The sequence below is a fragment of the Neolamprologus multifasciatus genome, chromosome 7 (genome assembly GCF_963576455.1).
Source record: "Neolamprologus multifasciatus chromosome 7, fNeoMul1.2, whole genome shotgun sequence".
Classification (NCBI taxonomy): Eukaryota; Metazoa; Chordata; class Actinopteri; order Cichliformes; family Cichlidae; genus Neolamprologus; species Neolamprologus multifasciatus.
In genome coordinates, this window is record NC_140445.1 from 48,177,132 (window position 1) to 48,249,220 (window position 72,089).

At 40.3% G+C, this 72,089-nt stretch overlaps 1 protein-coding gene across 1 annotated transcript; it reads left to right on the forward strand.

Annotated features, from left to right (window-relative positions):
- The first annotated feature begins 15,719 nt into the window (after nt 1-15,719).
- Nucleotides 15,720-27,881, forward strand: LOC146515179 (uncharacterized). The gene is made up of 2 exons (XM_085167347.1): nt 15,720-26,540; nt 26,677-27,881. Exons 1-2 carry the CDS (start codon nt 26,268-26,270, stop codon nt 27,085-27,087), a joined length of 684 nt encoding a protein of 227 aa, XP_085023473.1. The 5' UTR covers nt 15,720-26,267; the 3' UTR covers nt 27,088-27,881.
- Nucleotides 27,882-72,089: the final 44,208 nt, after the last annotated feature.

The window sequence follows — 72,089 nt, forward strand, 5'->3', positions numbered from 1 at the left end:
ACAAACCAACAAACACGAAAACACCAGACATTATAATACAGACTTATAATTTGCACCGATGTTTTTTCGAAATTCTATACGCGAAAAGTGAGCGCGAGAGCCCTCGGTGCGCCTGCTTGTTGCTGAAGTCAAAGTAAACTTTATTGTCATCTCCGCTACATACAGTCCAGTATATAGCGAGACGAGATGACGAGGCTCCAGTTACAGCAGTACAAGTAAACAAACAATAAATATAAGAAGAGTAAGAAAATAAATATACACTTTAGGACTAGGGGTAAAGGGATCAATAACAATTGAAAATTTATATTTTATAGTTTGATGATTTAAAGTCTCACACACAACCCATTGAAAGGGGAGGTGGACCGGCTGCTTCCAAATAGAGCACATTTCATTCATAATGTTGTAAATCCAAGCCCATTATGTATTCATGATTTGAATCCTGGGTTGTGCGAAATCCCAGAAATACACCTTAGACAAAGTGAGTCTGTGAACTAAGGTGTAGGTCTATTAGGTTATGTTTGTATTAGGTTATGTTGTGGTGAACCTCGGGGTGCCAGAGGGAGTGTTTGACCAGGGCGCCAAACAGGCTAGGACCGCCACTGCCCATGTGGCACAGCAGAGAAGTGTGAGGTGGAAAGTTTCCTGTAATAGAACGTGAAAGATTGTGACCCACAATGTGCCAGAACCTCGTCGATCCATCGAAGGTGATTTGAGATGTCCGTATAGACGTTGGGTTTATCGGGGTATCTACAGTTATCCCTGTGGTTGAAAGAAACAACCAGAATCACCCTATGAGTCAGATTATATATACACATATCCATCCATCCATCCATTTTCTTCTGCTTATACGGGGCCGGGTCGCGGGGCCAGCAGCCCAAGCAGAGAAGCCCAGACCTCCCTCTCTGGGTCTCGTCCCTGACCAGGAGTGCGCACTCCACCCTTTTCCGGCTGAGGACCATGGCCTCAGATTATTGTGGTGGAGGGGTTTGTGTGTCCCAGGGATCCTAGGGGCTATGTTGTTTGGGGGCTTTGGCCCCCGGTTAGGGTCTCCCATGGGAAATTGGTCCTGGGTGAGGGACCAGACAAAGAGTGATTCAGAAGACCCCTATGAAAAGACCATCAAGGGAACAGTTCACCCTGCCCGGGATAGGGTTACTGGGGCCGCGCCCTGGATCCAGGCCTGGGGACGGTGCCCGAGGGCGAGCCTATTACCCCAGCAGGGTACCTGATCATGGGCAGGGCGTAGGTGTTGATGACCCGGATCTTGTTCTTACTGTTCAGCTGACTCCTCAGGACTTGCCTGACCCACCGCAGGTACTTGGTGGTTGCAGCTTTCCTAGCGGCCTCTTCATGGTTCCCATTCACCTGTGGGATGCCCAGGTACTTGTAACTGTCCTCTATGTCTGCAATGTTGCCTTCTGGTAGTTTGATCCCCTCAGTTCTGACTACCTTCCCTCTCTTTGTTACCATTCGACTACACTTCTCCAGTCCGAACGACATTCCGATGTCATTGCTGTATATCCTGGTGGTGTGGATCAGTGAATCGATGTTTCGTTCACTCTTGGCATACAGCTTGATGTCATCCATGTACAGGAGGAGGCTGACAACTGCTCCATTCCATAGTCGGTATCCGTAGCCAGTCTTGTCAATGATCTCACTGAGGGGGTTCAGGCCTATGCAGAACAGCAGTGGGGACAAAGCATCTCCTTGGTAGATCCCGCACTTGATGGTGACTTGTGCTATGGGCTTGGAGTTGGCCTCTAGTGTTGTACACTACATACCCATTGAGTTCCCGATGAAGGCTCTCAGGGTCCTGTTGATCTTGTACAATTCTAGGCATTCTAGGATCCAGGTGTGGGGCATTGAGTCATAGGCCTTCTTGAAATCAATCCAGGCAGTGCACAGGTTGGTCAGTCTGGTCTTGCAGTCTCGGCCTCTGGTATTCTTGCCCATACCTTTCTGTGCCCCGCTCATGTATTGACCCACGTGCCTGTACATCTTAGCCGCTATGATGCCTGACAGGAGCTTCCGCGTGGTGCTGAGGCAGGTTATTGGTTGGTAGTTAGAGGGGACCAGTCCCTTCTGGGGGTCCTTGAGGATCAGGACTGTCCGGCCTTCGATTAGCCATTCTGGGTGTCTCTCGTCAACTAGCAGCTGGTTCATTTGTGCTGCCAGGCGCTCGTGTGTATATATATATATATATATATATATTAGGGGTGCAACGATACTCGTATCGATATCGAACCGTTCGATACAGTGCTTTCGGTTCGGTACGCATATGTATCGAACAATACAACATTTTTAATTTATTTTATCAACTTTCCTTCTGACGATGCTGTCTGTGTTGAGCGCTCAGTGGATCTGCGCTCGACAGTGCAGCCTAGGCGGAGTAGTCGAACACAGATTCACTGAGCACAGGGCAAGCTAGCGAGACAGAAGCTAGGCTAGTTGCAACATGGCAAATTGAACCTCCCCCGCCCTCATTCAGATCTGGCGTTTGGAACTATTTTGGTTTTCATGTGACGTATGACCCTGAAGGTAAGCATGTCATGGACAAAAGTAAAACAGTATGTTGGATGTGCCAGCAATGCTCAATTGGTGGGAACTAGTGTGTTAGCGCAGTTAGCTCGTTAATGTGTTGACGTCTTCCAGCCCCACTCATGAGGCGATCCGCGGTAGCTCGTTAACGGAGATTTGCCGTGTTGTGACGTTAACGTCATTTCAGATTAACGCTGACAGCACTAGTGGGAACACAACCAATATGACTGCACATTTACTCCGACATCATCCTAGTGCAAAGACAAGTGGAAGCAGACAAAAACAAGCGCGCATGCTACAAGCTTTACCCGAGTCATTTAGACAGCCGTTAGCACATGATTCTCCTTATGGGGACCTGATATGTTTAATATGCTGCTGAGAATATAGCCCAGAAGAAGCGTATAGTATAGCTTTTATTTTGGAAAGAGACATTTCTCCATAAAAAACTCTCTTTTCCAAAGATGAGTGATTCCTCAATCAGATACAGGGCTCGCAAAATCGCTAGCCTGACGTCCTGGGGCTTTTTTCCAGTCGGGCTACCAAAATCTATCTCTGCCCTGCCCGTCGGCCTATCGTAGGAAGGAAAAATATATGTCAATGCTTTTGCATTCTTTCGGAAATGTAGCTGGGTAATTATGTCATTGGCATCGGCCACTGTCAATATGTGACATACTGAAATCGCGTTTGAATTTGCGCTTGTTTTTTGCTTTCACTTTGCAATCGCGTGAACTGTGAGTGATGATAATTTGCGCACCAATTCCTCTGACATCGTCTTATCAATCGTTAGCTTACTATGCAAACATGACAAGTGAAATCTCCCGCAGCTTAAACATGTGAGAGGTTGATCGCGCAGAGAATCGCTGAGCGTTATGTTAGTGCGTGTGTAAAAGCAGCAGGATATATATTTTAGTTCTGCTGAGCCAAATAAGACAGGTCAGGGTGAAGAAGTGACAAAACGGAAAAGTTATGACAAATCAGACTATAAGGCAAAAAGAAAGTGCAGCTTTATGGTTTCATGGACAAAAGAATTTCTGTGGCTGCAATATGACGAGCTAAATAACCAGGGCTGCACATAAGTGGTCCGCAGGTGCGCATTCGCTGTCAAAATAAAAACCCGCACAAGATAAGAAGTTGCAACGCGTGTTTGCGTACATAAGATTTTCAGGAGGAGGACAGACATTTGTTTAGAACTCTTAAAGATGTCGAAGAAGCTCCTTTAAGCAATTACTGTGATGTTCCTCCACTTCCAAAGAAATGTCAGAAGGAGTCCGAACCACAAAAGAAGCACGTATTCTCGGAAAAGTGGTTGCAGGAGGTGAGCTGGCTTCAAACAAATGATGAACGTGCAGAATGTGCCGTGAAAATTTAATAAATGACAAATTAATAAAAAGGCATGAACATTTTTTTTGTATCGAAAAAATATCGAACCGTGACACCAAAGTATCGAACCGAACCGAACCGTGAATTTTGTGTATCGTTGCACCCCTAATATATATATATATATATATTTTTTTTTCTTTTAGGTTTATTTCAGCAAGTGGAAGCTGAATTTTTATACTCATATTTTATGCTGCTATAAATATGGACTTACTTAAAGTAGCAGGATATCATTACCACATTCAGTGTTTTTGTAACTTTCAGGGATTTCATTTTCTTTCAATCCTTACTTTCTGATGATCAGCCTTCTTCAGATTGTGGTTGCCGACAGAAGCGGTTTTTGATATGGGTGACATCGGCGGTTGCCCAGGGCGTCATCGTGGTGGCATTGGCAAAAAAAAAGTTGCTCGTACCAATGCTACCCTGACATCATGCCAGTGCATTTTGGGGATTGCAGGGGCACCGATTGGCCTTCTATTGCCCATTTGGTGGTGCATAGTTTGAGAATCTGGCACGCCGTCATCCTGTCCAAATCATACTGACTGTTAACCGTTCGGTGCAGGAAGCTGTTTTAGCTATAGGAGAGGTGGTGGGTTATGACAGCGTGAAATCTGCCTCTCGTATGAATGGTGTGATTGTTATCTTTCTTGATAAGGTATCTAAAGTTAATGATTTGGTGGAAAGAGGTGCCATTATTCATGACACTTTGACACCCGTTCTCCCGTTGGTTAGCCCTGCTAAAAAGGTTACCATCTCAAATGCACCTCCTTTATGAAACTCTAGCCAAGGAGCTGTCAGGGTATAGCCAACTAGTCTTGCCCATAAAGATGGTCTCTTTGGGGTGAAAATTTGTGCTACTTAAACATGTTGTGCGTCACAGAAGGCAGGTTTTTATGATCCTCAGGGACACCACTAGTGAGCTAAATCAGTCTTTCAGTTTCAAAATAGAGGGTTTCAATTACATGGTGTTTGCTCCATCTGAGAGCATGAAATGTATTGGTTGTGCTGGAGAAGGGCATTTAATTGCCCATGCGAAGCCTGCTGAGGCCATGGGTAGCCCCGCTGAGGCAGCAGGCAGCAGGCAGCATATTTTTTAGTTATAAGTCCAGCTGTACTGGAGGAGTGGGGATTGTGTTCTCTAAGATTTTTTTGCCTGTTTCTTGCAAAGCAGAGGAAATAATCAAGGGGTGTTTACTGAAAATTAAAGTCAAATATGAAAATGGGAATTTTGTTTTTATCAATGTATATGGTCCAACTAAAGGAGTGGACAGAATGGGTTTTTTAAATGTCCTATGTCATACTGTTAAGGATTCTTGTGATGATGAGTATTTGTTTTTATGCGGGGATTTCAATTGTACTGAAAACCCACTATTGGATAGGAACCACACAGAACCTCATCCTGCATTCTCTCACAGGCTCAGGCATCTGACTGCAGCTGTGGACCTGTCAGATGTGTGGAGGGCTTTCAATGGATGTCAGAGACAGTACACGTGGAGCCATTCTAAGGACAATTGTTTATCTTTGGAGCGAGTGGATCGTATATACTCATTTAAGTACCATTTGAGTATTTTTAAAGACTGTCAGAGAACCCCTGTTGGTTTCTCTGATCATTGTCTGGTTTATTGTTTCGGTTTTCATTTAAATTGTTTGTGTACGGAGTGCCTACTGGCATTTCAATACAGCCCTGTTACATGACATAGCTTTTAGTACAGCCTTTGAGTATTTTTGGCTCAGTCACAAAAAATCTATCAGATTAATCAGATTTTGTTTGTATTCAACAGTGGTGGGATTTTGGCAAGTGTCAGGTCAAACAATTGTGTCTCGTTGCTCTGTACAGACTATAAGATTTTTTCCAAAGTGATAGCTTCTGTCATTCATGGAGACCTAACATATTGTGTGCCCGGCAGGCTGATAAGTGACAATATCACTTTAATTAGAGTTGTTTTGGACCTCTCTAGCTGTTTGGGCATAGATATCGGTCTCATTTCTATAGACCCAGAAAAAGCTTTTGACCGGGTTGAAAACCAATATTTGTGGCAAACTTTAACTGCTTTTGGCTTTAGCCCAGGTTTTGTAGCAGTGATTCAGGTTATGTACTGTGACATTACAAGTGTAATGAAAGTAAACGGAGTCTTAAGTGGTCCATTCAATGTTCTAAGGGGGGTGACGCAGGGCTGTTCTTTGTCAGGGATGCTGTATTCCCTGGCAATTGAACCTTGGCTTCACTAATTAAGACAGAGTACGAGTGTGACCAAAGGTGTTAAAACAGCTGTGTATTGCCCTTTGTTTAGTAGAAGGTATTTAAACCCAGGGCTGTTCTGGGTTCAGGGGAGACTTTGCCGGACGTTTGCCCCGCGAAGGCTGCTCTCACCAAACTTGGTTTTGCTGTTTTTAATTAAAGGATGTTAGCTATGCTCACTGTTTGTCTGCAGGCTTTATTAAATGAAAACTTGCACAACAGTCTCCAAATACTGGGAGTGACGGCAAGGCTGCAGAAGCACGGCCGGTGATTTAGAGACTGATCTGGGACCAGTGATCTCTGTCGTTTCTACCCTGTGTGAGGCGTTTATTGGAAGCTGGACTCCGTCTACGTCTGCTGCTGGGATTTTTTTTAAAATTACAAGTATGCATTGTGTTAAATTCGTAATTTGTGGTAAATAATTTGCAAAGCATCCAATCTTAGCTGCCCTGAATCAAAATGCAGAACATACCTAACTCTTTCCCAGTGGGCACGGGATTGGTTATTATCACAAATGTGTTGATAAGTTTTATGGACTATTTCTGGGTGCAGCCAACCAGGGAAGAGTGTCAAAATTGGTTACTTCCAGCGCCACACTTGAAGGATTTCAGCCAATTGCAAAAAAGCTCAAATAAGAATTAACATCTTGAACTCTGGTTCTAGGATGAAAAAGTGTGAAGTGCTTACTCTGGGTTGATGATGGGTTGTACCTCTGGGTCTGATTTAGGGATGGGAGAAGAATAGTTCTGGGAGACTGACAAATGTATTGGTTTCATGTCTGTGCATGCTGTAATATGCAGTTGACATGAAAAGAGAGCCAGTGGCTTCACCACAAGTTGCGGGTAGTGAATGACAGCATAAGGTCCCAGTTTTAGAGGGGTGCAGACCAACGTTCCCTCTAAGCTGCGCGCATGCGCAATTGCGCACTGCTGGCACGGTCTCTGCACACAGAAAATCTGTGTTGCGCACAAAAAAAAAAATCTAACCTGAATTGAAATTAAAATAAATACGTTAACAATTCTGTCTTGCAGTGTTAGTCAGTAAGTGACTGGCTGCTCCAGTATGGGATTAGAACGATGCCACCTTATCCCATAGTCCAGCCAATGATGCGATTCACATTTGTATATACACAGCTAATCAACGTCGACAGGCTATGACAGCGTCCTTATGTGCCGACACCGGTGTTTTAGCTAGGAAAGCAGTGTGGCTGATGTGGAGTGAAGCCACGTCAATGACAACGTGTACAACCATTGGAGATGTGAGCAGGACAGACGGAACAATTGACGGAAAAAATGTGGACTATACCACAATTTAAAAACTATAACAGTTTTTAAATTGTGTTGATTGTGTTTACTGCGGGAAGAAACTGTAAAAACTGCGTTTTATAAGGAAAGCACTCTCCGCCTGTGAGCAACCCCCCCACACCCCCACCCCCACCGCACACCCCCAGCCTTTCCTACTGGTGGAAACATGTACTATGTGGACCAATCAAAAAATGATATGGCAACATGGCATTTAGTTGTTTAGGAAGAGGGACGTTTTAGGAGTTGCGGAAGTGTTTTGAGATGTGAGAGATTTAGCGCAAATCTTGTGTCGTAAGTGTGTAGTGTAGTCAATAGTTTTGTTGTGTGTGTGAGAACAATGAGGCGACTGCTGAATGTTACAGGAGTGATACATCTCCTGTTGTCAGGCCTGCAGGTATCAGGCTGTTGTTCTCTTTTATCTCATAGTGGACAGAAATTATTTATTGGAGTGGCACAAATAATTTGGGTGGCATCAGATTTGATGCAGAACAGCTCATTGTTCTGTAAATATTTTGAAATGTTTATTTAAAAAAACGCCTTGGCTGTTAAGGAAGCTCAGTGTGAACCTGTGCTCCACTTTTCTTTTATCTTCCAGGACAGGAAAAAAAGGTATATGTTTACATGTACATGTCATTGGGCAGCTCAGTAAATCAGGTTAATAAATCGACAACTCATTAATTTATTTTGTACATAGAAACCATTTTAAGGTTTGGATTTATAGATGATGGGCCTTTCTCAATATGCGTACTTGTGCGTACTTGCGTTCTCGTGTACTTGTGATACGTCATCAGTCGGAGACCAAGTACTGCAATAGGCTGCTTAACCTAATGCAAAAGGTTGGTTTACAAGGCAAAGAGAGTCATTACAGTCCATAGTGTAATAGCAGAGTTTTACCACTTGCTGGAGACATTCGTCTGTAATCCTGAAGTTACATAGTTAAACCAAAAACCCTCAGCTGCACACAGTTTAATCTCAACAAAACGATTTACATTACAAATAAAAACAAACAAACATGTCAAATAAACATATATATTACCAATCCCAAATAATCTGATTTCTGAAATGCAGACACAATTTTAAAATGAATCAATTTTCCCCCGTTATGTATTTTATGGGGGTTTTGCCATGGAAGTCAGGAAACAAATAAGTATGAGTTGTAAGGAAGGATAGAAGATTAAGAACTAAAAAAAACTTTTTAGAGGTAGTAGACAGTAGCTAATGTAATCTCCTCTGTGGAAGTAAAAGAGATGGCTCACGGAGTACATATAGAGCACAACATAGAAGCACCATACCGAAAGAGATGATGGAAGCAATTTTAAAAGCAGAGGGAAGAAAAACGTACCCCTAAACAGGTAGAGGATGCCCTTCACTGTGAGATGTAAGAGGATCTTATTGTGTGAATGGGTGGATGACTGAATGTAGTGTAAAGCGCTTTGGGGTCCTTAGGCACTAAGTAAGGCGCTACACAAATACAGGCCATTTACCATTTTTACCATATCCCAAGTCACTACTGCCTCTGCATTTACAGTTAGGATTTAGGATACAATAACATGCTTAGATCCTGTAGTGAGTAAGTGCTATATCAAGAACACCTGTATAAAGTTATGAAATACCAGTGTATGTGTTTATTGGAGTGAGTGGTGTATTTTACATGGCTCTCATGTGCTGAATGTCTGCTTCTCATTAGTCGGAACAGGAAAAAGGATGGCTATGATCTTAATTTCTGGCATTATTAACACATTTTTTTCCTGTAGGCATTACTGGCTAGTTTCTGCTTTCTGAAACCCAAAACTTACAAAATGTTTTTTTAGAACAATTGCAAGGACACACTAATTTTAATTAAATTCAAATCACTAATGCAGGCATTTCTCTACTCAACTTTATAAGACAGAGACTTGTAGTTGCATTATTTGTTTGCTTAATCAAAAAAAAACCAACAAAAAAAACAGTGTAAAGTATTGTGCAGCAAATCATGTCATGTGTGATCCAAGTAAACTCCATTAGCAAATTTCAAATAATCAAAAAAAAATTTAATTTCTGAATAAAAAAATAATAACCACAAACTTGTTTTTCATCAAAAGAATTTACACCTAGTAAGTAAGTAAAAAATTAAGTACACACACATTTGAATTCTATGGCACATTTAAAGCCAAAGTGTTTAACACTAAAACAAAATAGTGAAAATATACATTTTATACATTTTTTTTACATTTTGTATAGTCCAAAAATGAACAGAATGATAGCCTTGGCAGAATAAATACACAAGGAAATAGTCATATGACCGGCAATTACTGCAGTTAAGCAGACTGTCTAGAAAAAACTAAAGATAACTGGCTTTTTCTTTCAGGCATTGGATAATATCACAGTTGGATAACAATTATGATACAAAAAAAGATACAGGCCAATTATATATAAATCATTACATTAGTTCTTTCACCTCCACTGAAGCACAGCTTCTCAAAATTATTACATCCTGTAGAAGATGCCGTGACACCACTGCTTGAAATGTATTTGGAAACCATTATGCCTCAGTGATGTAAGGCAATGGTTTATTTTGTCAAGGCAGCAAAGCAATGCTATAGGTTACACTTCAGATAAAATATGACTATTCAAATCAGAAAAAGTTCCACTCACATCACGTTATAGTGCAAGGCAGTCATTTATCATTTTCAGAGAAAAATAAATGGATACTGTCGTTTGACATAATATTCTTGCTTTAGTCTTCCTTTTTAAAGACAACACAATTTCTTTGCAAACTGTAGGAAAATCTATAACTGAACCTTATTTTAAGTTTTTTTTCCATTTAAGAGTGAACCTTTCATGATCATATGGTATCGGAAATTTATTGTGATAAAAAAGTAAAAACATTTAATATATTTATTTATATATTAATTTCTGAAGAAAACATTTTGTATCATATCAGGACTTTGAATCATATGGTTGCACTGGTGCGCCTAACTTTTTTTTCTTAGGTGCAGCCGCACAAAAGTTGGGTGCACCCCAATTTTTCAACCGCATCGCTGAACCCTACAGTTTTACATGCCCATACATACAATATTGATTTGTAAATGATTAACTAACAATCTTGTCAACTCAAACTTCTTTATTTGGAGCACAGTTCTACAAGAAAGATAAGTTACTGAAAAAGTGCTGTGCTTAAAGTGCTTTGGCACTTTAGCACTCTTTGGGAATTTCGTATAGCAATGTTAAACTTAATCATCATCTTGGCCTCCTCTGATGACCTGTTTGCTGCTGTCTGCCGCTGAATGGCAGTGGGGAGAGGGGACACTTGGGCAGTGCATTTATCGCAGCGTATAATGTGTTTTCTGGATACACTGTGCTTTTTCAGCGTTTCAATTCGAACCATATTAGCACCAGTCACAAATGCAGAATTATCGGCCATGGTCTTTCCACACTCACGACAGTAAATGCAGTGCATCATGTTGTCAGCTTTACTGTATCTTAGCCAGGGAAACTGGCTACTTTCTTCGAAATGTATACACTTTCCCCCTTTACTTTCAGTGGGCTCTGGCTCAGAGTCTGGCTGGGAGTCGATCATTAGAGATTAGATCATGAGACAGTTCATTATCTGATGCCGTCTCCGGACCAGTATTAGACATAACCTGAGAGGTTGATGGCTCCGTGTCAGAGCACTGGCTATGCATTTCAAATGGATCAGGCCTTAATTTAATGAAAAAGTTATCAATTGTTCTTTTCATCTTTTCATTGCCCACAGCTACATCCATGCTCTCTCAGGCCTAGGCTACTCACTAGGCTCGGGTATTGTCACTGATTTCTATAATCGATTCAATTCTGATTCACAAGGTTTCGATTCGACTACTTCATCAGAGGTGTAAGCATCACAGCAGATGTCTTTGTGTCAAAGTAACTGAGTATAAAATACAGAAAAACATGAAGGAGATTTTCCTTTTTATAGCAGATAACCGCCTTAAAAATATTCTGCAGTAGATCAAAAACTAAAGAAAACCATGACTCAACTGCAGAATCTGTTTACCTGCTCTCATTTGCTGATTAGCTGTTTGGTGGTTGTTGAAATAGTTTTGTGAGCTTTAACCTGAGATTCTGGCATTTCTGGCAAAATACATTTATATTGAAAAGTCGATTCAGAATTTAATTAATCGATAACGCTTTATTCAAGCTACTCAACTCCCTTTATCTGCCTGCACTTTCAAACATACACACAAGTAGGACATGAATATCTGTCAGAGAGTTCCCGCCACCTAATCTCTGATTGGTTTAGACCATGATATGGGTGTGTATTTGTTGCTGACCCCACAGTAGCTCAGAAAATTCAAACAAAAACTAGAAGTTGCTGAGTTATTTTTTTTATAGTATTAGCTTTTAGTAAATGTCATAACAAGTTGTTTTTGACGTCACAGACATGGGTTCTCCATTACAGTAAATCCCGCCAAAATCCGTCTGTAAATCATATTGCTTTTCTGCGAGAGCAACATCAAATGTTTGCCCATTAGCTATGACTAAGAAAACAACCTCACATTCTTAGATATACTCTACTAAAACCCAGGTCCATAAGTCATCCTGCTATTTCAGATTTATGGAGATTTAAGTCCCTTCCCTACTGATAGCATTTAGGCTTAAATAGTTATCTTAGAGGAGTAAATTTAAAGCAACAGAATACAATTCACTTATCTTTACTGTCACTGTTTGAAAAAAAAAAGACTGATAAACACAATAATTTTTCACGTGTGGATAAAAGACGACAAGCTTTATTGTGCTCTGACATCTTCACGTCACTTCAAATTATATGTTTTGATTTAATTGTGAGCTGGAGTCTCCAAATCCTTGTGCTACACTTCCACACCTACCTTCTCATCTTTAATCACTGCCTATTTCTCTCAAACAGAAAGGTGCTCATTTCAAAGCTATTTAACCAGTCCCACTGATGTCGTTTTGCTTCTTGTCTATCTTCATTAAAGGTGCCTGTGAGATACACTCTGTCTTGAGCTTTTTGTCTACTGGCCTTTGGATTTAATAGCTGGTCATACCTGCAGTGGCAGCAAAAACTACAACCACAACATTCTGATTGTGAATGACAATTTAAAATGAATGGAGTTGTTAATATAAACAAGTTTTAGTTTGGTGCTGGAGGGGTTTGTGTGTCCCAGGGATCCCAGGGGCTATGTTGTCTGGGAGCTCTTGCCCCCTGGTAGGGTCTCCCATGGCAAATTGGTCCTGGGTGGGGGACCAGACAAAGAGTGATTCAGAAGACCCTTATGAGAAAAACATTGAGGGAACAGTTTACCCTGCCCGGGATAGGGTTACTGGGGTCCCGCCTTGGAGCCAGGCCTGGGGAGGGTGCCCGAGGGCGAGTGTCTGGTGGCCGGGCCTTAGTCCATGGGGCCCGGCCGGGCAAGACCGAAAGGGGACATGGGCCCATCCTTCCACAGACCCACCACCCGCAGGAGGCGCCGTAGGGGTCAGGTGCATTGTGTGCGGCCAGGAGCGGAGGCCCTGGCAGACTGATCCCCAGCTACCAAGACTGGCAATTGGGACATGGAATGTCACCTGTCTGGTGGGGAAGGAGCCTGAGTTAGTGTGTGAGGTTGAGAGGTACCGGCTAGATAAAGTCGGGCACACCTCTACGCATGGCTTGGGCTCTGGAACCAGTCTCCTGGAGAGAGGCTGGACTCTGTCTCAGTCTGGAGTTGCCCCTGGTGAGAGGCGGCGGGCTGGGGTGGGTATTCTAATATCCCCTCGGCTTGCTGCCGGTACGTTGGGGTTCTTCCCGGTGGATAAGAGGGTTTGTTCCCTGCGCCTTAGGGTCGGGGAACGGGTCCTGACTGTCATCTGCGCTTATGCGCCGAGTGGCAGTTCAGAGTACCCAGCCTTCTTAGAGTCCCTGGGTGGGGTGCTGGAAAGTGCTCCACCTGGAGACTCTGTTGTCCTACTGGGAGACTTCAATGCTCACGTGGGTAACGACAGCGAGACCTGGAGGGGCGTGATTGGGAGGAACGGCCTCCCTGATCTGAACCCGAGCAGTGTTTTGTTATTGGACTTCTGTGCGAATCACAGTTTGGCCATAACGAACACCTTGTTCGAACATAAGAGTGTCCATAAGTGCACGTGGCACCAGGACGCTCTAGGCCGCAGGTCGATTATCGATTTTGTAATCGTATCACCAGACCTGTGACCATATGTTCTGGACACTCGGGTAAAGAGAAGGGCTGAGCTGTCAACTGATCACCACCTGGTGATGAGTTGGATCAGGTGGCGGGGGGGGGGGATGCTGGACAGACCAGCGTCCTCCCCTGCCACGTCCTCACTACGCGTTTAGACCTGCACTGTGAGGGTGTGCTGGGAACGCCTAGCAGAGGCCCCAGTCCGTAAGATCTTCAACACACACCTCCGACAGAGCTTCAACAGCATTCTGAGGGAGACTGGGGACATTGAGTCTGAATGGACCATGTTCAGCATCTCCATTGCCGAAGCTGCTGCATTGAGCTGTGGCCACAAGGTAGTTGGTGCCTGTCGTGGTGGTAATCCCCGAACCAAATGGTGGACACCAGAGGTGAAGGGAGCCACCAGGCTGAAGAAGAAGTCCTATCGGGCTTGGTTAGCCTGTGGGACTTCGGAGGAAGCTGACAGGTACCGACAAGCCAAGTGGAATGCGGCTCGGGCAGTGGCTGAAGCAAAAACTCGGGTGTGGGAGGAGTTCGGAGAGGCCATGGAAAAAGACTTTCGGACTGCCTCGAAGAGATTCTGGCAAATCATCAGGCGTCTCAGGAGGGGAAAGCGGTGCTCTACCTGCACTGTGTATAGTGCTGGCGGAGCGCTGGTGACTTCGACTGTCGGGCGGTGGAAGGAATACTTCGAGGACCTCCTTAATCCCACTGACATGTCTTCCGAGGAGGAAGCAGAGTCTGGGGATGATGGGGATGACCCGCCAATTTCCGGAGGCAAGGTCACTGAGGCAGTTAAACAACTCCTTGGTGGCAGAGCCCCTGGTGTGGATGAGGTCCGCCCCGAGTTCCTGAAGGCTCTGGATGTTGTAGGGCTGTCCTGGTTGACACGCCTCTACAATGTTGCATGGAGATCAGGGGCAGTACCCCTGGACTGGCAGACCGGGGTCGTGGTCCCCATCTTTAAGAAGGGGGACCGGAGGGTGTGTTCCAACTACAGGGGGATCACACTCCTCAGCCTCCCTGGGAAAATCTATGAAGGGGGCTAGAAAGGAGAGTTCATCCGCTAGTCGAACCACAGATACAGGAGGAACAATGTGGTTTTCGTCCTGGTCGCGTAAGACTGGACCAGCTCTTTATCCTCTCAAGGATACTTGAGGTTGCATGGGAGTTTGCCCAACCAGTCTACATGTGTTTTGTGGACTTGGAGAAGGCATTCGACCGTGTCCCTCGGGGTGTCCCGTGGGAGGTGCTGCGTGAGTATGGGGTGTCTGGCCCATTGCTACGGGCCATTCGATCTCTGTACAACCGTTGCAAGAGCTTGGTTCGCATTGCTGGCAATAAGTCAGACTCGTTCCCGGTGGGTGATGGACTCCACCAGGGCTGCCCTTTGTCACCGATTCTGTTCATAATTTTTATGGACAGGATTTCTAGGTGCAGCCAAGTGGCGGAGGGCTTTCACTTTCAGAATCTCATCTCTGCTTTTTGCAGATGATGTGGTTCTGTTGGCTTCATTGAGTGATGGCCTCCAGCTCACACTGGAACGGTTCGCAGCCGAATGTGAAGCAGCGGGAATGAGGATCAGCACCTCCAAATCTGAGGCCATGGTTCATGGTTCCTGCCCCAAGTGGAAGAGTTCAAGAATCTCGGGGTCTGCAGTGATGCGGACGCTGCACTGGTCCGTCGTGGTGAAGAGGGAGCTGAGTGTAAAAGCAAAGCTCTCAATTTACCGGTCGATCTACGTCCCTACCCTCACCTATGGCCACGAGCTGTGGGTAGTGACCAAAAGAACGAGATCGCGGATACAAGCAGCGGAAATGAGCTTCCTCCAAAGGGTGGCTGGCCTCTCCCTTAGAGATAGGGTGAGAAGTTCAGCCATCCGGAAGGGGCTCAGAGTAGAGGTGCTGCTCCTCCACATTGAAAGGAGCCAGCTGAGGTGGTTCGGGCATCTGAAAGGGATGCCTCCTGGGCGCCTCCTAGGTGAGGTGTTCCGGGCCTGTCCCAACGGGAGGAGGCCCCGGGGCAGACCCAGGACACGCTGAAGAGATTATATCTCTCGGCTGGCCTGGGAACGCCTTGGTGTTCTCCCGGATAAGCTGGAGGAGGGGGCTGGGGAGAGGGGAGGTCTGGTGCTTTAAAAAATATATATATCGATATTTTTAAATAACTCGATATATCGCCCAGTCCTTCTGTCAGCTAATAACAGGAAACTGGAGCTACAATTTAGACAGGCTCACCAGAATTGGACAACTGAAGAATGTAAAAATACTGCCTGTTCTCGTGAATCTTGATTTCTGCTGCAACATTCATATGACAGGGTCAGAATTTGAATCCATCCTGCCTTTTAACAATGCTTTGGGCTGTTGTTGGTGGTGTAATTGTATATTTTCTCATCACACTTTGGGCTACTTAGTACCAACCAAGCATCATTAAAACACCACAGCATACCTGACAGCATCCCTACAGCTTCCAGTAGGGAGAATCACCATGCCAGAAATCTCAGATCATCCCAAATTGTATTCTTGAACATAACAGTGAGTTTGTGCTTAAAGTGCTTAAAGACCCTCCACAGTCACTGATAGAGAACCTCCGGAATGTGGTGGAACAGGATATTCAAATCAAGGATGTGCAGCTAGCAAATCTGCAGCAACTGTGTGATGATGTCATACCAATATGAACCAAAATCTCAGAGAAATTTTTCCAAAAAACTTGTTGAGTCTATGCTACAAATAATTAAGGCAGTTCTGAAGGCAAAAAGGGGTCCAACCCAAAACTAGGAAGGTGTACCTAATGAAGTATCTGTCCTCATTTAAATTCGTAATTTAAGTCTTAATTTAAACAGCAGCCACGAAAAAGCCAAAAACAACTTTTGCACTTATTTGTCAGTGTTTACACAGAAACAGCACACAAACTTAACATTTGCATCCTGTTCACATCATGCGAACAAGCACGTGTTTTCCAGTCAAAACAGAACCCTACTCAATCCAATCCCTGCTTTTTACTTTTTTTCCCTCACCAGGAGCTGATCAACACCTCATCGAAGTGACAGTTTACCAATGGTCCTTTTACAAGAGCAGAGAAAGGTGTCAGTGTTAATGCTGGATGTACAGCTTGCAGGAGGTTCGCTGGAACAGCATACGAATTTAGAATAAATAAACCTTTCAGAGTGAGCGGTGAGGCAATGCAGGAAATAGAGGTTTGGAAGTTGTTGTTGCCCCTCCCCCCCTCCCTCCACACACACACACACACACACACACACACACACACACACACACACACACACACACACACACACACACACACTGACTTTACTTGTGGCATCTTTCGTGGCATGCATATTAACTTTTCTCTTTTGTGTGACACTAATTCTCACATCAGATAATCATTATTTTTACGGCAATTTTACACGCAGCAGTATAGGCGGCAAGCCTGGCATTTCCTTGGTGGCACAAAATTGAAAGCAAATCACAATAAACTAAAAGCTGAGAATCGAAGAAAAAGATTTTAAGTTATGCAGCAAGTGTGTTTAAAGCAGGGACATTCCTTTTCTTCTATTTTTCATTTAAGAGGCGGCAGGCCTTACTAAAAACTTTTTCCTTTGTAGGCAGTTTTTAGTAAGGCTAATTAAAACAACTCAGCATAAGGTCAGTTCATTTTTAAACCAGGATGAGGCAAGCTTTAAGGAAATGGATGTAAAAATATCCCCTTCCACAAATTGTCTCTCATTACTCTGCCTCTGAACCCAAGAATGCATGGAAGGATATACCCTGGACACTTATAGAAATGATATGTGGGGACATTTAGGACAAAGATTCATGCAGGGCACAGCACAGTTATGAAAGAGCACAGTTAGAAAGGGGAAGGGCATCACCGCTGTGCCAGAGTACTACTTAAATGCTCCATGAGCTAATTTTGTGTTTCGCCCCAAAAGGCTGTGTAGTCCTTGGCAGGTGTTTTGTTAATAGCAAAAAAACACTCTGGTTGTGTGGCTACTGTAAATGTTTTGAGTTTATTGAAAATATTTGTCAAAATTTGATCATCTCTAGTATATTTGTTTACTAATTCTTTTGTTCACTTTCTGCCCACTCACCACATGGTCTGTCCTATGTTGGGCCCCACCTGCACATATATACATGAGTCATGAATGTCCTCTACTACTGGTTAGTTCTTTACTCAGTGGGCTACAGTCTGCCTCTGCACTGCTGTTTCAGCTGGTGAGTGTCTGCTTTTTGTTCTTTTCGCACACTTTGTGCGTTTGGTTTCAGCACAGACCCTAAGCCGTTAAAGAAGGTGAAGTATGATGAGAATGATGTGTTGCTGTCTGTTTTTGAAATAGTCTAATCACCCCAAGTCATTGCCAGCAGTTACTAATATGCACAAGCTGATTGTGCAAGATTATCTGATTTGATGTATTATTTTTTAAGCTCTCCCACTGGGCCCAGCTTCAGGCCAAAGTTTTGGTCAGACTTAGGAGATGATTTTTTTTTCTCCAGTATGTTGTTTGTGAAAGAAGAGTGCAGAGATTATAGACGCCAAAGCAATTTTTCTCAATGTGTCTGTGTTGATCCATTTAAAAAGCAGGTAAAATGAGAAATTACACTGTGTGTTATATCTTGGAAAAGACTTTTAAAGGGGATACTTGTGAGTGAGTGTAATTATATTTTTTTTTCAGGTTTGTCAGCATTAAAATACCAAACTGCATAATAGAAGTAGGATATAAAAGAAGGATATAAAAGATGTGGTGCCTATTGTGAAAAATATTTTTTATTATGAAATTACTAAAGCCAAAGACACTGCATTTAAAAGATCAGTCAAAACACTGCATGGTGTATTCTCTGCATTTTTGAGTCATCAATGCAAACACAAAAAACTAGAGGACAATGAACTTGGAGGAGATGAGTTTAATAATGAATACGTAACACATCTTGCTTGATATCTTTTGGTCAAAAGAGACAGATTTCTTCCAAAGCAAGCAAGAAGAAGCAGCAAGCAAAACAGAACTTAGAGCTGGATGTGTGTTTAAATCCTGCAGAGGTGATGAGACTATGGGACTGCTGTTTGAGGATTAAACCCCGTGAAGGTGTTTCATTTTAAAACAGCAATAAATTGTAAAAAGTAGAAAAAAAGTATTTGAATCCCTGGAAAAATGTTGCCTTACTTATGCATCCACAAAACGATCTGGAAAGTCAGCTGGTGTAAATGTTATTGTTCTTATTATAGCTGAAACCCAAAAGTCCTTCCTTTTTTTAATGTTGAGAAGCGCCATGCTTTATAAATTCTGTATTCAGACACTAAGAAGTTCTTTGCTATATGTTGTGATTGCTATGTTAAAGGAAATCTGTACATATTGACTTATACAGCAACAAGCACCAGTGGTGTCAAATTCTGACACAAACATTATCTTTTACATGTTGATATTTGCATTAATCAGTGATTTTCTTAGGTCCTGTTTCTCGCCCAACAAAAACCATATTGAAAAGTCTGCGGTCAAAGAGCCTAATCTTTTATTCTTAATGAAAACATTTGAGGAAACCCAGTGACATACAATCTGCAAACACAAACTGAACAGATGATAAAAACATCAGCACTTATGCAATGTAGGTTCGAGGAATGAATAAAGTTTGTGCTGGGTAAGCTTAAACAGTGTCATGTAGAAATAACTGATGGTGTTTATGTGAATTAAACAAGTGTTGCTGAGTTATCTCACTGGGCTTCAGGAAGCTGTCCAAAGAGTGATGATGGGAACCAGAAGTGGCTACGCTGAGTGGTAGGAGGTAGAGCCTGCAGAATTAGGAGATGCACGACTTTGAACCTCTTCCAGAAAAATCCCATCTGAAACATCCTGTTCTGTAGTCCTTCTTTATAGACCAGTTTTGTTTTCTTGTAAATATAAGGGTAATTGGCTTAAATCTGTAACATTTGTGCAATCTTGCTTTTCAGTAAGAAAATCTGTCATTTTGTTTGTGCAATCCTGGAGAAACAGCATGGTCACTTAGCTGGAGGGCTTCCTCAGTGATTTGTGTATGTGTGCTGCTGCCTCCAGAGGAGTGTATTACGAAGGAGGATTTAGGCTTATCCGGTTAACATCAGGATTAACCCTGGGTTTTCTGTACAACAAAGGAGTTTCACTTCTCACTGGGGTATGTCACCATGGTAACTGCTACAAACATAACCTGCTCTGGAGCAGATTAGATTCCAGATTAGAGATCAATAAATCACGTGCTGCTGATCAGTCAGTAGTCTGGAAAGCAGTGTCACCACTGAAGATCGCTCAGGCCTCCGCATGGAGAGTAAGAGGGTCTAAAATGTTTTAATAGTATCTAAGGGTCTTTGTTTTTCCCCACTGAGCAAAGAATAAACATAAATCCTTATGTGCAACTTTCCCTCCCACCCTCAGCCTCAAACACCACCAAGACTGCAGCTAAAAGAAAAGAAAAACTACTTCTCTTACAACCACATGAGCAATAATGTAAAGGAATCCTTGGTTATAATCCATAAGGTTCCAGAGCTTTGATATAGATATTTATGTTCTATTTTTATTTTATTACAATGACTTATAAACCAAATAATAAATGTGCAGATGTGAAAACATTTCTCTTTGCTCAAATCTCCAATGTTTGTTTCATATCTCAGCATTGGCTATCACTCAGGTTCAAATTGTATAGCCCAAATAGGCACTTATAGTTGTGCAGCATTATCAGACCCCTGTGTTCTATATGGTCTCAGAGTCAATCCATCAGAAATCCCAGTCAGCTCCCTTGGCAGCGTAAATCTGTCACAGAGTGTTATTTTCGGTTTACTACGACTGTTCTTACCTGTGAATATTCAATATATCATTAAGAGAAAGTTTAGAAGCTTAGAATATCAAGCAAGAATTGTGAAATTGAAAAAAACTGTCACATTTCTAAATCTTAAGCCAGTTATTACTAGCATTTAGTATTTAAGCACAAGATCAACAAAATTAGCTCCTTACAACACATATGTCAAGTATTCAGGGCCCCAGTATTAATAATAGATATACACAATCACAAAACTGGTACATTGTAAAACTGGAAGAAAGGAAAAAACAGTCCCTGCGGTTTACTCTTGTGATTCAATGGTAGAAACCAGAAAAAAATAAACAACCATGCCCATAAAAGGACTCATTACAATGGTTGTGCAAAAAGATTATAGAGGTAACCTTTTGTGTGATTTCACAGTGTACTAATCTGAAAACCACAGGTGCAACACCTCAGAGCACACTGGGTCCACTTAGTTGGTTCCACTTTTCATTTCCATCATGAAGTAAAAATAACAACCTTCGGTTTTAACCACAGGTGTCTTTAATAATACCGGTACTTTGATTTAATACCAAAATATTTTGTTTGCTGTCATGATGATTTACAAAAGTTCAACAAATTCAAAGTTTATAATAAGTACGAAGGAACAAACACAAAATACTGTTTTGTGTGTGCACTCATTCACTTTCAGTGCTAAATGCGCAACACTTTTCCTCTCACACACATCACTGATTTGTCTGCAGCCCCTGTGTTACTTTAAGTCTGTATTATGTGTTTAACATTGTCATGTTTTTCTTATGGTTTTGTTTTAGTTTTAAATTCCTTTCTAAAGTCAGCCACTCTACTGCCAGTACATTTATCTATGTCATATCTGTGACTGGTCAGTTGCTGCCAGCAACACTGCTTTCATGTGAACATGCAGTATAAACCCTGGATTAACTTATCAAGTTGATAACCAGCTACATGTGACTGCTTATTCTGATTGCTGATAATAGGATAAGTGAGTCCAGATAATAGAAAGATACCTTGGGTATGATGAACTCACTTTGTTCATGCAGGCCTCAGGTTTAATTTTAAGTACAATCACAAAGTTCCAATACCAAACAATAAAATCAAACCACCAAACTTATAAAGTTCTTCCCTTCAAGGCAATCTCATTGGACAGTGTTGTTTTTCCACTGCAGCTGTTTATAGATCGCTCTGTTCCATTCACACTGCCTGCACTGTCAAAGCAGTGACTCCTTAACTTGCATTCATTTTAAATAAGAGAACAAAGTCACAGGAAGGCAAATCTGGAGAGCACAGATGCTGGCAGGCAAATATTATGTTGGCATGTCCAACAAAGCACTTCAGCTTTTTCAGTGCATGGCATAAGTGATGGCATGATGGCAGTACCCACTGAATAACCCCCCTTAGACAACTTAGGATGTTACAGTGTCCTTACCTGACACCCTGCACTGTTTTACTGGTCGCTGTTGTTTTAAACCAATACAGTCATAAAACTCGAGTTCTCTTTCTTGGAAAAAGCCGGGGCAAGTTTGTATTTAATGAATCTTATTGCTCTTGACTTGGGTATAAAGTTTTAACCACAATAAAAGAAGCAACATGATCTTTTTCCTTATGAGAAAATGTTATGCACACATGCCTGACATGCATGTCAGCCAGAATGAGGAAATGGCCACAAACAACATGTTTGTTGACACTGACATCTGGCACTATATGTTCACTACTCACAAAATATAGGGTTTAATTTGGTGTAAAATAGTATAGGAATTCCTATCATACACTGAAAAGTCTCTGTCTGAACCAGTGGCCAGAAGTGCACACAGTCGTTGGAGGCGGCATAAATTTAAAAGTCATGCACTGACAAGGTAGTGTTATTTCAATTTATGGGGCATCCACGGGGTCAGTGAGTAAAGCCACAAACATAGCTGTATATTTTCACCACCAGGGACAAGTCCTGCTGCTGCAGAAGGAAAGGAAATCACCCCTGTTTTTTGGACTCCTCGGTCGATTAATGAGGGCTATTGGTTGGAACATCTGGAAAGGATTTAACTGTTTCTCATCATCTGTTTGGCTGGGAAGCTTGGTTTGTATTCAGAAAAGCACGGCAATACCCACATCACATCAGCTGAGAATCAAAGAGGTTTGGGGGGGGGGGGGGGGGGTTTAAGAACATGCAATTACTCAATAGAGCTATTAATGTTTAATGAGTCAACACCAACCATGACAAAACACATTATACATACAATGGGGAGCACAATCTCATGGTCTCAACTAGAGACCATTCTTCAACAGAACAAATCAGGTAGCTGTGAATTTTGACCACAACACTCCAAGCTTTGCATTTAGACAGCAGCTTATTGACTAATTCATTTTGATGGCTTTAATTTGTAGTTTTCTGGAACTTTCTTTTGTCAATCAGCAGGAATAGACTGAATAATACAAACACTTTCCCCCCCTGTAATTATATTTCAAAATGATGGTTTCAAAATAAATAAATAAATAAATAAATTTAAAGTATTTAAATATGGTTTAAATACTTGATTACTAGAAACAAAATAAGTACAACACAGCAAATCCCTGGGAATCAAAATGCACTTAAAATTCTCCTAACATAAACACATCAAGTCCAGCTGTTTTCACCTGCTGTGAAGAGTGCCCAGGGACACATTCACAACTGGAAACTCTGCCCAGCAGTGAAGCTGTTCACCCTCACATTTCCTCGCTGGGGGCCAGTTGGTTAATTTGCGTGTCTGCTGAAATCTAGGCTAAATCGGAACATATGGAAGGAGACAATAACAAAAACAAAAACAAAAAATCTCATGGAACTTTACAATGTGCAAACCAAATTATCAACAGGGGAGAGCAGAAGATAAACACTCTCTCATTCTTGGAACATTCTTTCTATTCTTCACTGAAAACATTCACGACTATCTTGAATTAGATCTAAACGAGTTAGTTTCAGCAGATAAGCTTTCATGTCGGTTGCAACATGTTTTCAGGCTACTTCAGACCATACCCAAATACACCTGACTTTGATTAAAGTTTAAAGCTAAGCCTTGCACACTTCCATGCAACAACAGATCAAGTTGTTTGTGACTGGGGAAATATGATGTAATGCTGTTGTAAAATGAAGGTGGTGATAATGTGCCAACAACAAACAGACCTTGCTCCCATGACCTTGCTCCCGACATTTTAGAAAAAACCAGGTCCCAGTGAGTCTGCATGCTTCAATTAACCTGAGTAATGTCTCATCCAGCTCACAAAGTCATGACTTTTTTATATGTTTATTTAGGACCACTTGCATTTATTTTGGTATGCATGCCTCTCTTCTTGTTGCTGATACTCCATTTCCTGCCCTTCTGCTTTTCCTGCCCTTGCATCTGCTCACTCCGTCCTGATATGCTTTTCATGTCTCATTACCGTTCCCCTTCTAATGTAAGCAGGTTTGCTCAGACTCCAGTCAGATCAGATTATTAATTTCCCTGAAAACATACCTTTAGGACAGAGTGGTTATTTGCAAGTGATCAGATTGGATTTCTGTGTCCAGACCTCACAAACCTAATTACAGGGACTTCAGTAAATATGTCTGTGGCCTTGACTGTGAAACAAAATCCAGGTTGCCAGATCCTGCTTTGGCTGATGTAAACAACCTAAATTGTAAGTTATTTAGAAGGCTTGCATCTGATTTTCTTAACTTGAGGCAGGTTTGTGACATCATAGTCACTGTTGGTAACCCAAACCAACCCTAACCCTCCAAGTGGCTCAGCACCACCTTATTTACATAACAAAAGCAGCAGTTCACAGTTCAGTTCAGTTCAGTTCAGGATATTAGCTAAAAGCCAGCCATTTGGCTGGTAGGCGGGTTTTAAACGTAGAAAAGCCAAATGGCTGCTCTCTGGGAGTCTAGGTGTTAAGCTATTGTCTTGGTCTTTATGCTTTTTATAGGACACATCCAATAAATAGATTTGCCATATTCACTATTGATTCCATCTGCTGTTATCCAGACACAACAAAACCTTACTATTCATTTATTTTTAAAGATTCCTGTGGTTTGTAGCAGACACACATTGTTGTGCAGCTTCCCTTTCTTTCTTCCTTGCATGTGGTGGCTGGTGTGATAGCTATGTTGATGTTCTAATGTAGCTAGATGATGGCACATGTGAATGTGCAGGATGGTAACACCCAAGTAAGTCTTCTGTCTTTTATTTTTTTCTAATGGCATGTGTGGAATCAGGATTTTTTTTTATCATTCAGTGATTGTATTTGCTTTTATAATGATGTGATGAATAAATCGACCTAACCTGACTACTGTCATATATATCTGTGCTATAATACAGCGAATCAAGATCAAGATATTTTTATAAAGTCAAAATCCATTTGACTGAGATGTCCTGTCTTGATGTGCACCACTTTCATTACTTCTCCTTGGTTACATAATCGTAAGTTCTGCTATTCCGCTGTGACGGCTGCCATTGCCCTTCACCGAGCATGCTGCAGTAAGAACTTCTCAGTTCTCATCGGATGATCAAAAAATAGCCTCAGGGGTTAAAATGGGATTTAGCCTTTGAGGATTCCTAGGATTGCAGCATGGGTAAAAGAATTATATAAAAGTAAGTCATGTAATAAATTGTTAAATAAAATAAATAAATTGTTCTGTGATTAGCTGACCTTTGTTGTTACTCTGATATTCACCTCTCTTTGTGGATTTGTCCAACTGACTTCATCAGATTTGCTTATTATCTGAAGCAGTCAGAATGTTGTTCAGGACTAGTCTTTAACTAGTCTTGGAAAAATGTCTCTGGTAACATTTTTGTTCTGGTGTCTGCATACAATACTATTTCCTGTTGTTTAACTAAATGCTTCCAGTGAACACAGATCGCTGTGCTAATTAAGTGCATATGAATGTTCCTTGAGACAATATGGCAAACATTTGCTGTGGTTTTATTTTCAAAGTAAAACTGCTACATTTCTGTGTTAGATTTATTATATTACAGTTTTTCTCAAATGCTTAAACACAAAAGCCAACCAAATGACCAGTTGTCTGAACACATTTGCTAAATCTAGCCATCATTTACCAATATCATAAACACATGTCACATGAAGACACAATTCACAGAACACAATCCTCCGTTGTCATAAATCTAAACACATCTTTCCTTGCTAAAACACAAGTTGCAAAAGAACTCTGTTCATATTCTCAAATGAAAGCTCATGTGATGCAACATGCTTGCCACAGTCAGCAATATTTGAATACAATGAACACACCTGGCGTCATTCATTACACACAATGACTCAAAATTGAAGACACCTGTTGCTAATGCTGTGACCACATGTATAAAAGCAAGTTCAGAGTGCACAGTATGCTGAAGATTCCAAACAAACACAATGGGTGAAGGCAGAGTTAGGGGAAGAGGAATTCGATGCAGAGGAGGGAGAAGAGCTGACCCTGGAAGAAGAGGAGCAGGCCAACGAGGAAGAGGAGTTCAAATGAGAGGAGGAAGAGGAGCAGGCCAACGAGGAAGAGGAGGAGGCCAACATGGGAGAAGAGAAGGAGGGAGAGCAAGACAACCTCGCACCATCATTACGGACGAGATGCAAGCAACAGTCATTGACCATGTCATTGTCCATGGCATGACAATGGCTGAAGCAGGACTAAGAGTCCGTCCAAACCTGAGTAGGTTCACCGTGGCCACCATTATCTGGGCATTCAGACAACACAACAGGTATTGTACTCGATTGCTTTCTTTGTCACAATACAGTTTTACAAACCTGTGAAAGTAGTCTCTTGGTTTCAAATCAGTTGTGACTGTACTGTAACACATGTCAGTTGACAACACATGTTTCTTTCTTTAGAGTTGAAAGAATGCCACATAGAGGCGGGAGGGTTGCCATATTTACAGCGGCACAAGAAACCCTCATTGTGGATATGCTTCGTGGGAACAACCTCATCAGACTCCGGGAGATCAGAGACAAAGTCATTGCCGATAATGTCAACTTTGAGAGCATTGACGATGTCAGCTTGGCCACAATAGACCGAGTTCTCCGGCGCAAAAAGATGCGGATGAAACAGGTCTATAGGGTTCCCTTTGAGCGCAACTCTGCGCGACACAAAGACCTACGTTACGAGTATGTGCGAGTAAGTATACATCCATGTTCACAGTACAGTTAGTGGACATACTGTGTTGCTCAGTGGCCTACATTACTTCTGGACAATACTGTGCTACCTGATTGACTGTTGTTCTGAACACCTGTGCACTTTCACATTTTCACAGAGGATATTACAGTTGGACGTGATGGCCAGACCTCATGAGTACCTCTTCCTGGATGAGGCTGGCTTCAACCTGCAGAAACGAAGGCAAAGAGGCCGTAACATCATTGGCCAAAGAGCTATCACTGAGGTCCCTGGCCAACAGGGGCGTAATATTACCCTTTGTGCGGCCATGGGTTTGGAGGGGCTTGTCCACCGGCATGCTGTCCTTGGGTCTTACAACACCCAACGTCTCCTCACCTTCCTAGAGGAGCTAAAAGACATCCTCCTGGGCTGCCAACAACACCATCCTGGGCCCGCACAGCACATTTATGTGATCATTTGGGACAATGTCTGCTTCCACAGAACAAACCAAATCAGAGAGTGGTTCACCACCAACAGTGACCACTTTTTAAACGTCTGTCTGCCACCCTAATCCCCTTTCCTGAACCCTATAGAGGAGTTCTTCTCATCGTGGAGATGGATGGTTTATGACAGACAACCATACACAAGAGAGAACCTCCTAAGGGCAATGGAGTGGTGTATATAACGTAAATAAAAAAACTTCACACCCTGATCATGTTTTCATGAGTGCTGTTGTGTGCAGTAGATTCTGTTTTTGCATTGAGTTGTGTTACAGTAGTGTACGTACATGCAGGATTTTCTATAGATTTATACTCTTCATATGAAACTCACAAATCTAAATGCCTAATCCTCTGCAGAGATCTACGATGATCCGTTACTGTATGGTTTCTAAAAATATGCACTGGCAGTTATGAAACAAAGAACCTTCTCACAAATTGAGCATTGTGTTTTCAATTGTTTGCTGTAGTGTGTAATGATGTGTATAGTGTTTACATTTTTGAAAGCTACGAGCTGCTCTTTTGGTGTGAAAGTTTGAGTTTTGCAGTGGGAAGGTGTGGTTGTGTTTATGTAGCTTTAGAAAAGGGTGTTGTGTTTAGACATAGGGGAACATGGTGGAAACGTTTGTGAAATGTGTTTTAGCATTTGAGAAAAACTGTAAATAGCTTTTGCCTTGTCTCCCCTGTTTGAATGGAACATTAGCTTTAGATCCCAACAGCAACTGTTTTGAAATTATTAAAGCTCAACTTTTGATTATTTCCTTCACGACTGTGACAGTTTCACTACTTAAAATACCTTCATATATCAAAGCTGCTTACAAGTAATCACTAGTATTTAATGGTGCCCTGCCTTTCCTTGTAAAACATATTAGTTTAACTGGACAACAAATGGGTCAAAATTGCTTAAGACTCCGTACTATTTGCTTACTTGTCTGGTTTTCAGTGTGGATGAAAGAAATCAAAGCAGTGGGCTCATATATTTAAGGGCATGTGTTTAGCAAAGATTTCCCGATGTGTATATACATGAGGCTGTTGGCTTGGACTTCTCTTGCAGCCGTTCTTACTCGTGCACTGACAGCTTGGTTAATACCGCCAGGCACAGAAAGCAACAGCGAGGCAAATGCATTCACATACATATCTTAGACTGAATGAGTACCAAGATGAGGTTTTTGTTCCCATTCCATAGCAATTTTATATGTTTAGTGAATGGGGACAATTGTAGGATATGCACTGTTTTCCATACATAAAATGTCCCCCACTACTTGAAAAAAATGTGGACGATTACAACCATTACAGCCATATGTGACTGTTGACATCTCATGTCAACACAAAGGGTATAATATGCCATTAATATGGTATAACAACCTCTGCTCTTTTGGGAAAGTCTTTTAGATTTTGGAAACTGGATGGAGGAATTTGCTCCCCAGGTAATGCTCCTTACGGGACAAATGCCAAACTCCACCACTTGTTACAGCTTCATGCAAGGCAGTGATACTAGTAACAGTGGCACCAACTAAAAAATAATAAAATGCACCATTCATATGATCTTTGGCAGTAAAACACAAGCTGTGTGTTACCTTATATTAAATGGTTCAGCAGAGCACTGTTAATAAAAGGAATATGATCTGAGCACAGAGCTGGTAAGGCATGAAAAATGGCATAGGCAGGGGCGCAAACTTGGTTTTATTTACCCAAAAAATGAAAAAGGCAAAAAAGTTCAGTATTAAATATATATATTAAAATATTAAAGCAGTAAATACATTACTTTTTGGAAATGAAACAATGTACCTCAAACCTATACAATGAAAATGTTTCAACCTTTTCGTGTTGACTGTCACGTCTATTTTATTTATAGTCTGCATCACATTTAAACAATAGAAGTTGATCCAAAGTCCAAACAGTTTCAAAATAGATGAAAAGCTGAAAGGTGTGTTTTTGTTGTGTAAACAAATTATTCTGGAAATTAAAAATCACAGTGATTTAGTGGTCATTATAATGTGTTCAGAATTTGCAAACTGATGATGATTTAACTCTGCTGTCCTCTACATAAGGTGCCATTATAAACGTATTGGTATTGCCAATACTGGCTCTGTATTTACTTGGTGTCAGATCAGTACCAACGTTTGCAGCATTGAACAGCACTACCTAACACACAAGAAAACAAAACAGTTCAACACACAAGAAGAAACGAATATAAAAAATTATCTATTAAGAAAAACAAAAAACCCATCAAATTCAGGATTCAAAAAACAAAATAACATGCTCAAAATAAATGATTCAGACATAAACCCCAATAATGAAGTAATGTTTGGTATGGCCCAATGTCCACACATACTTGTCCTTTTATATTTATGTTTATATCTATACCTATATCTCTATATTTATCTATTCATCTTAATACTTATCTACTAATACCTCTGTTTATACACTCATTGTATATGAGTGTTTGATGTGTGTTGTATATTTGCTATTATCACATCACATCACCAGTGGACCTCAGCAGCCCAATGTATTCCCAGCACTGATAAAGCAAGAAAACCAATTAATAGCATGTAAGATTAAAAAAAAGAAAAAGAAAAAAGATTTAACACCAGCAAAGTTAAACAAAATGTGCTTCAAGAATGCTACATTAATATGTAATGTGAAGAATTTATGTTTGTGTATGGGCACACGGTGACTGTATGGTGTGGTGACTATGGTATAAGGTTTGAAAATTAACTCAAAAACCTTGGTTCATTGGGCATGGTGATTAGCACTGGTGCCTCACAGCAAGGTGCCTTCAACAATGTGGCACAAAAACAAACCAATGGAGGCCCAGTAGAGTGCAATCAGATGAAGAGTTTTTTAAGAACACACGCGTGGGAAGAAGCACACAGCATCACATCTGCGGACTTCTTCTCCCAAAATACACAGAGAGTTGTTTTTATAACGTCAGGGTTTGACGCCCCTTCTTGCATTCTAAGAACATAATTTGTATTTCTAAGAACATCATTTGCATCTTGTACAGACAATGAGTAATTTTTAGAGCTAAAGTCAGACACAGTAGTTCCTCTTTCTAACATCTTTTTCCAAGTATGGCGATGATTTCAGGCCCTGGAGGCCCCCGCGGACTTGTCCTCCTGTTGGCCCATCTTCTGTCATCTGTTACTAAGCAAACTCAAATGCAACAGGTTGCAACAAGAAGCTGAATACATTCAGGCCTTCCCTCAAGCCTGTTTCTAGATTGTATGTATTATATGTGTTTTGTAAGCATGTATGCAGTTTTAACCTTCTATGCTCCAAGTCACCTACACAATAGATCGCCCGGACATCGCGCTGAACGAGGCTTATGACCTTTCCTTAATTGACTGAGCTTTAACTCTTTAATAAGCACAAAATGCAATGTGTGTGTATACAATTATTATAGCTGCCCCTGTAATAAAAAGGTTAATGTAAAGCCAGCAGGTTTTAATAAACATCTTAATGCAGTATCAATACTATAGATTATATTATTAATGATGCAGGATATATTGTAGCCATAAAATCATTTATTTAATTCCACAAAGGTCCTCAGCTCCACTCCACCATCTGACCACTGATGATTTCAAATTGCCCATACGTGTGAGTGCTAATGGTTGTCTCTATGTGTTAGCCATGCAATAGACTGGTGACCTCTCAAGAGTGTACCCCGCTTCTTCCCTATAACAGCTGGGACAGGCTCCAGAACAGCATGGATGGTTTACATACTTCATAGTTATGTGACCACAGGTGCAGGCATCATACTCTATCTTGGTCATCATTTTGCTCATTCAGGCAGTGTCACATTGAATCAGGGAAATCATTTGCCTCTGAGAATACTACAGTGCAGTATAAAAGCATGTGTATGTGTTTGTGCAATAGTCTGGAGTATGGCAGTAAAATTTTCCCAGATGTGAGTGCAAACACTGAGTTTTGTGCCAGCTGTTGCTAAGTTCAAAAAACTATTTTGTCTGTTTGTAATTACAAATAATTAAAGGAAGTCCTTATGCCAGCAAAGCATTGTAGGTTTATGAGGTTTGCTACTTTCACTGAAGGCCAACACAAAGGTGTAGACGTCATTGCACACAGATATAAAGCTCCTCAGAGGGCAGTGAATTACAAAAGTTTCCTGTCTGTGTTGTATTAATTTAATTCTTGAGCAGATAAAAGCATATAGGCAAAGAGGAATTTTTAAAAGAACACTACCTTATTATACACTAATTACTTACATATGTACTGTAGCGGCTAAAGTGTATATATAGAGTAGGCTAACAGGGACAGAGGAGTTCACATATTTTTCACACAGCGACATCTTACAACAGATGCTCTCTGCAGTGTACAGTTGGAATTTTGGAGAACTGCACAGGACCGCTGTTGTGTTTTTTTTGAAAACCCCTCGCTGTAGGGCAAACATATGGGCAAACAGGCAAATATATGTAAAACAACACAATTCCAGTACCATTAATTAAGCATAATGAAACAGCCAGTGTGTCATCTGTGTAGTTATTGTTGAAGTGGTCACAACAGCAGGACAAAAGTCAGAGACATAATGACAACACTCGAGGAGATATGGTAGCAAATAAGTTCAGTGGCAGCAGGCATATGAAATCACTCCAGTGATCCACTTCCTCCCTGCAGAAGCACTGATGCTGCAGGATGCCCAGAGATCACACTGGTGTTTTCAGACCATGTTAAAGTTTTATTTTTTCCACATTCCTCTTGCCTCCTCAGCTGCTCCAGCAGCCGGTGAAATATAAATTCCAAGCATATTTATATTATCCATTTATGGCAACTATTTACAGATGATACTGTGGAAATTAGGTCACATTCAGGGAATAGTTTGTTTAAACTATATATTTCATGTTGTGTATATTATATCATTACTATTTATATTAACTTAATTTTGAGATATTTCCTGATATTAATTTAAATAATTTGTAAATGCAGTGTATTGCATATTTCTTAATGTTAGATTTTGTTCCAAGTGTATATGAATTTTCCAGTTTTTGTAGCCTATTGTTTTGCAACTTACAAATCTTACTATAAACAATGGTGTCATATGTATGCACATATGATACCATGTATGTATACTGTTTCTTCTTTAATAGGTCGGTCCATCTAAATGAAACTATTAGTTGTCATACATACAGCATTTATTCACTCTGATTAAAAATAAACCCAAATTCAAAAGAACCCCCAGTTCTTTTGATTTTCTATATCTTATGTTCATTTCATCATTACCCTGTGTATGCCATGGTATGTTCTCAATTTGCATTTCTTTCAGTCACCAGGAAATATGAAATAATGAACTTTAAAAAGTGTTGCAAGCCTGGCAAACACCATGCATAGGGCAGGTTTTTGCTATTATCACCCAATTAGGTAATTATTATCACTCAATTTCCACCTAATTGGATAATTACTATCACCTAATTTACCTACCTTATTTGTCTCTTTGATGATTTACCGGGCATATACAGCTCCATCCTTTCTTTACTTGAGGTTGATTCAAGGTTAAACACGGGTTTAAATAAGGTTTAATAGCATGGATCTTTTAGGGGGGTTGCTGCTTTGAGTGACACTTTGTGGTGATGCATGCAACTATAACCAACAACCTTCTGACATAGCTTAGTAAGAACTTTGATCCATGTTTGTAATTTTGTGCCTTTTTGGAGATTTTTTTTGTGCAGTTGTTTAGAAATTTTAATTTGAAATCATTGATTGTGCATTTGCTATGGTTAGCTGGTTTATTTTTTTTATTTCACTATTGTATGCAGTATGTTGGCTTTTGTAAAGCATTTGCTTGCTTTTTGTGTGGTTAATAGCACAGACTGTCCAGGATGTAAACACCCAAGTTTCTTGGTGAAGGAAATGCCTATTTTACTTTACTTATGTGTTACATCTAATTAGGATATGTTTTTCTCTGAGTGATGCTCCTGGATGTATCTTATTGACGTGAATTAGCTGATAATATCATTGTTCATGATCCTGTCTGGCTCCTTCAAAGTGATTGTTAAGATATCTAGAGCCGAGTCTTGGTTCTGGGTATCTGTGGGGGACTGCTGCACCAGTCAAACAAAAACAGAATAAATAATAGTATTTTTTTTGCAGCCGTAACTGGTACCCTTTCCTTGTACAAACATTATACATTTATTTTAATTTTTTTATTTAGCTTAAATAACCTGACCAGGACAGTGCACTGTGGGTCAAGTTGTCTGTCTGCGTCTCAGGCAGACGTTCCTATTCACAGATGTCACATTTGTCATATTGATACTGTCCTCGTCAAAGCTGTCCAAGTCCTCTGCTGTGGCTTTCAGAAAGCAGAGATAAGGGAGGTGGAAATTATGCTGCTTGGCTTTTTATTTGTACTAGCTAGAGGCTAACTAAGTTGAATAAAGCAAAGCTTCCTAATAATATACATACTGTAGAGACTGTGTAACTATATAATTGTAGGGCAACCTATATTAGTAATGCATAATTACAAATGGATCATTATTAATTTGAACACATCAAGAAGTAGTCTGCCTGCTCCACCAACATATTTATCTATTCTACATCTGTTCTGGACAGGTACACTGAGAAAACAGTCAGAAGGGCGTTCGCTCACATCTTCACCACTTATTAAAGAATGTAGGTTTATTACATTTAAATGAAAAAAAAAAAACACCACACACTGAACTACACTTGCATAAAGTTAACAATTAAATGTACTTACTAAATTGTTCTATTGACTAATTCATATATAAGAGGTGTTGGTAAAAAGGCTATTTAAAATAGAATTCATTCCATTATATCTCAATAGAGATCATTGCCAAGTGTGATAAAGAGATGAAAACTTGGTATGCAGACAAAAATAATATATAATTGTTCGGTCTCTTGCCTAACATTGACATATACGGAAGATCGGAGAATGATACCAAAAAACTTGGCAAGAAAGTTATTTATTGCAGCTGTGAATGAGAGAGACTCCCTTTTTTCTGGTATCGGTTCATAGCTTACCAACTGAAAATGAAAAATGTGAAAATCGGACCATAAATATGAGTTTGAAAGCAGCGAGCACACATATTCTTTGTTCTTAGTGCTCAGTTTAAGAAAAGGCCAGACCCCAAATTCCAAACAGCACATCAGGTAACTCATTTCACATTAGGGGTGGGTTTTTATAATCGATTTATCGATTAAAATCGATTCTGGCTTGGATTACGTAAAATCGATTCATTAAAATCCTGAATCGATTTTTTTAATATAAATTTATTTTGCCCGAAATGCCAGAATCTCTGGTGAAATCTCACAAAATTTCAACAACCACCAAACAGCTAAAACAGTAAATGAGAGCAGGAACACGGATTCTGCACAAAGACTTAAACACACAGCGCAGCCCGCGGATCAGAATCAGTTAGATGTCGAATTTCTCACAGTCGGGGCGGAAAGCCGACAGCCCGCTGATTCTGATCTGTCGGCGGGTCTGCGCTTTGTGTTCACCTCCTTTATGCGCTGATTCTAAAGCTGTTAGTTTGATGTCTCTCCAAACAATATTGACCAAACCAGCAGCAAAAGAGGATCCAAACTACGCTTCACAAAAACATCGTCATGTATTCACTCTTACTTTTACTGTTTTGCTTCGACCACGATGCACAGCTCTCTCTCTCTCTCTCTCTCTCTCTCCCCCTCTCTCTCTCTGTACGGTTTTCTGCATTATTCGCTTGCTTGTTACGCACAAGTCTACCGTTGTTTACAGCGCTATCGGCCGACTTTTTTTTTTCTGTTTTATATACTTCCGAAAAGAAAACCTAATTTCTGCCGTTCAATGCTGAACAAATTTAAAATTTTTAAAATTATGCAAAATGCAAAATGCTTAGCCATGTCTCTAATAAAACCGCTGTAACTTCAGAGGTAATGTTCATATGTTGATTAATGGTTTTCTTTCGTTTTTGATGTACTGCAGAATATTTTTATAAAATCCCAGGCCAGGAAAAATCACCTTCATGTGTTTCTGTGTTTTATCTTCAGCTACTTTGACACAAAGGCATCTGCTGTGACGCTCACACCTTTGATAAAGTCTTGCGTGTGTCAGCTTCCTTTTTATAGATACAAAAATATGTAAATGTACTAATCTGAATTATAATATTTCTGACTGTCAAAATTTCCCAGATTCAAATCGAAGTGAATCGAATCGAATCGAATTAAATCGAATCGTGGATCGAATCGATTCTGGACCTTGTGAATCGGAATTGAATCGATTCTAAAAATCAGTGACGATACCCAGCCCTACTTCACATGTCATTGCCTTCCGCTAAACTGTTTTATTATCAGTTCTAACCCTGTATTCAACAATTTTACTTGGCTCACTCATCAAGCACAAGATTGTAATATTTGCATTGCCTATGAGGCAATTTAGAGGAAGAAAAGCATACGAACAGCTCAGTGTAAATCCCACTTTAACCATATTAAATATATCATTTGCTCTTTTCTCCAGAGCATTTGGCAAAACGATTGCTCAGCTGTTATATAAATGAGTGTAAGCTGACACTATGTGGTCTACACGGGAAGTTAAGGGGTATGAAATTTTTCTAATGAAAAGACCTTAAAAGCTAAAATGCATTTTGCGCCTTGTTGTCACTCTGTTGCATTACAGACAGCTTGCTACTTCCCCCAGAGACCTCCTCAGGAATAATGCTTGACCCAAGGAGGCTGGGATTAAGAGGGGTTATGGTTGAGGGGCATGACACGCCAGGTTGAGAACATGGAAACATGCTTCATCATCTGAAGCATGTTTTCACTTAGACCAGTCTTTCAAGTGACAGTTAAAGAGCTGCACTGCAGATCATCTGTCCACTTGCAAAAGTGTATTCAGATGTGTGCAAGTGCAACATCATGTGTTGACAGATCTGCATTAGAGAAATTTGCAAAAAATATCTAACTCCTAAAAATGATCTCCAAATCTAAGCGCTTTACACTACATTCAGTCTACATTTGTATAGCGCTTTACACTACATTCAGTCATTCACCCATTGGCAATGGCAATTGTAGCCACAGCTGCCCTGGGGCGCACTGACAGAGGCGAGGCTGTCAGACACTGGCACCACCGGGCCCTCTGACCAACACCAGTAGGCAAACATGGGGTTAGTATCTTGCCCAAGGATATTTGGCATGCAGCCAGGAGGCAGCGTGGGATCGAACCACCGACCTTCTGATTAGTGGCTTCTGATTACCTGCTCTGCCACCTGAGCTACAGCCACCCCCCTGAGCTACAGCTTTAAGTAGGTACCTCCAATTTGTGTATCTCTTGAAATGTCTACTTGGCTTTGAAAAATGAAAACCTTTTCAGGCCCCATTAATTGAAATCATTAATGCAGACAGAACTTTGTATCTGACAATTTTAATAAGGCTGTTGAAGGTAAATTAAAAATATGGTGATATTCAAGCTCACTAACTGCTTCAGGAAACAGTCCAGCTCTTTGATTGCCATTTCTGGCAGGTGTTACTCTCTGCTGAATTACTAATTACTACGTTGTTGAAGGACTACGACTGTCATTACAGTTTGTCATTAAAATCAGATAATTCTAGAAAACAAACTTTTCTAGCTCAGTCTTATCTTTCTTGGTGCTTTTGCTCCTGATTGGTGAGATAACTTTGGTGAAGATTAATGACAAAACAGAAATCTTTGGCATAAATGAAAATCTGTTTTTTGTTAAAGCCTGACTAACCAACCGGACATAGTAGTGATAGACAAGCAGAGGACAAAGGTTATATGATATATGTAGCTGCACTGAGTGATAACAACATCATGAACACAAGAAGCTCAAGAAATACTGAGGGCCAAGAGAGGACTTAGAAATGATGTGGAAGGTGAAAGTAACGGTTGTCCCTGTGATAATCAGAACACAGGAGGCAGTGACCCCCAAACTAGGTGAGTGGCTCAGTTTAGCTACTTTTGTCTGTTTCAGCCTTTGTAAAGGTTTCTTAAGAGATGTTGTCGCTTCCAGGAACCGCTCTTCTCAATGTTGCTGTTTATCGAGTACCAAAGCCAAAGCTGACCCTTATGCTTACCTACATATAAGCTCACAGTCTGTCTACTGTGTCATCAGTCCTTGTGGTAAGCCAGCCTTAGTGTTATCTTTCGAGAAATGATAAGGTCAGACCCTGTACACTACATTCTACATTCAAACAATAATATATTCCATGTGAGCTGGCTTGCAGAACTATCATCATGGTAATCATTTCATGTAAGCTGGTTACATATGAGCCAGAGAGGGAAACATTAGCATGTGTGCATTTATACAACGATTTTGATGCAGAATTTCAAAGAAAATAAGGGAGAATGATGGTACTGGTTCAAATGTACTGAAATATATATATTTGATTAAAGCAGAGCTCTACAGAGTATTATATTATAGGTTTGGCTATTGTCTCTCCAGTCTTGGTTAAAAACAAGTTTCCAAGTAACTGATTTAATGCTGGCTTTTATTGTTTTGACCACAAGAGCTCCAGTAAAAGCTCAGAGGCAACAGTGTTTGTGGGTAGAATCACCAGCTCCAATATGATGGAGTACATTTTTCTATAATAGTATTTTTGGATATATTTAATTATAGACCTTTCTAGCAATTTCTAGATACCCAGAGTGCTGTGAAAAAGTATTTACCCTTTGCTATTTCCTAAGGTTTTTGTATATTTGTCACACGTGCCATGTTTTAAAGCATTACATTTTTAAACAAAGATAAATTAAGTATATGTTCTTTTTTAAAATAATGATGTAATTTATTAAAGTAAAAACCTACCTACCTCTGTGTGAAAAAATAATTGTACTCCTCTTATTAAATTATGAATTAACTGTGACTAACCACATTTTTGAGTTTGATTTCACAAGCCAAACCAGACCTAATTACTACCAAACCTAATCTAATAATCAAGAATTAAGAAATCACTTAAATACAATCTGTCTGACGTATTGGAGTATGATAAATGATCTCAAAAAGCACCACATCATGCCACAATCTAAATCAACAGCTGAGAATCAGAGTCAGTAACATCTATCAGTCTGGAAAGGTTTACAGAGCCATTTCTAAGGCTTTGAAACTCCAGTGAAACACAATGGGAGTAATTATCCACAAGCGGAGAAAACTTAGACCACTGGTGAACCTTCCCAGAGGTTGGCCTGCAAAATTAGAACAGCATCTAAAGTGTTGCAGGCCTTACTTGCTTCAGGGTTAGTGTTCATGATTTAGCTACAAGAAAGGGGCAAAAATGACATCCATGGGAGAGAGTTCCAAGGAGAAAACCACAGCTGACCAAAATTAACCCAAAAGCTCGTCTCGCATTTGCCAAAAAAACAAAACAAAAACATTTTGACAATCCCTGAGAGTTTTGGAAAAATATTCTGTGGACTGATGAGACAAAAGTTAATCATCACCCTATGGTAGGGTGATGACTTGGGGCTGTTTTGTTGCTTTTGGACCTGAAAAATACCCTCGAGCACAACTGCACTTGAATTATGTAGCAGGACAATAATTTAAAACATAGCAGCAAATCCACCTGTTAATGGCTCAAAAGAAAAAAAAATGAGACGGGAAGTTCATGAACAAAAACCCTCCAATGTGGCTGAATTAAAACATCTCCAAAGAATAGTGGGCCATATATTCTCCACAGCACAGTCAAAGACTCATTGCCAGCTCTCACAAACACTTTCTATCACAAACAAATTCTATTAATTTCTAATTTAGATCAGTCTGTTCCGGCAACCCAAGTCTGGCTTTAAAGAGCTTGAGGTCTGCACAACATCCAAATTTATATAGCTCATAATCACATCACGTTACCATTCAAGTGACAAAAATAAACTGCAGTCTGTCATATCGAGTTCACCCAGACTGAGTTTACATATCTGAAATTTTACAGGCTGCTGGATTTTACCACATGACAAGCCAAGAGTAAACACTTGTAATCATGGATTAACACTTTAACACGGCAACACTTCAGTTGCATAAAATACTTTCCAGGTACAATGCATTGTTGTTTTTTTGGTATCTTTTGTCTTTTTTTTATGTGTGTGTGCTTGAATGCCAGTACAGTCTCTGCACTATATTGAAATAATATTCTCACATTTTGTATGTTTATTTTTTTTTAATTAATATTCGCCATATTCTACTTTTGAACTTTAAGTTATATCATAATCAGAATATATTTTAGAAAGAAAAAAGAAATGTTGTTAAAATTTCTGGTGATGTTGCATGAGTTTGAAGTATAATATTTATTACACACGAAGCTGAGACATGTCAACCAAACAATCAGATTGTGCCACTGAGAGTTATGCATCCATCAAGTTATGAGTACTACTGCTACTACTGGTTGTCTTAAAAGTTACACTATTTAATTTGCATGAAACTGCAAGCTACTTTGATACCCACCCATACCTCAGTGCTTTCTTGTTAAGGTTTCTCTGACATTGTAATGACCTGATGTTCTGCTTAGCTCTGTAGAGAGGATCATGCTTTTGCATGCTTCGTTTCCAGTTGTCTGTGTATGAACAAGGAAGAATGTTATGTCATATTGTTATACAGTCCTGATCAAAAGACCACTTGAAAAGACAGACTGCAGTTTATTTTTGTCACTTGAATGGTGACGTGACGTGATTATGATCTATATAAATTTGGATGCTGTGCAGACCTCAAGCTCAAGCCAGACTCGGGTTGTCAGAACAGACTGAAAGATTTAAATTAGAAAATTAATAGAATTTGTTTGTGATAGAAAGTGTTTGTGAGAGCTGGCAATGAGTCTTTGACTGTGCTGTGGAGGAATTTTGGCCCACTATTCTTTGGCGTGAAAAAGCGTCAAAAATAAATTAGAGCACATGTTATCACTAATCATATTTTGATAATGATGGTCCTAACTGATGTATTCTACAGACAGAGCAACAAGAAGTATCCCAAAGTTTAATTTCAGTTATCCAGCTTGAAAGGTGCATTTAAAATGTGATCTATTTAGTTCATGTCTTGAAGGTACTTAGAAATGCATTTCTTGATTAAATGAGCCATACCAATACAGTTTTATTGTTATTCCCATTAAAATACGTTTGGTTACATATCAGTTTGCGATGAGAATTTATCTCAGTTTCACTTATAATGCTAATTGCAACATGGCTTCCAGATTATGCCACAAATCAAGCTTTCTCAGAAAACATCGGGAAAATCTTCCTAAAAATGTTTGATGTGAAGTAAATGGTAGAAACATCTGAAGGTTAATAGGTTGACACAGTGGTGTTTAGTGGTTTTCCTGAGATAAAATTATCCAGAGTTTCTCATAAGAAGAGATGCAGCTCACAGCAAATATTCCTCCGTGGACTCATAAACCATGCATGTGCATTTTATTTTTTATTTATTAAAAACTAAGAAAAGAAACCCAACACCAACAAAAAGTATGTACATACAGTATGTAAAAGTATGTATATTGAAATTGTGCACTTTTTTTACTTTTGTATTTACGTTATTTATAGTTATTTTTTTAACTACGGAGTAGATCCAAAGCAGACAGTATTATATTCGGCTGTAACTGTTACCACTCGGACAGTGTCCCTTGTTTAATCCAGCTATCCAATCACTTGGATTGTGAATGCTATATCAACTACAAGAAAACTGCAAAGTAATGCTTTTGAGATTACATCTCAGCTGAGCTGATGCTAAGTGAGTGGATATAAATAAAACATCTGTGATCGTTTCTGACTCTGGATGACTTAGAATTTCTTATTCAAATCTTACTCTGGAAGAATTTGAAATGTTCTCCTACCATAAACTTTGCAAAATTTAAAAAGTAGGCTTATATTTGACTTATCTGTGACAGTAAACTTATAGAGATTTCTTTTTGTGTATGTTTACGCCTTAAGCCTTTTTGGAAATTTAAGGACTGCTAAAAAAAAAATGACATGTAAGAGATCCAGACATGTAAGTAGATAAATATCCAGAGGTCTAACAAAAAGCCTTTCTTCGCTCTTTTGAAATGCCTGTCTGAGGTTACTTTTTCCATTTGCTGTTGCTTTTTGAAAAGTTAAAAATTTCTAAAATTCTTGGAGAATGGTTCTCTTTAACCTAGCTGGGTCTTCCACCTTATATGTGAAATTAATTAAGACTAATCAGCAGCAAGAGGAACTTACTGCTAAGTAATTATGAGTAATCAGACTTCACAGAATTATGCAATTCATCATATATGCATATACAGCATGGTTACTGACCCAATTAGGGTATAAACTCTTTTTTATAAGCTGGAAATTAAAGGCATGAAGACAATGTGAACAATAAAAACAATCATTAGCTATAAGCACAGACGGATGCCAGTGAGAGTGCCATTATTTCTGTAGGCATTTGTTGCATAAATTTAAATTTTGACCTATATTATGGTGGATTAAAAGGGATCATTTACATTTTCTATAATTCATTAAGATGGAAATTGCATACCATCCATCTACTCTAAAAATATAATAATTCAGAAGTTCCATTACTCCATTACTCCTAAAATTAACCTGGAGATGCAGACACAAACAAAAGATGTGCGCACATCCAGCGCCTATAAAGTTCCAGCACCTCTTTCATTCTCTCATTACCCATCCACCTGTCCTCAAACTGTCACAACTAGTAAATTGTTTTAATGGCTTTGTCACAGCCAGAGTTAAAAGCGCATAAATAATGTTCTGTACACTGTGGGATCTAAGATTTATATGCTTATACAAATGGAAACTATTGCCTAAGAGTACAATATGACACAGAGGAGGCGGCAGGTTGTAGGTTTAGTCCACGAAAATGTAAACCGAGATTGCATTTACATAGAACCTTCATATATAATTACTTCTGGAATATATTAACTATCTTGAGAGAAATCAGTTTTTCAGTTGTGATTTATGGCTCCCTATTTTAAAGTTGGCATGTCATTTTACAGGATGAGACAAAAAAACAAAGTGTGAGTTGTGCCTCGGGGATTTTTCAGACTTGGCAATCACAAAGTTTTGTACTTGACTACAAAACTAACCTCTGAAGCCAGATCAGAACTAATAAACTAACGGTGTGTTCACACCGAACGCGATGGACGCGAATAGAGCGTCAGGTTTACATGTAAAGTCAATGGAAAAGCGCGATGACGCGCGATTGCGGGTCCCGCGAAAATTCGGAAGCAGATTTGCGTCGCGAAAACGCCAAAACTCGTGAAACGCGCGTCAGTGTAGCGCGTCTGGCGCGTTTGACTCGCGAATAAAACCACGCGCGTGAGTTTTTGTGTTGCATTTTGTGCATACGCGCGTTTCGCGTCTACCGCTCGAGTTGGAAAAATCTGAACTCCAGCGTCAAATCGCGCCGCGACAACCAATCAGGGGCCTGGTGACGTGGCTCTGACCTAGGTCAAAGGGGCAGATCCAGCCAAAGCCCTTCATTCTTCATTCAGTATGGAGGAAAAGCTAATCAGTGCCGTGGCTAATCACCCGGAGCTATACGATGCTAGCTACTACTTTTACCGAGACAGGAATAAAAAGGACCTAGCTTGGAGACACATAAGTGAGGAGATCGGGCAACCTGGTAAGTTCATTCCTTCTTTTTAATTTTCAGACTGACCCGATGAACCCGCGCAAAAGCTAGCAAGCCCGCCTACTGTCCCGCTATTTTCCCACTGATGTACAAATACCTTTCCGCTAACAAGATAATGCGTTTATTCAGAGGACATCTGCAGGAGAAAGTGGAAGAGCCTCAGGGACACTTATAATAAGGAGAAGAAGGCAGAGAAGGAGAAGAGGAGTGGGTCTGCAGCAGGATCGGGGAGAAAATGGAAGTTCTTCGCGGTCATGGGGTTTCTGGACCCCTTCCTCACCCCGCGGGAGACTAGCGGTAATATGGTGCGGACCGTGGAGAACTTCTCCCCCGAGGACCAGGGACAGCCCGGAGAGGCAGCAGGGGAGTGTCAGTCAGAAGGTATGTTTACATTGAGTTAATGTAGGCAGTTAATTTATGCGTGTTGTCATACAGGAACATATTTTGTTTATTAATAAACAATATACAGTAGTCCCGCTGTTCATCCGTCACTGCCTCGCCTTTTCGCTGATTTTTTTTATTGCACCGTACAGCTTTCAACTATGCGCATTGCATTCTGCAGCCCAAATGACAAATCTCCTCCGTGTCGTGTCTCCTGCGCTTGCCAAACTTATCATGTTTGGTTTTGATAACCATCACGTCCAATAGAAAAAAACAGCACAAAAACACTCATAACTATGAGCCTCATTCGGAAATACACACCTGCACCGGGAGCAAAAAAGGCGCACAAAAGTGGCGCCGCAGACGGAGAAAAAGCGCGGCATAATACTTTTACGTTTTAAAATCGACAAAGGTTTTCACTTTGAGAATCAACTTGTGAGAACTGTGACTACTGTTCATGTGCTGCAATAAATGAGAGACCACTGTATATAATAATAATAATAAGTATATAATAATATAATATTCTCTATGACTATTGTCTTCAACCTATATTAACATTAATAATAATATTAACATTTAATATTGTCTTCATAGAGTCAAGTAATCATGCAGCAGAGTCCTCAGCTGTCTCTTCTCCTGGCTCTCCAGTCCCTGGTCCCTCAGCTCCTGCTGCTGCACCCACAGGTATGAACATCAAGCACTGACAGCTTTTTACTTGCTTGGATTCCCTTGTGATCACCTTTACTAAATATCTACAACCAATCAGTTTATATCCTGTTTTTTTTTTTTCAATTTTGAAAATGAAAATCTAGTAGCAGCCTTCTCATTACTTTGTGTTGTTTTGTGCTGTGTTTTACAGGCCCACAGCGGAGGACAGCTCGAAGGCGGGCGAGGGACGGGTCCCAGGACGGTCCATCGGCGGTGGAGCTGGCCATCCTGGAGTCCCTAAAGAGGCCACGCCCGTCTCCAACTGAACATTTCCTCCTCGGCCTTGTTCCTGCTCTGGAGAGCATGCCGCCTCAGACACGAGAATTCGTGAAATTTCAAATTTATAAATTAGTTTTTGAAAACAGCACAGCTGTGTTAAATTTGGAAACATTGGACCCTAATGATCAGTAGTTTTCTGATGAGGCAGCAGCTCTCCAGGGCAGAAACAATGTTCTTATTTTTCTCCTCCTTCTCCCTGAGGCTCTTCCACTCCAAGCTGGGTCCTTTTTATTCCTGTCTCTCTGTAAATAGTTAAATTTCATATATTTATGATAAATGTTTTTGTTAATGAATTTATATTTTTTCAAATAAACATTTATAATGACAAAATGTCTCTGTTCTACTACACAGCAAATATTGGCACCCGACTTGACACAAGTAGAATTTATTTCATATTATACTAATGACAAAACATACTAATACAGTGGGATGCAAAAGTTTGGGCAACATTGTGAAAAGTAATTATTTTCTTGTACAAATCACTGGTTGTCACAATAAAAATAGTCAGTTAAATATCATATAGGAGACACACACAGTGATATTTGAGAAGTGAAATGCAGTTTACAGAAAGTGTGCAATAACTGTTTAAATCAAGCAGGTGCATAAATTGGCAACACAAAAAAAGAGAAATGAAATAAATATTTAGTGTATATCAATGTGTGTGTCTCCTATATGATATATGTAAGTGACATTTTTCATTGTAACAGCGATTCATACAGGAAAATAATGACTATTAATAAGGTTTCCCAAACTTGTGCACCACACTGTATATAGGAACATAGTGAAGACAAGTTACTTAAGAGAGTAAAAATAGGTTAGTTTATTTTGGAGTAGAGCTCCATTTATTAAGAAAAATTTAAAAAGACAGGAACACTCTTTAGAGGTTTGTGGGTGGCTCTTAAAAGAGCCGTTGTGGGGAAGTCACTCGGACTTCAAACAGGCTACTCCTTTGGTTGCCAAGACACAGCTCCCTCCGCCGAGAAGTGAGCCATGAATTTCTCCCTCACCAGGACAGCCTCTCTGGAGGAGTTGTTTGCTGCCATACGACCCAGGCCTTGCAACGGCTCCACCACAGCAGGTGCCCCTCTCTCGTCCACACAGCGCAGAAAATTGTGGAGAACACAAGTTGCCTTCACACACTTCTCCGCTCCGTCTAAATAAAAAGGAGTGAGTATCACTACAAAGGTTAACTCAGTGGTCCTAATGCTACAGTTTGATATCAGCAAACACCGAGCGCATACATTGATATGACACCACAGCCATGCTATCATTCAAACACTGATAACAGCATAAATCGAATTAAATCGGGACTTGATGAGACCTTCTGAGTATCACTAGAAATATTATAAACAGTCGTCTCCGTACCACAGTTTGCTATCAGTAAAAACCGAGCATTCACTGTTAGCATAGCACATCCACGTTAGCAGTGTATAAATGGATAGTTTAGCATATATTAGCACAGGTATCAATAAAGGACTACCATATTAAATACTTTTACTAACCTCAGGCAGATGGACAGGCGCTCTGCAGGTGGGATTGAGCGCCTGTAGTTGGTGTCTAGGCGGGCGATTCTGGGACCGACCTGGGGAAGCAGGTCCTCAAACTGGCCGAGTGAAAGACGGTGATATCGCTGAAATCGGCCGTCATCCAGGCGCAGCTCCTGGAGCAAATGGTGAAACTCACCAAACTGCTCACGCCTCTGGAGGACCTGATGGACCCAGGTACGGCGAGGGCGTCTTTTACGCCGCTGCTCTGCTCTCCACAGTACATAGAGAAGGGAGACTCTCTCTTCAAGCGCTAACTCGACAGCTGCCATCTTGCAAAGATACCGGTCTGGCACAACTTCCTCCCACATCCCTCCCACATTTCCGGTTCACGCGCGTCAAAATATCATATTTTGAAGCGCGTTGGATTTTTCTTGGACACGCGTTGAGACGCGAATGTGCACGCGTCAAATTAGGGGCGTTTGGGGCGTTTTTGTTCGCGTCCATCGCGTTCGGTGTGAACACACCGTAAATCTCTAACGGTGTGTTCACACCGAACGCGATGGACGCGAATAGAGCGTCAGGTTTACATGTAAAGTCAATGGAAAAGCGCGATGACGCGCGATTGCGGGTCCCGCGAAAATTCGGAAGCAGATTTGCGTCGCGAAAACGCCAAAACTCGTGAAACGCGCGTCAGTGTAGCGCGTCTGGCGCGTTTGACTCGCGAATAAAACCACGCGCGTGAGTTTTTGTGTTGCATTTTGTGCATACGCGCGTTTCGCGTCTACCGCTCGAGTTGGAAAAATCTGAACTCCAGCGTCAAATCGCGCCGCGACAACCAATCAGGGGCCTGGTGACGTGGCTCTGACCTAGGTCAAAGGGGCAGATCCAGCCAAAGCCCTTCATTCTTCATTCAGTATGGAGGAAAAGCTAATCAGTGCCGTGGCTAATCACCCGGAGCTATACGATGCTAGCTACTACTTTTACCGAGACAGGAATAAAAAGGACCTAGCTTGGAGACACATAAGTGAGGAGATCGGGCAACCTGGTAAGTTCATTCCTTCTTTTTAATTTTCAGACTGACCCGATGAACCCGCGCAAAAGCTAGCAAGCCCGCCTACTGTCCCGCTATTTTCCCACTGATGTACAAATACCTTTCCGCTAACAAGATAATGCGTTTATTCAGAGGACATCTGCAGGAGAAAGTGGAAGAGCCTCAGGGACACTTATAATAAGGAGAAGAAGGCAGAGAAGGAGAAGAGGAGTGGGTCTGCAGCAGGATCGGGGAGAAAATGGAAGTTCTTCGCGGTCATGGGGTTTCTGGACCCCTTCCTCACCCCGCGGGAGACTAGCGGTAATATGGTGCGGACCGTGGAGAACTTCTCCCCCGAGGACCAGGGACAGCCCGGAGAGGCAGCAGGGGAGTGTCAGTCAGAAGGTATGTTTACATTGAGTTAATGTAGGCAGTTAATTTATGCGTGTTGTCATACAGGAACATATTTTGTTTATTAATAAACAATATACAGTAGTCCCGCTGTTCATCCGTCACTGCCTCGCCTTTTCGCTGATTTTTTTTATTGCACCGTACAGCTTTCAACTATGCGCATTGCATTCTGCAGCCCAAATGACAAATCTCCTCCGTGTCGTGTCTCCTGCGCTTGCCAAACTTATCATGTTTGGTTTTGATAACCATCACGTCCAATAGAAAAAAACAGCACAAAAACACTCATAACTATGAGCCTCATTCGGAAATACACACCTGCACCGGGAGCAAAAAAGGCGCACAAAAGTGGCGCCGCAGACGGAGAAAAAGCGCGGCATAATACTTTTACGTTTTAAAATCGACAAAGGTTTTCACTTTGAGAATCAACTTGTGAGAACTGTGACTACTGTTCATGTGCTGCAATAAATGAGAGACCACTGTATATAATAATAATAATAAGTATATAATAATATAATATTCTCTATGACTATTGTCTTCAACCTATATTAACATTAATAATAATATTAACATTTAATATTGTCTTCATAGAGTCAAGTAATCATGCAGCAGAGTCCTCAGCTGTCTCTTCTCCTGGCTCTCCAGTCCCTGGTCCCTCAGCTCCTGCTGCTGCACCCACAGGTATGAACATCAAGCACTGACAGCTTTTTACTTGCTTGGATTCCCTTGTGATCACCTTTACTAAATATCTACAACCAATCAGTTTATATCCTGTTTTTTTTTTTCAATTTTGAAAATGAAAATCTAGTAGCAGCCTTCTCATTACTTTGTGTTGTTTTGTGCTGTGTTTTACAGGCCCACAGCGGAGGACAGCTCGAAGGCGGGCGAGGGACGGGTCCCAGGACGGTCCATCGGCGGTGGAGCTGGCCATCCTGGAGTCCCTAAAGAGGCCACGCCCGTCTCCAACTGAACATTTCCTCCTCGGCCTTGTTCCTGCTCTGGAGAGCATGCCGCCTCAGACACGAGAATTCGTGAAATTTCAAATTTATAAATTAGTTTTTGAAAACAGCACAGCTGTGTTAAATTTGGAAACATTGGACCCTAATGATCAGTAGTTTTCTGATGAGGCAGCAGCTCTCCAGGGCAGAAACAATGTTCTTATTTTTCTCCTCCTTCTCCCTGAGGCTCTTCCACTCCAAGCTGGGTCCTTTTTATTCCTGTCTCTCTGTAAATAGTTAAATTTCATATATTTATGATAAATGTTTTTGTTAATGAATTTATATTTTTTCAAATAAACATTTATAATGACAAAATGTCTCTGTTCTACTACACAGCAAATATTGGCACCCGACTTGACACAAGTAGAATTTATTTCATATTATACTAATGACAAAACATACTAATACAGTGGGATGCAAAAGTTTGGGCAACATTGTGAAAAGTAATTATTTTCTTGTACAAATCACTGGTTGTCACAATAAAAATAGTCAGTTAAATATCATATAGGAGACACACACAGTGATATTTGAGAAGTGAAATGCAGTTTACAGAAAGTGTGCAATAACTGTTTAAATCAAGCAGGTGCATAAATTGGCAACACAAAAAAAGAGAAATGAAATAAATATTTAGTGTATATCAATGTGTGTGTCTCCTATATGATATATGTAAGTGACATTTTTCATTGTAACAGCGATTCATACAGGAAAATAATGACTATTAATAAGGTTTCCCAAACTTGTGCACCACACTGTATATAGGAACATAGTGAAGACAAGTTACTTAAGAGAGTAAAAATAGGTTAGTTTATTTTGGAGTAGAGCTCCATTTATTAAGAAAAATTTAAAAAGACAGGAACACTCTTTAGAGGTTTGTGGGTGGCTCTTAAAAGAGCCGTTGTGGGGAAGTCACTCGGACTTCAAACAGGCTACTCCTTTGGTTGCCAAGACACAGCTCCCTCCGCCGAGAAGTGAGCCATGAATTTCTCCCTCACCAGGACAGCCTCTCTGGAGGAGTTGTTTGCTGCCATACGACCCAGGCCTTGCAACGGCTCCACCACAGCAGGTGCCCCTCTCTCGTCCACACAGCGCAGAAAATTGTGGAGAACACAAGTTGCCTTCACACACTTCTCCGCTCCGTCTAAATAAAAAGGAGTGAGTATCACTACAAAGGTTAACTCAGTGGTCCTAATGCTACAGTTTGATATCAGCAAACACCGAGCGCATACATTGATATGACACCACAGCCATGCTATCATTCAAACACTGATAACAGCATAAATCGAATTAAATCGGGACTTGATGAGACCTTCTGAGTATCACTAGAAATATTATAAACAGTCGTCTCCGTACCACAGTTTGCTATCAGTAAAAACCGAGCATTCACTGTTAGCATAGCACATCCACGTTAGCAGTGTATAAATGGATAGTTTAGCATATATTAGCACAGGTATCAATAAAGGACTACCATATTAAATACTTTTACTAACCTCAGGCAGATGGACAGGCGCTCTGCAGGTGGGATTGAGCGCCTGTAGTTGGTGTCTAGGCGGGCGATTCTGGGACCGACCTGGGGAAGCAGGTCCTCAAACTGGCCGAGTGAAAGACGGTGATATCGCTGAAATCGGCCGTCATCCAGGCGCAGCTCCTGGAGCAAATGGTGAAACTCACCAAACTGCTCACGCCTCTGGAGGACCTGATGGACCCAGGTACGGCGAGGGCGTCTTTTACGCCGCTGCTCTGCTCTCCACAGTACATAGAGAAGGGAGACTCTCTCTTCAAGCGCTAACTCGACAGCTGCCATCTTGCAAAGATACCGGTCTGGCACAACTTCCTCCCACATCCCTCCCACATTTCCGGTTCACGCGCGTCAAAATATCATATTTTGAAGCGCGTTGGATTTTTCTTGGACACGCGTTGAGACGCGAATGTGCACGCGTCAAATTAGGGGCGTTTGGGGCGTTTTTGTTCGCGTCCATCGCGTTCGGTGTGAACACACCGTAACGGTGTGTTCACACCGAACGCGATGGACGCGAATAGAGCGTCAGGTTTACATGTAAAGTCAATGGAAAAGCGCGATGACGCGCGATTGCGGGTCCCGCGAAAATTCGGAAGCAGATTTGCGTCGCGAAAACGCCAAAACTCGTGAAACGCGCGTCAGTGTAGCGCGTCTGGCGCGTTTGACTCGCGAATAAAACCACGCGCGTGAGTTTTTGTGTTGCATTTTGTGCATACGCGCGTTTCGCGTCTACCGCTCGAGTTGGAAAAATCTGAACTCCAGCGTCAAATCGCGCCGCGACAACCAATCAGGGGCCTGGTGACGTGGCTCTGACCTAGGTCAAAGGGGCAGATCCAGTCAAAGCCCTTCATTCTTCATTCAGTATGGAGGAAAAGCTAATCAGTGCCGTGGCTAATCACCCGGAGCTGTACGATGCTAGCTACTACTTTTACCGAGACAGGAATAAAAAGGACCTAGCTTGGAGACACATAAGTGAGGAGATCGGGCAACCTGGTAAGTTCATTCCTTCTTTTTAATTTTCAGACTGACCCGATGAACCCGCGCAAAAGCTAGCAAGCCCGCCTACTGTCCCGCTATTTTCCCACTGATGTACAAATACCTTTCCGCTAACAAGATAATGCGTTTATTCAGAGGACATCTGCAGGAGAAAGTGGAAGAGCCTCAGGGACAGATATAATAAGGAGAAGAAGGCAGAGAAGGAGAAGAGGAGTGGGTCTGCAGCAGGATCGGGGAGAAGATGGAAGTTCTTCGCGGTCATGGGGTTTCTGGACCCCTTCCTCACCCCGCGGGAGACAAGCGGCAATATGGTGCGGACCGTGGAGAACTTCTCCCCCGAGGACCAGGGACAGCCCGAAGAGGCAGCAGGGGAGTGTCAGTCAGAAGGTATGTTTACATTGAGTTAATGTAGGCAGTTAATTTATGCGTGTTGTCATACAGGAACATATTTTGTTTATTAATAAACAGTATACAGTAGTCCCGCTGTTCATCCGTCACTGCCTCGCCTTTTCGCTGATTTTTTTTATTGCACCGTACAGCTTTCAACAATGCGCATTGCATTCTGCAGCCCAAATGACAAATCTCCTCCGTGTCGTGTCTCCTGCGCTTGCCAAACTTATCATGTTTGGTTTTGATAACCATCACGTCCAATAGAAAAAAACAGCACAAAAACACTCATAACTATGACCCTCATTCGGAAATAGACACCTGCACCGGGAGCAAAAAAGGCGCACAAAAGTGGCGCCGCAGACGGAGAAAAAGCGCGGCATAATACTTTTACGTTTTAAAATCGACAAAGGTTTGCACTTTGAGAATCAACTTGTGAGAACTGTGACTACTGTTCATGTGCTGCAATAAATGAGAGACCACTGTATATAATAATAAGTATATAAGTATATAATAATATAATATTCTCTATGACTATTGTCTTCAACCTATATTAACATTAATAATAATATTAACATTTAATATTGTCTTCATAGAGTCAAGTAATCATGCAGCAGAGTCCTCAGCTGTCTCTTCTCCTGGCTCTCCAGTCCCTGGTCCCTCCACTCCTGCTGCTGCACCCACAGGTATGAACATCAAGCACTGACAGCTTTTTACTTGCTTGAATTCCCTTGTGATCACCTTTACTAAATATCTACAACCAATCTGTTTATATCATGTTTTTTTTTTTTCAATTTTGAAAATGAAAATCTAGTAGCAGCCTTCTCATTACTTTGTGTTGTTTTGTGCTGTGTTTTACAGGCCCACAGCGGAGGACAGCTCGAAGGCGGGCGAGGGACGGGTCCCAGGACGGTCCATCGGCGGTGGAGCTGGCCATCCTGGAGTCCCTAAAGAGGCCACGCCCATCTCCAACTGAACATTTCCTCCTCGGCCTTGTTCCTGCTCTGGAGAGCATGCCGCCTCAGACACGAGAATTCGTGAAATTTCAAATTTATAAATTAGTTTTTGAAAACAGCACAGCTGTGTTAAATTTGGAAACATTGGACCCTAATGATCAGTAGTTTTCTGATGAGGCAGCAACTCTCCAGGGCAGAAACAATGTTCTTATTTTTCTCCTCCTTCTCCCTGAGGCTCTTCCACTCCAAGCTGGGTCCTTTTTATTCCTGTCTCTCTGTAAATAGTTAAATTTCATATATTTATGATAAATGTTTTTGTTAATGAATTTATATTTTTTCAAATAAACATTTATAATGACAAAATGTCTCTGTTCTACTACACAGCAAATATTGGCACCCGACTTGACACAAGTAGAATTTATTTCATATTATACTAATGACAAAACATACTAATACAGTGGGATGCAAAAGTTTGGGCAACATTGTGAAAAGTAATTATTTTCTTGTACAAATCACTGGTTGTCACAATAAAAATAGTCAGTTAAATATATCATATAGGAGACACACAGTGATATTTGAGAAGTGAAATGCAGTTTACAGAAAGTGTGCAATAACTGTTTAAATCAAGCAGGTGCATAAATTGGCAACACAAAAAAAGAAATGAAATAAATATTTAGTGTATATCAATGTGTGTGTCTCCTATATGATATATGTAAGTGACATTTTTCATTGTAACAGTGATTCATACAGGAAAATAATGACTATTAATAAGGTTTCCCAAACTTGTGCACCACACTGTATATAGGAACATAGTGAAGACAAGTTACTTAAGAGAGTAAAAATAGGTTCGTTTATTTTGGAGTAGAGCTCCATTTATTAAGAAAAAATTAAAAGGACAGGAACACTCTTTAGAGGTTTGTGGGTGGCCGTTGTGGGGAAGTCACTCGGACTTCAAACAGGCTACTCCTTTGGTTGCCAAGACACAGCTCCCTCCGCCGAGAAGTGAGCCATGAATTTCTCCCTCACCAGGACAGCCTCTCTGGAGGAGTTGTTTGCTGCCATACGACCCAGGCCTTGCAACGGCTCCACCACAGCAGGTGCCCCTCTCTCGTCCACACAGCGCAGAAAATTGTGGAGAACACAAGTTGCCTTCACACACTTCTCCGCTCCGTCTAAATAAAAAGGAGTGAGTATCACTACAAAGGTTAACTCAGTGGTCCTAATGCTCCAGTTTGATATCAGCAAACACCGAGCGCATACATTGATATGACACCACAGCCATGCTATCATTCAAACACTGATAACAGCATAAATCGAATTAAATCGGGACTTGATGAGACCTTCTGAGTATCACTAGAAATATTATAAACAGTCGTCTCCGTACCACAGTTTGCTATCAGTAAAAACCGAGAGCATTCACTGTTAGCATAGCATGTCCATGTTAGCAGTGTATAAATGGATGGTTTAGCATGTATTAGCACACGTATCAATAAAGGACTACCATATTAAATACTTTTACTAACCTCAGGCATATATCATATAGGAGACACACACATTCATATACACTAAATATTTATTTCATTTCTCTTTTTTTGTGTCGCCAATTTATGCACCTGCTTGATTTAAACACTTATTGCACACTTTCTGTAAACTGCATTTTACTTCTCAAATATCACTGTGTGTGTCTCCTATATGATATTTAACTGACTATTTTTATTGTGACAACCAGTGATTTGTACAAGAAAATAATAACTTTTCACAATGTTGCCCAAACTTTTGCATCCCACTGTATTAGTATGTTTTGTCATTAGTATAATATGAAATAAATTCTACTTGTGTCAAGTCGGGTGCCAATATTTGCTGTGTAGTAGAACAGAGACATTTTGTCATTATAAATGTTTATTTGAAAAAATATAAATTCATTAACAAAAACATTTATCATAAATATATGAAATGTAACTATTTACAGAGAGACAGGAATAAAAAGGACCCAGCTTGGAGTGGAAGAGCCTCAGGGAGAAGGAGGAGAAAAATAAGAACATTGTTTCTGCCCTGGAGAGCTGCTGCCTCATCAGAAAACTACTGATCATTAGGGTCCAATGTTTCCAAATTTAACACAGCTGTGCTGTTTTCAAAAACTAATTTATAAATTTGAAATTTCACGAATTCTCGTGTCTGAGGCGGCATGCTCTCCAGAGCAGGAACAAGGCCGAGGAGGAAATGTTCAGTTGGAGACGGGCGTGGCCTCTTTAGGGACTCCAGGATGGCCAGCTCCACCGCCGATGGACCGTCCTGGGACCCGTCCCTCGCCCGCCTTCGAGCTGTCCTCCTCTGTGGGCCTGTAAAACACAGCACAAAACAACACAAAGTAATGAGAAGGCTGCTACTAGATTTTCATTTTCAAAATTGAAAAAAAAAACATGATATAAACAGATTGGTTGTAGATATTTAGTAAAGGTGATCACAAGGGAATTCAAGCAAGTAAAAAGCTGTCAGTGCTTGATGTTCATACCTGTGGGTGCAGCAGCAGGAGCTGAGGGACCAGGGACTGGGAGCCAGGAGAAGAGACAGCTGAGGACTCTGCTGCATGATTACTTGACTCTATCAAGACAATATTAGATGTTAACAGGTTGAAGACAATAGTCATAGAGAATATTATATTATTATATACTTATTATTATTATTATATACAGTGGTCTCTCATTTATTGCAGCACATGAACAGTAGTCACAGTTCTCACAAGTTGATTCTCAAAGTGAAAACCTTTGTCGATTTTAAAACGTAAAAGTATTATGCCGCGCTTTTTCTCCGTCTGCGGCGCCACTTTTGTGCGCCTTTTTTGCTCCCGGTGCAGGTGTGTATTTCCGAATGAGGCTCATAGTTATGAGTGTTTTTGTGCTGTTTTTTTCTATTGGACGTGATGGTTATCAAAACCAAACATGATAAGTTTGGCAAGCGCAGGAGACACGACATGGAGGAGATTTGTCATTTGGGCTGCAGAATGCAATGCGCATTGTTGAAAGCTGTACGGTGCAATAAAAAAAATCAGCGAAAAGGCGAGGCAGTGACGGATGAACAGCGGGACTACTGTATACTGTTTATTAATAAACAAAATATGTTCCTGTATGACAACACGCATAAATTAACTGCCTACATTAACTCAATGTAAACATACCTTCTGACTGACACTCCCCTGCTGCCTCTTCGGGCTGTCCCTGGTCCTCGGGGGAGAAGTTCTCCACGGTCCGCACCATATTACCGCTAGTCTCCCGCGGGGTGAGGAAGGGGTCCAGAAACCCCATGACCGCGAAGAACTTCCATCTTCTCCCCGATCCTGCTGCAGACCCACTCCTCTTCTCCTTCTCTGCCTTCTTCTCCTTATTATAAGTGTCCCTGAGGCTCTTCCACTTTCTCCTGCAGATGTCCTCTGAATAAACGCATTATCTTGTTAGCGGAAAGGTATTTGTACATCAGTGGGAAAATAGCGGGACAGTAGGCGGGCTTGCTAGCTTTTGCGTGGGTTCATCGGGTCAGTCTGAAAATTAAAAAGAAGGAATGAACTTACCAGGTTGCCCAATCTCCTCACTTATGTGTCTCCAAGCTAGGTCCTTTTTATTCCTGTCTCGGTAAAAGTAGTAGCTAGCATCATATAGCTCCGGGTGATTAGCCACGGCACTGATTAGCTTTTCCTCCATACTGAATGAAGAATGAAGGGCTTTGGCTGGATCTGCCCCTTTGACCTAGGTCAGAGCCACGTCACCAGGCTCCTGATTGGTTGTCGCGGCGCGATTTGACGCTGGAGTTCAGATTTTTCCAACTCGAGCGGTAGACGCGAAACGCGCGTATGCACAAAATGCAACACAAAAACTCACGCGCGTGGTTTTATTCGCGAGTCAAACGCGCCAGACGCGCTACACTGACGCGCGTTTCACGCGTTTTGGCGTTTTCGCGACGCAAATCTGCTTCCGAATTTTCGCGGGACCCACAATCGCGCGTCATCGCGCTTTTCCATTGACTTTACATGTAAACCTGACGCTCTATTCGCGTCCATCGCGTTCGGTGTGAACACACCGTAAGAGGCAGTTAAGTTGTCTTCATCTTTGATTTTCTCAGAGTTCACAGGCTGGAAACTTAAAGTTTCCACATCACACTGGTTGCACTGTTATTGAAAACTTTTTGTGATATTACTGAGTCCTAGTGCAACACGGACGTTTAAAAATCCAACTTAAGGGGCTAATGCTTTTTAAAGAAAAGTTGCTATTTGTGAATTTGGATTCTATAATTATCAATGACATAATACAGAAACATCCAAATTCCAAATTCTGCTCGGTTAAGGCAAAACACCTACATAATGAAATTTAAAAAACAAACAGACATTTTTGTAAGTGATAGACAGGGTAATAAATAGCTGGAGTTACGATTTTACACTAACAGTATCTAAAGCCACAACTTGAAAAAAAAATGAATTTTTAACAATACCGTCCACGGTCCAATTTTTTACCTACTATCTAGTAGATCATGGAAATATTTATAGTAACAGTTACAAAGTAACTCACTACTTAATGTTTAAATAGGCAATGAAAAAATGAATTTCAAAAAAAAAAATTTAATTAACCTCCTAAGACCTGAACTTTTTCATGCCATGCATTTTTAATTTCACTTTGCTATTTGGGCTGATTGAGACTTGATGGATGTAAAAACAAAGAATTAAATGATTTTTCTTTCTGAAAAAAAGTTGATCCACATATGAGGACATTTATTTTAGATTTTGATAGAACAGTGGCAGTATAGTGTCCTCATGAGTGGATATCAGGCCCCTGTAAAGCTAAATTTTGTATTTTGCTCTAGACCAATGTGATGTCCAAGTCCTATGAGGTACAATATTAATCCTTCAACAAATCATGAATTTGGAATTCATAAGTACGCAATGTGTTTCTAAAATCTAGTTTTAAAATGAAGTTTAAAACGACCAATCAATAACTGGGTTCACACATTTATCAACAATACATTTTTAGTTTGGCATGTAAAAGATCATTCATCTATACATATTGCCTTGCCATTTTAGATATTGCAGCTGTTTTTCCTATTAGCTATTTGCTTTGCTTCGTTGTTAGCTTGCACTTATGGCACTTTGAGCCGAGTTCTAGTAAAACAAAAAGAAAAATGCAAATTAGCCTTGAGGGTTTTAGAAACTTTGGATTGCGACTCTCACACTGGTTAACTGTGCAGTTTAAGATAATTTAACTGCACTCTGTGCATTCTTTACCCTTAAGGGAAAGAAATATGTCCAGTATGATCGTCTTAATGAAACAAATGATACATATGTCTACATTATCTTCTAAATGAGATATTTGGTTACTCCCGCGTGTGTCCGTATTCATGCCAAGATAAATCCCTGTGTGCTGACTTTAAACAATAAATGAAGTGTCTTTTACTCTGTAACCTTTTATAACCTATTTCCCACCTGAGCTTAGGATGAATGAAGGCTGTTTAAAGCATCAAGGATTCTGTCCACTCTGTGCTCCTCCAGCTTGGCTGCATCAGGAGAGCAGATGTTGCTTTATATTACAAATACATTACATTGTTAGAGCTGCTTTCCTCTTCGCCCTGAGGCACTTGTTCGGTCCTGTCACAAAACGATTAGAAGTGGTCCCCAGTTTGTATGAAAGCAGTTAAGCTGAAGAGGGAAGGGGAGAACGTGGTTTTCAACCCTTGAGGTCAAGAACCTTCATATTTTCTGTTTTTGTGCCAGTTTAATGATTCAGACAACCTAATTTCTGAACAACACTCACAGCAAAGATTGCACACTTTGATTTTCTATCCTCTAAATTGCGTTTTAATGTCAGCTGGGACAGGAAAGTGGTTTTGATGAATGAAATTCCCCTTGGTTTTCAATATCTCTGATATTAAAATGGCCCTAGGTCAGTAGCAGAGACAAGCCTTGCTTACTGATCTTTACTGGGCCACTTTTCTTAAGAAGGGATGATTCAAGAGTCACTCTTGGGATTTCACTCATGTGAAAATCATGTGAGTCACTGTTGAATCTTATAAGTTAAACTTCAAAAACAGAAATGTTCATATTAACATGCAGAATCTGTCAATAGCTTTTGGGTTTTGGAAGCTTTTAGGTTTCCATTTGGCTGTTTTTTCTTTTCTTTTCTTTTTTAGTGCACTTTGGTTCCAAGCAGAAGGATTTTCTTGGCAGGTTAATACTGATGATGTTTCAGAGAGCACTGGTCTTCTTCACGTTAATTTGCGCATGCTAACTTACAAAAGGCAATTTTAGTTTCCCCAGCTCAACTCCAGAGGTCACATGGAGAGAGGAATATTTTTTCTGTCCAGAATTTCTCAACCACTGAGAACAAAATGATTACTATAGCAGTTGCATTAAGGATCTTGAACTGAAGAGACTGCAATTTACCGGTAAGTCGTCATTCAGTCACGATGAAAGAGATTTTCTATAATGACAGCATTTTTGTTAAGAACATTTTCTATTCACTTGTGGTAAATAATTTGCAAAGCATCCAAGCTTAGTTGCCCTGAATCAAAATGCAGAACATTCCTAAACTCTTTCCCAGTGGGCATCAGACTGTATATTATCACAAATGTGTTGATAAGTTTTATGGACTATTTCTAGGTGCAAGCAGTGAAGAGTGTCAGGATTGGTTACTTCCAGCGCCACACTTGGAGGATTTCAGCCAAGTGCCAAAAAAAAAGCTCAGATAAGAATTAGCATCTTGAACTCTGGTTCTAGGATGAAAAAGTGTGAAGTGCTTACCCTGGGTTGGTGATGGTTTGTACCTCTAGGTTTGATTTAGGGATGGGAGAAGAATAGTTCTGGGACAAATGTATTGGTTTTGTGTCTGTGCATGCTGTAATAAGCTGCTGACGTGAAAATAGAGCCAATGACTTCACCACAAGCTGCAGGTAGTGAATGACAGCATAAGATCCCAGTTTTAGAGGGGTGCAGACTATTGATGCTGTTCCTCCACATCAAACTGATGACTCCTAGATGCTGCCTAGGTTGAGCCGTTGCAGGCATGTCCAGATGGGATGACACCTGAGGGATTAAGCCCCTTCTTTGTCTTCTTGAGTAAAGGCTAATATACCCAGCAAAAAAATTAAAAAGGATGGATGATAGGGTGGATGTATGGTGGAAGAAATCACTATTAAGACTACTAATTAAGTGCAATTTTGAAATGGTGGTAAACATGGACATCATGTGATTCATATCAGAAGAACACAGGGGAATTTTAGAATTACGCCGGTGTCCATGGACATAAAGAAATTACCTTCATGCAAAGATACCAGTTGCATAATATGTGTTTATCAGTGAAACCACACCAGCACCATTAGCCATGAGAACACTGACATGGAACTCCCTCTTTTTCTTCTTTATTAATCAAAGCAGCAGCTAATTAATATATTTGAAATCATCAAGTTCAGTTACAAATCATTAGAACTTTTGCAGGGGAGTTTATTTTAGAGAATACAGTACAATACAAAAGTCTTGACTTTCTTGTAGGTTTTAAGTCGGTATTGAGCAATAGTTCTCCAGGCTTTTTGGGGTCTTCAAAAGCTTTCTTTGGGCATTGTGTGCTTTTTATTCATTTGAGTGCTTGAACGTGACCATTTTCAGATGATCGGTGGGTAAAATAGTGCTTTGTCTGCAATAACAGAACAACTTAGCAAAGTTTTAGATTGTATCATTAGGCACTTCGTTGCTAACAAAATGCCACAAAACATGGAATTTGTTCCAATTTCTTAATCTGGAATGACAAAAAAATACTAATGATAACTTAGTTTGAAATAGAATCGTAGTTTTGCTCCTACAAATTTACTCCTGAGGTATTAGCTAAAAACTTACCACATCTCAGTGTTTCCTTGGCAGTTTTTAAGGAAACTGGACAAGTGAAGGACAAAAGAAGAAATAACAGGCCTAAAAAAAACTTGTTCGGTCCTGTCACAAGGACACATTCATGTTCTTAACAAATAGGGAAAAAATTCACCAAAGACCCAAGACCTGAAAAATGCATTTGGCCTTTCAGATGATCCATCTCCTGTTTGCAAAAACCTCATCAAAAAAGGTCTCAATGGATGAGGGGTTGTTAAGAAGCCATTCTTAGAGAAGGGAAACAGGGAGTAATGGCTAAGGTATGCCAAATTACACATGGAGTGGACTGAAATCTGTGGCAATAGGTCTTATGAGAGAGTGTCTACAGCTATCTGTAACACACACAGTGGCAGCTCTGTCATGGAACAAAAGGGAGCCAACATCCAAAGAAGAGCTTTGGAATGTCCATCAGGAGGTCTGGAGAATTATTCCTGAAGACCACTTAGAGAAATTATGCAAGAAAGTTTGGGCTGCATTGAAGACTAAAGGTGGTCAAAACAAATATTGAGTTTCAAGGATCTGTTTCTGCCTGATATATTGTTTGTACATTTTAATAAATCACCTGCATTTCCCATGTTCCAAACAAAATATGCATTCAAGATTATGCAGTCAAGGACTTTTGCACAATATGATTAATGATTTTTGTAAGCATGACTGAGAACTGAGCCCCGAGTCCTCATTAAATTATTTTGGTTTGTTTTTTTCCAAGCAGCACAAACTGTATGGGGAACCTGAAGCTAACTAATCTGGTTCGAGACTTAAGATTATGTAAGGTATAAGATTATCTTATCTAAATACCCTTTGGAAGTTTTGCTGATCTTTCTCACTGATGCTGCCTTATCGAAAAACTGAGATAAAAGCTGCCACAAAACACATAAACCACAGAAGAAGAATCAATATTTGATGTTCTTTACAGGGATCAGTAATGGGATTCAGGATATGAAATGAAGTCATGACACTGTTGCCTGAGGTGTCTGTAGCAACAAATCATGGCAAACACTAAGAAGACATTTCCGTTAACCAGACCAGGGCTGCACGTCATTGGGTTCATTCCTTGCCTGGATCGCTTTATGTATGAAATTGTCTTTGTGCTCAATGAGAAGTGGAAATGTGCTCTGTAGCTCAATTAGGATGGATTAAGAATAAATGCTCTAGGTAAAAATAAAAACACTTTGCTGACATAAAACCACAGTGTGCACACAAACAGTCAAAGTGTGAAGGAAAAAGAAAAGACTAATCTTCTTAATCCTCAGCAGTGACTTGCATGCTGATTTAGCTCAAACACCTCTGTTCCTGTTACATCTGTTCATTCTTTATTTTCACCAAATTAGAGCATGTGTATATATGTATATACAGCTGGGCTTGAAGTACTCCTAAATGGTTTTCAACAGGCATTCCTTTGTTCACATAATAACAATGAAAGAACGCTGAGTATTGAGAATGATAGGAAGTATCAAACAGAATGCTTTTTTTTTCAGTTGCAGACAGTAAATTACTCATCAAAATGACACATGCAAATTTGTTTGGGGTTTTTTTTTCCATTTGTTGTTATTTTTTAATTCTAAATGTTATCTGAAAAAGTGGTTAGAAAAAGTTTGCAGTTTCTGCTTTGAATCGTCCTACAATCTGAAGACATGGATGTTTGGTTAATTGGTGATTCTAAATTCACCACGTGTGAAAGTAAGCATGAATCGTTGTCTTTCTGTGTTGGTCCTCTGATAAACAGGCAGTCTACCCAGGGTTTACCTTGCCTCTTGCTCTATGACAGCTGGAATATACTTCTACAACCCTGGATTGAGTAAGTGTTCATGAAAATGGATGGATATTTCAGCTGTAACTAAAAAGTGGCACCTAATTATCAGTTTTATCTTTCACAGTGAGCAGAAGCTGTTTGATGAGCTTGGAATCAGCTCACTTTAGAGCTGTGGATGAATCACTGCTGTTTTCTGCTAGAAGCCTTTTAAATCCCCTTTTTTCTAGCTGCTTTGGCTTGCTCTTTAGGAGAAGCTTGCCTGTTCCACATAGTCACTCACAACTGGTTGCTGCATTATTTTCTATGATATGTAAAAATGCGGAGATTCCAGATTTATTCCCCTAAAAAATGTTAACATCTAAAAACAGCTGTGTTGCCTTTTGCTAAATTAAAACAATGCAGAGAACTGCTGAGAGCTTTCCTAAAGTTATATGGCTCTTTGAGAGCAGGGTACACAAAGATTTTTACTCATAACGTTATGCAGATAGTCACGCCTGTTGAAAGCAATTTTGCTGAGTAGTAGGCTCAGTCAAATCAATTTTGGTTGTGAGAAAAAGCATGTTAAGTGATACACTTCAAATGTACTCATATTGTTTAAAGAAAGGAAAAAAGCACTTTTATTCATTTCCAGTCTCTAAACTAAACTAAGCTAAGAGTTTTATATTGAACCCTGTAAAGCCAAGTGTATGCTAGAGGGGGGCAGATGCATATATTAATAGTATTGACACCAGTGTTGGGTAAGTTACTTTAAAATAGTAACTTAGTTACATTACTAGTTACTTCTATCAAAAGTAACTCAGTTAATTCAAGTTACTTGTTACTTTCAAAGTAACTAGTTGCTAGGGAAAGTAACTTTGGTTTTACTCAGAATTCTCTTGTTAATGTGTTGCTTCCATAACTTTGCCAGTCTTCTAGCTTGCTTACTTGCCACAAGTGCACTGTGCCACCTACCAATAGAAAGGAAAAGATAATACATATTTCCACGAGAGAAATCCCACGCCTAGACCGTCATTGACTGCTGCCATGATTCTAGCCTACGTCACAGCGTCATGTGCGCCTTTTACATCCAACACAAAAAACTGCAGTCGTGGTGCTTTGATTGTACTCAGAACTCGGAAATTCTGCCTTCTAAATAGGAAGATGTAGGTAACACCAGACTGCAGATGAGCTGCATACAGGGCTGGACGGGGACAAAAAATCGGCCCGGGCATTTTGACTAGAGACCGGCCATTATAGGAAAAATCATAAAGCCTTTGAATGAAAACAAACGCTGTTGTGACAGTGATGTTCACTGTTTTGATGGTATATATGCATCAATCGTTTTTTGTAAGATTCAGATAATTATTTCTTAAAAGCTAGACATTTTAAATGAGAATAAGAAAGAAAAGTATTTCTTTGTGCCCACCTCTCCCTGTTAATACCCCACCTGGCGCCCCTGGCAAAACTCTGCTAGATCGCTCCTGCACAGTTACCAGCTGTCAGCTACCTAAAAAGGATCCTGGGGTTATCTGTCTCTCAGAAACAGTTCATAACTTCCCTTCAACTCATTTATGTCACCTAAAAGGTAAACCTGTATCTCCATCACCTGTTCAGCTCTGATGATTCAGTAAGGACATCTCCTGGTTTCATGTTTCCCTCTCACCAGATAAACAAACCGACATCATCAGCAGCAGCAGCTTTTTTGCAGCTGTGGCTCCAGCAAACATCAGCTGATACTAGGAATTAATATTAAATAAATCCTAACAACAGCTGATCAAGCTTAAACGTGCTGCTGTTGTTTAACGCGACATCGGCTGGTTTCCTCTTTCTGGCGCAAAGTGGGCGATAAACAAACAAGAGAGCCGATCAGCTGATCATTGATCAGTTTTCATGATTGAAGCAGAAACGGGAGAGGGAGGGGGGAGAATGAGAGACGAAGAGGCAGCTGTGCAGCAAAGACACAGAATAACTCCAGCTTTGTGCCTTTTTCAATGTAGCCGAATTACGGGACAAACTGTTCCTTTTCACCTCAATAAGAAATGCGTAATATTTTCTCTGAATACCAGACGGGACGGTTGGCAACTCTAATAACTTATGAACAAAATAAAGTTTAACATCGTTAACATCATAGCACCCACCCAGCTGTATAGAAACTCCGTCATGCTAGCTAGTACGCAGTACGGAAAAAGTCAGAATAACGAAAATAAACTCCACCTAAACTTGGTTTATATCTGACCCAGATAGACTGCAGGTCATAACTTCTTACCTGAAGTTCAGTTCACACTTGGACCGGCGGCCGCCTTGGGTCTCTTTTCCTTCTCTTCCACCTGCTGGCCTCCAACACTTGCTAATGTTATTGAATCTGTGGAAGTTCCGCGATAGCCACCACACGAAGTAACGAGTAACGACCCTATCTAAATCCCAGTAACGACTAACGCGTTCCTGATTTTGACATAATAACTAGTTACCGTGCTCGTTACCACAATAATAACGTAGTTACTGTAACGCGTTACTTAATAACGCGTTAGTCCCAACACTGATTGACACCAACATTGGTATTGGTATGGGATCGATACTAACGTGATAGGACTGATACTTTGTTTCTAGCTTTTAAGTTCAGTATGTTACTCACTGAATTATGTCAAATAAATTGATTTGTTGTGAAATGAAAACAAAATACCTCAAACATTAACCATGAAATGTGCCATGTCTGTTCTGTTTATAGCCTATAGCACATTTAAAATCACAGAAGTTGACCCAAAGTGTTAGAGAAGGGCACATTTATGTTCAAGGTCTTCAAAAAACAAGTTTCAAAATACATGAAAAACTGAAAGGTGTGGGGATTTTCTTTTTTTTTTATTTTTGATTATTGCGGAAATCAACAATTGCAGTGATTTAGTGGTCAATATTATTATTATAATAATAATAACAAACAGGATTTGCAATCTGTAAATGCAAATCTCATAAATCTTATAAATCATTAACATTGCTCTTCCAAAAATAATAGCAAAAATTATGCAAATTAAGACACAAATTGTTATTGTATTTCTTTTTTAAAAATTGCCACATGGTTCAATAACTCCAGTTTTGAAAATCTAGAAAAAAAAACTAGAATTTTTTAGACGGGGCGGAGAGATTAATAAGCAAATCTTATCAAACTTTTTATTTAACTCTTCTAATGTGTCTAACAAAGACTTTAATGCAAACTCCAAGTCCTATTTAACCACCTAATTCCAAAAGCATCAGGCAGATCAGCTTACCGGCTTTCACCAAAGTGGTACACGGCAAGCATATTAAAACATTTAAACACAGAATAATTTAAAAGACACATGACAGCAAAGTTATGAACAACATTTAAAAAATAAGGACATGAAATAAATCCAATTAAAAAACTAAAATCCACTCAGATGCACATGGAGACTGTATATAGAATATGCTGCATGACATTGTTATGGCTCGCCCAATAGTCTTGTTTGTTCTCTGCCCTTCCCTCTCCATGTAGGTTTCCTTATAAAAACCTTATATATCCTTGTTCACAACACAGTTTGTGTTGCTACTAACCTACCACATCCCAGCTTCTGCAGCTGGTATTTCTACAGTTCATCTTTTCATGAGCAACAATATATCAACTTTTGTTTTCACAAAAGCTCTATAGCCAGCTAACGATGTACTAATGATGATCCTCTCTGTGCTTCAGGCCCTGTTTCTCAGTCCCTTGCCAGCCGCTATGCTCTAATCCTGTTTGAGTTTTTAAATAAATCTTATAACTGACATAGTACTGCAAATTCTATGACAAAGTAAATCAAGTGAACAATAAAAGTCAAAGTCAGGTACAAGTCAAAGTATGTATGTGGAGGAATCGAATTACTTAGCGATCTTGCTTTGATTTCCATAGAGAATTATTCTTTACATTTAGTGCCTCCTGAGGATTAGCAGAATTGAAAACTGCACACAGCACCCAGGGACTGACCCAGCTCTAAGCCAGCACCTCAGTCAAAGGCACTTTAAAGGACATTATTAAACACAAATATCAGGAAATTGATCGCACACCTCCGCTTTAAATTATTTGGCCAAATATGGAAAAATCTCTAGCATTAATTATGTCTGTCATTCATATATTTGAAGGGAGAATTCAATAGCACATTATTTGATATAGTGCTACGGCTACTCCATATCTGCTGGTGTGATTGAAATGAAAATTGTCTTGTTCAGGTAACATGAATAGCCAGCGCCATATGTGCTACAACCATGAAGGTGGTTATTTTTTATTTTTTGCTGGATATCAGTAACTTTTAACTAAACTTTGAATAAGTCAGTTTCATGTTGCTACAAGTCCCTGATGTAATCCATTAACATACAACCTCAATTCCACAAAGTTTGTGCTCTCTATAAAATATAAATAAAAACAGAATGCAATGATTTGCAAACCTAATAAACACACACTTTATTCACAATAGAGCACAGAAAAGCATAACAGTCGTTTGAAGTGATAAAATCGACTATTTTAAGAAACAAAAATAAGTTTGAAAATGATGGCAGCAACACATTTGAAAAAAGTTTGATACAGGGCTATGATTAGCCCCTGTAGGCTGATCATAAGTCGAGGGAACCATAGTTTCTTTGGGAAGCTATGGTTCCCTCGACTTAAGAATTCAAAACTACCAACTAACTAGCAAATGCTTACTCTTTCATGAAAATAAATCATCTGCTGCTTTGATTCTGTCAATCCCATGCTTTTCCTTAATATTTCCTTAAAATTCTTATGTGTCTTTAACAATGAGGACAAGGGCTTAATATGTCTTAAAATCCTCTTTACATAAATACTCTGTAAAACAGTCACATGGCTCTGAAACAGGTTTAAAATTACATATCCTGCCTATAGAAATACAGGTGCAGCTATACAGCCTTAGGACATGCTTTCTTCTGCCTCTTTATTATTTACTCTGGGTCTGGAGTCTCAACACAGACATGATAAGTGGCCTCTTGAGGAAACATGGCTCATCAGCTTAGACCAAAATAAGGGCCTCTCCATTTCAGGTCCGTTGTCCTGAGGTGCCTGTGTCAGCATGATAGGCAAAAGAAGAGATTAGCAGCAGCAGTGATGTTTTCTGAATGCGTAAATTTTAATTTGGCATGCTTGCACTGAACCACAGAATAAGAATAAGAATGGCAGAATAGATAAACAGCGGTTAACATTAAAAGGAACACTTTGCATGCTGACAACGCTGATATGCCCGATTGTAAAAAGGCCACAGTGGGTTATATATTGACTTTGTATGTGCATCCGTGTGCAAAAGTTCTCAGTTCAGGGTGTGTGCTTTGTAAGCTTTGCTTTAGCGGTGCTTGATTACGTATATCTTTAGTGTAATACGCTTGCCTCAGCAATCTGAAGTTAAAGCAACACTGTATATCTAACCTTATTCCGTTAAAAATAAATAAATAAAAATACAAATTTCTTTCAGAAGACAGCGTTATGATATCATGTGCACAATCCTGAAAAAAGATTCTCAAAGAAGGAGAAGGACAGCAGCGCTGGTGTCCAGTCCAGAGATTTCAGTCAACGCTGAGGTTTTGTTCCATGTGGTGACAGATGTGTTCCACACTGGCAGCCACCTCATGCAGCAGTTCACTCTGTAACACTCAGTAAATTATGACTTTAATCTTAAAGAATGGGCATCTTTTAGCACATGCGAGTTATCGACACTGCGCGTGCCAGACAAAAAAGAGAATGACAAAAAAAAAAAAATAATAAAATCTGGCCAGTTCTGTTGGCATAACAAAAGAAATTCCTAACGTTTGATGTGCAAACGTATTGTAGGCGAAACAGAGCTGGTGATAGATTTGCTGGAAGACGATAGCATAAACTGCATATATTTTTATATATTTGAAGAGTTTCAGAATGACATCACTTAATTAGATTAATTAGCTTTCAGTATATTTGATATGCAGGTTTGAGCTCTCCATGGATTTACAGTACTGTCCTGTCCTGTCCCTGGCAAAATCCTTAATGCACTGCTAAGATTTATTTTACAGACGCTGATATATGGAGGCCAACATTTTTGTGTCTCTTTAAGCCCTCACAGGTTATGTAACTTTTGCACAGATAAAGACAATCTATCAGAAACAGCCCGAGTTTAATCATGCAGATTTATCTGCGTGCAATTAAAAATTCTGATTTAATAGAATCTAGGATTTCATGTCTGGTTTTACTTCCAGTGGTTACAGGTCTGGTGAATATCCCTTAGAGAAAAGCATTAAGGAGGCTTTGTCACAAATTAGCATCTGGCGCTGAAAGCAAAAGCAGGAGAAAAAGCAGCCACGACGTCAGAATGAGGTCCAGTAATCATTTGAATATTTCGTAGACACAGTAGTCAAAACTTTACTCGAGGCTTCAGGAACTAACTCACGAGGCCCTGGCGCAACTTCTATGACTTGGCATGACACACAACTCATCGGCTTTTCATTATCATTTTTGGGGGGATCTACAGGCACACAGTGTCAAAGGGCCATTTGTCTGCTGTGACTCACATACAGCTTTCTGTGGGAATCTTTCTGGCAAAGAGTCCAGCTCAGTGTAGTGAGAAGAGCAAAAGGGAGCATTTCAAGCCTCCCAGTATTCAGTGAAAATGTCTGCAGATCCAGAAATAAGACAGACTGCTGCAGATGTAAATGGCAGAAGGCAAATGGAACAGCTTAATCAGAGATCCCAAAGATCATATTTGTGACAGAAGACTCCGGTAGCGTGAAGCAAAGCAATAACGGTAAAGCTGCCGGGCTGCGGTAATGTTGTGCTTTCTCGAGATGGCTTAGAGTGCTTTCATGTGGTTACCTGGAAAATCACCTGTCTTTGTCTAGACTCAGAGTGCAAAAATGTGTTTTGTATTTTGCGCCTTCAGTCCCGAGAGCTCTCACACTTTACCGTCTACAGATAGATTTTTGCTTTTTGTTGTTATCTGAGTTTTTTCTTCGCATTGTTTCTGTGTAACGTCTACACTGTGGCATTCTGATCTATGTCCTCATTATTTCATATATTTCATTATTTGAAAGATATCTATCTCCACAAGTAAAAAGAGTAAGTGATCCAAGTCTATTTAAAATGAATAAATAAATAATGACCCTAAAACTGGCTAATTCAGGCATTTTAATCCATCAGAGTCATTAAGATCTCCTAAAAAGGGCTTAGAGTGATTTTGGTTTTCTGGATTATTTTATATTACCACTTTGCCTTTCTGTCAATATATTTTTGCTCCTCTCAATAGGTTTTACATCCCTAAAACAATAGATGGTGTGTTGATGATTGCAGCTGTAACACTTTGCACACACTATGGAAGAGAGAGACAACGTGACCCTTTACTTGATCCATTTAGTGTTCCTTTTTCATTTTTAAAGGCTAATCGGCAACAGTATCCAGCTGCTGGTTGCGAAAACAGCTGCAGCTGCTCTGCCTGGCTGTGATGGTTGAAGCCGTCGCTAGGTATGGTTATTGTTTCAGCTGCTGCTATGGTTCAGTCTGTGTTGCTCCAGATGTTTCCATTTGAGCCTGAGATGTTTCTATGACAGATGTATTACCAATGCTACACAGGAGCTCGAGGAAACCATATCATATTAGCAAACTGTTCGGATATGGTCAATATCTGATATGGTCAACTGAATTATTTACTTGGAAGAAATTATGTGTGTGTGTGTGTGTGTGTGTGTGTGTGTGTGTGTGTGTGTGTGTGTGTGTGTGTGTGTGTGTGTGTGGTTCACCCTTGACAGTAGGCAGATCAGTGGAGGCACCTCCAGGCATTCTCTCACTAACATATTAATTTCTCACAGATCTCCGCTCTGCTTTCTGTTTCATACCGGAGAGCATTTCTGTGCATAAATCAGTAGGAAGTTGTAACGTTATTAATGTCTGTGAACCAGGATGTGATCTAAACATCAGATGATACAGGGCAGTAAGACGAGGAGAGTCTCGTGACATTTAAAATCTAATGATATGAAATTTTAAATGTGGTTGAAAGCTGTGCCAGTTAATACAGCCATCAAAGGCTATCAAAACAGCTCACATGCTGCTGAAATATGACTCATGAGTTTCATGTGCTGAACAGATGTATTAAGAAAATATCGCTCTAGTTTTTCCTTTGCCTTAGAAGGATACCGCAGAAAAACATGGTGTCATTCTCAACACCAAAGATGACATTTAGGAACTATTTTCAGTGAATAGTCAGTCATGCTAAAGCTTAGCTATGATAAGCTAAGATTTTTAATATATTCTCATCTCATTCTTAGAAACTCTACTGAGTACTTTATATTAATTCATTTATTTATTAATTATCGAAATAGTTATTAGGAGATCTCAAAATCAATGTTTAGTGTGAATCTAGAAGGTAAAAAACAAACAATGATGCGCCGGAAATCCATCTGGGTTTCATTGCAGGGGACTGGAGTGCTGAGACAGAACCTCAAGCAACGCTCACCCTTATATTAATTTTCGATAACATCTCTCCCATGCCTTACTGGAAGCTGCATCCACAAATGGGTAAAAGGCTTTTCTCACTTGTACATATCAACATTCTTGTGTATATATATATATATATATATCAACAAATGTAATATATATGTAATATCCAACATTACAACAACACTTTCCTTAACATTTAAAGAAGTCTGACTTCCTGTAGTCTCCAGCTTTTGACAATACTCTTTGCTAAAACCTGCAAATGTAAATTGAATGTAAATTAAATGTTAATTGAAAATGCTGATTTACATGATGGGAGTAGTTTACTGTGCCGTTCAAGTACTTATGTACTGTAGGAATAAACACTCAGGAATAAAAAGCCTCAGCTTGCATGGATGACATTCAGTAGATAACGCGGAGAGTCAATTACACACAATATGAGCATGACTGAAAGAAGAAGAGGACTGTAATTAGGCTAGGTAAAAAGCCAAGCTGGAGTACTCTTACTCATACTCGTTATCAACATGCTGACTCCAAACTCAGATAAATCTATTTCTGTTTGCCGATCAGATTTCTCTAAAGGGCATCATAGCTCGGACAAGATCTGTCACAAGCAGATTTCAGCTGTCTCTAATGTGCAGTCAAGAATGCTCATTCAGAACAAGAAAAATCTTGTACCTGATTCTTGAGGGATTCCTCTTTTTGGCATCTGTAACACACTGAATTTAGTAATAGTGGGAACTTTTTCTGCCTACTGTTTTAGTGCTGTTTTTAATTAAAACACACGCTCAATGCAGTAAGCCGTGATTTCAGTTACTAGCTCGTGGTTACATTTGCCAAGCAACCTAAATAAAGATACATTCATCACATCATCAGTCCATTAAACCCTGCTCTTTGGAGTTTGCATTGTCCTGCCTGTGACCCCATATTTTCACTGTGTTTCTCTGAGCTGCTGCAGACCGAAGTAAGAGAGCTATTATGTGTCTCCAGAGAGACATGGGACTCAATCCACCCTCTTAACCATTGTGCAAATGCACTTAATGGCAATATCTGCTGAATCTTTTCAAGCAAGCCAAAAAAAGGGATAACTTTTATCGTATTCAATTATCTTATGTAACTTCTATTTTCTAATTTAAAAAAATCATCCAGCAATTAAAGTAAAGTAGAAGTGCACTGGAACCATTACCAGTCATTAGTAACAGCACACAAAAAAGCATTGTCTGTCTGGTACTGACTCATCTATATCCTTAAGATAGTGAGTTTGAGATTTTAAACAAAGCCAGAATGTTAACTGAAAAACATGTGGGTGTATGTTTTACTCGTGTTCTTTCTTAATAAATCTTTTATTCATAACTTATTCCCTTTTCAATCCCTCAGGCATTACACCGGAATTTAAAAAAAGCAAATAAATAAGTGGGTGGAAGGGGAAAGAGGGAGAAAAAGGACAAAAATAATTATTCAATGAAACAAAGCAGTTAGGGATGTAGGAAAAAAGTGTAGATCTGTTTCATCAGTCCGGTGGTTTGCCTTATTAAGGGAGGCAGTGATTCTCCCCAAGAGAGTTGGTGTTGTTTATGGGTCACTGTGTGTGGATTCAAAGGAACAGCAGTGAGAACATTGCTGTCTGCTCTCCTGATAGATGATAAGTTGTTTCAATGCCTCAGAGTTTCCCATAAGCTCTAGCTGCGGGGCCCATATTTGCACACAAAGACCACCAGTTGCATACATGTCACACACGCACCCAAAGCTCACCTGCTCGCCTTTAGCATTTCCACTCGGCTAATCGGTCCTTGTACAAATAACCCCACGGTGCGCTGCTGTTTATTTCGGACGTGACTTTCTCACCAGCCTTTTTAAAAATCTCCCAAACTGAATGCGCTGTTTAACAATTTCTATGATGGTGGGAAAAGTACTCAGATACAGCAGCCAGATACAAGTAAGTACATTCAAACATACAAGATTGCCACTGTAAAACATAATGGAGTGAAAATACTCGGATGAAATGTCAGTACTGTGTCTTGGAATTGTGCTGATTTTCTTTCAGTGGTCATGAAAATGACAGACGAAACGATAAGACCAGGAACAACCCGCGGAGACTCAGGTGTTATCGAAATGACTTTTTAAATATTACATACAGCTCAAAAGATCAAGGTTCAGGTTCTTCTTCTTTGGGTGATGTAAGAGTTTCTGTGTTCTGTGAAAAGCTTTCAGTCTTCAAACAGCCTTGGCTTTTTGAGTTATACAGAACGTGGCAGCGGTTTCAAAGCATTTTCCGCAGAAATATTGCCGGAGTTTTATTCACGCAGAAAACAA

Coding starts and splice junctions, on each gene's coding strand:
- LOC146515179 (XM_085167347.1), top strand. CDS start 26,268: ATGCCACATAGAGGCGGGAGGGTTGCCATATTTACAGCGGCACAAGAA. Junction 26,541..26,676: donor TACGTTACGAGTATGTGCGA/GTAAGTATACAT, acceptor ACATTTTCACAG/AGGATATTACAGTTGGACGT.